Here is a 72,089-nt window from a genome sequence, read left to right on the forward strand (position 1 = left end):
TAGTGTTTTGGTGGTGGATGGGACATCCTTAAAAGCTTACAAGTAAAGTAGCTGGATTTGAAAGATGAGTCTGGTAGGGGGATTTGTAATCTTGAAACATAAAGAAAGAAAAAGGTTTTTGCAAGGGCACTGAATAATGGGGTCACAATCTTTTTTTAGCACTCAAACTTGATGATAACCACAATTGAAAGCTGATGCTTCAAAAAAGCTTGATGTTGTGTGATTTCAAATTCTTAAAGGAGGAACTCTTTTCAGGTGGTTGGTGGTGGCAGGGCTAAGAAATTCTCGATCAGTGCCACAAGTTGATATTGTACAAGTTTCTCATTGGTAAGGGAAAAGTGTTTCTTTGAGGAGGCTTATCAGGAGTCATACATCCAACCAAGATTGTGGCTAAGCCCCTCACGTGTCTATGGCATTTTGGTTATGGCAAATGAGGCAAGTAGGTGTACATAGGTGTGACATGTTTTATGTGCATACTCCGATGAACATGGAAATGGTTTCAAGGAGCCAATTAAAAAAACCATCAACCTCAAGTAGTTCAGTAGATTGTGCATGTTGATAGCAAATAGAGAACCTAAAGTTTTTTTAAAATTGCGAAAATAGAACATATTATCATTCTTCCAAAGGAGATATTTATAGCGTCCTAATGGAATCTTAACAAAAGCTATCCACATAATGACTACACAATGTGACTAAGTAACTTAGCAACCACACCAGAGACGTGTGAGGCGACACAACAAGGACACTGCAGCTTTCAAGTGCTCATTAGACCTCTCCAAAGGCGTTTCAAAGCCAATCTTTACTCTCAAAAGGAGGAGATCATGTCTAGTTTTCCATAGTGCCCCAGGGAACTTTAGGACTCTGACTGACTCTCTCTCTCTCTCTCTCTCTCTCTCTCTCTCTTGCTAGGGCATATACTAGAGACCCTAAAGGTTCTTAGTAACAAGTTGCTTGCAAGTAGGCTTCAAGGTGTCTAATGGATTATGGAACACATCAAATTACACATGCACGCATTATCTATTGGGTCAAAGGCATTGTAAAGAATGGAGTATGGGGTGTGTAATGATAATCTTAGGGAGAGTGTGTATCACGTGTGGGAAGTACGTCTGCAAGGCCACGAAAAAAGAGAGGCACGACACGAATAACCAAGTGAAAACGCTGCTTACCATTTTTTTTTAAAAAAAGGCTTTTTGGAAGGTCCGTAACATGCGCCTTGCATTTCCCGATATATTCTCTGAGTAGTACTCCTTCCTTAGAGGAAAAGTCACGAATCATGATAGAGTTTATACCACGCATGTACATTGTATTTATATCCCTAATTTAAAATAAATATTGATATATGTACGTAAAACAAAGAGTGAATAATACCCTACATCTCGTATTCTTTTGGGGATTGGTGTGAATGTGGAGCGGGATAAGGCGATGTGATCTTGTAAGGCTTAAGTTTTTGAGAGAGGGAGAGAGAGAGAGCAACCTTTCATCTCTTCCATTTGTAGGTAGGTAGGCCCCTAGCTCTTGTATTCACAAATAAGCTTGCTCTTCCATGTCTAGGTAGGCCTAGCACATTTTCTCAATGAATAATTCAGGTTTTCTGTGAAGTGAATTGCAAAAAATCCCAAAATAACCCCGAATTTTTCCAAGAGGACGGTCTAAAATTGATATTCATGAGCCATTCTTAGATGCAAAATGATGCAGGGGAAGCGAGACGCACGATTCAAACTCACACACCCCAAAATGCAGCCCACACTCGAACCACTACGCCATGATCCCATTCGCTAGATGAGCCGTTTGTAGATGTGAAAAAAAATGTGATGTTAATCAAACAAGAATATCAATATATATATTTGGAGAGGTAAAATACTATGCCAATTCTCTTAATCCAATGTCCCTGTCCTTCTCATTCACCTTCCTAGTTTAGACATCTATTCCCAAAATGACTTGACTTTAAATACTACATCCTCCCTCACATCCTTTCATACTCAAATATTAATCTAAGTTTGATATCCCAAATGTCTTGAAGTTTAAAGAGTCTTACAATTAGAAGTCCAAGTTTACTAAAATTCCCACCCATCTCGCAACTTCCAAAAACTTCTGGTTATACATATGTCAATTGCCGCCGTTTAGAGTTTTGGAGAACAACTTGCAAATTTCAAGTTGAGGGTGTTTGTAATGATCTTAGAATATGTATTTTTGTAAACCCTAATGGACATTCATTGCTCTTAGAATGATAACGCATCCTTTATGACTCGCTTGATATATCTAGCCCTTCTCAATTGCAACATTTAAATTGTAAATTGTTAACATTACATTCTAATTGTCTTCAATTGCTTCAAACCTTCAATTCTTTCGTCATAAAGGGCACTAACGTAGTTCTGTGTGGCATTAGATGCTTCAAACTTTGGAATTCCCCATATATGAGGCCACCCACTTATTTCTTTGGTTTTCCCGCCATACACAACCACCCACTTAGTTCTTGGATGCTTGCCAAACCCCATTATCTATTTTCATTCTTGTTTTTTTTATATTATTTCAAAATAAAGTTTCTACTTTACAAGCCTTTCTCACAACAACCCACTATTTTGGTATCCCAAGGGTCACAACAGGTCTCTTCTTATTCCAACATTCTTCTCAAAGTCCTTAAAGAGCTATTAGATCATTGATATGGGAATAACCACAAACACACATGCATCACTACTTAGTGGGGGTTTGTTCCAATGCCAATATCCATTACTAAGTTTTCATGCAATTGAAGTAACATTGACATTTCATAGATGATGAATGATACTCAATGTCATTGTGGTTGCTCCCATAGAAGATTGAAATTAAAATGCATAGAGAAGTGATGCTTTAAAGTTTAGACTTAGACATGTGATTCACAATATCTATGATGTTAAATAACCAAATGAGTCGATTATATAAGATTAGATATATAACTATGTGGGACAAACTTGTAACAACATGTTTGAGGACCACTAATGAGTCCTTGATTAGAATATTATCAATGCGATACTTTTTCCACATGCTTTTATGATTTAATAAGACATTTGGCAGGAATATTGTTTTCAGAAGATTCAAGATACTAGTAATACAAGTTTATCATACATTATGGCATTGTTGATTTTATAGGATGATCAATTTATAACCTTGTTTACTATAATATGGTAGTTATAAAGGTTGAGTCAATGCTTAAATTGTTTATTTCAAATTGATTGTTAATTGTAAATTAGGAACCTTTTAGCCACCTCTTAAAGGCCTCTCAACACGAATACAAACAACAAGAGTCAAGCGAATTTGAATACAATGTACATTTATTAAATGTGAAGTGTTGGGACATATATGGATAATTCAAACACGTTGCATGTCCACTTATAGGCATGCTTCTATATCAAACTTATAAACAATGATGTGACCATGTGATAGCTGACACATAGGTTCATTGAGAAAAAGGTTCCAAACAACTTATGTAAGTTGCCAATGTAGTAGATATGTTTGCATGCATGCACATTTACACATACTTTATCCTCTACTAAGCTAAGGGTCTTAAACATTTTACAACATGGGGTGCATCAAATGAGACTTTAAACAAATAATAAATCTACAATATTGAGGATATCACCGAGTATGGTGTCTTGGCTCTAGGTATTGCTCTAAGATTGTCTTGATAAGGCTTTAATTGATGATACAATCATTAGCTTAAAGTAAATTATAAGTCATTGTGTCATATCATTGCTTGGATTAAGGTTAGCTAGATTGAAATAAGAAGACCTAGGTTCAAACCTTTTGAGGTTCATCAATTAGTACCTTTACTAAACAATAGGTCACTATCTTGAATAACCATCAACCTTATGGTTAGTTATCTTTGGGAGCTTGGCTTTCAAGCTATAGCAAAATAGTTGTAGTTGCCAACAACCAAACAACTAGGTTAAGGATCATTTTGCATGAAATAGTAGAATGATGTCTTTGTGAGTGCTTTGAACCCTCATTTCTTCATTGGATTTCCATTACAACTTGTTAATGGGCTAAATGCAAGCCTTAAGAATAATGAATACTCTTATATTGCATGAAACTAAGCAAAACTATGTATGTGTGAATGTGTGTGTTTACCTACAAAGCTATAGGAATTTGTGGGGGGTAGAAATAATGTTCTATTGCATGACAACTAAAAAAGTTATTCACGACATTGACTATGTAAGCAAGATCTTTAAAGGCTATGAGGAGTTTCTTGGTAATGCCCAAGCAGTTGAGTGGTACGACTATTATTACTTATTGATTACTCGCACGTGGCTCTGGTATAGACATTGAGGGTCAGGGTGGGTTCTTTTTGCTTCTTAAATGGTTATGCTACACCATCTTGGCATGAGTATTTTGAGGAGTAAGAAAGCAGATGTAATATGGTACCTTAAGAGGGTAGCTTTGGAAAATGAGATCCAAAGTTGTGTTGTTGGGAATGAGGTGGACACACACTTTACATTATGGTGGGGTTATTATGGGTGAGGATTTTTTCACATGTTATTTAATTTAATGGTACATAAGGTGATCTTTTACTTTTTCCCTACTATTTTTAGGGTCTATTACATGCATTGAGTTGGCTGTAAGCTTAGGGTTTCTTTGTTTGTGGGCCTTTGTGCATCTTGGTGGTCTAGGTTTCTTATTTTGGGGTGAGGCCACAATGATCGATGTTGGGTGTGAGCATCATGCTCAGGCCACAGAGAGAGAGAGAGAGAGAGAGAGAGAGAGAGAGAGAGAGAGAGAGAGAGAGAGAGAGAGAGAGAGAGAGAGAGAGAGAGAGAGAGAGAGAGAGAGAGAGAGAGAGAGAGAGTGTGTGTGTGTGTGTGTGTGTGTGTGCGTGTGCATGTGTGTGTAAAAATAAACTCAAGATTCTTCACAACACCTTCAAATTTTGATTCATGGTCAAAGTAAAAATTGTATAGAGCTTTCTGATATGAGTGGCCAATATATGTATTAATATGATTAAAAAATCCATACAAAAGGTTTTAGGCTTTTACAACTTTGAGAGTAAATTGTTCTTCATGAAGAGTGGTGTTGTCAAAGATATTTTTGTAAGGCAAGAATACATGTGGTGAGTAGTAAATAACTAGACAAACAAGAGTGCGCACACTATGCATTAGAGCATTGCCTTTTATTGGGTTTTCTTTTTCTTGTGTGCTAATTTTGATGAATCAATCTCTTTAAAAAAGAAATTAAAAAAAACCACAAAAAGTAGTAGTTAAGTAAAGGTAATTTCGAACAACCCATGAAGAGATGTAATTTAGATTTAGCACTTTTTTTAAATTAGAGGTTATTTTCCCTGGAGAATAAGTTGGAACTTGCAAACTATTACTAAAGCATGCCTTTGTGTGTAGTGTTTACTAAATCGAGGTTTAACGTAAAATGGGAAAAAACTTTAAGATAAATTTTCAAAATTTATTTATTTTTTCCTTTTTTTTCTTAAAAATTTGAGGATGAAGGTATGAAAAAACCGTGAATTTCACGAGAATTTTAATTATAAAAATAACAAGTAAAGTGTAATTGAACTACAGAAATCTTTTCAGAACTTTGAGTTTGGTATAGCTAAGGAAACTGTGGAAGATCGATGCTAATAAACAAACAAACAAACAATATATAAAAAATAAAAGCTAGACAAATGGGATTTAGAATAAATAAATAAATAGAATGGTGGAAATAAAAGTGAGATAAATGCAATGTAGAATAAATAAATAAATAAAATAGTGGAGGTAAAAGCTAGATAAATAGAATTTAGGATAAAGAACTAAATAAGTTTTGGTATGGCATATACATACATACATATATATATATATATATATATATATATAGGGTGGGGTGGGGGGTATGTGTGAGGAGGGAGATGTTGGGCACAGCTGGGTTGATAGCTCCATCTTGTCGCGGGGAAGACTACACGAAAAGACCCTCTGGAGAGAGAGAGAGAGAGAGAGAGAGAGAGAGAGAGAGGGCGGCTCTTTAACGGAAGGCATTCACACAAGTCTCTCTCTCTCTCTCTGTATCTGTCTTTTCACTCACTCTCACACTCTTTTTCTCTTCAGCCCATCTATCTTTCCTCTGTGCAGTGTGTAGCAGAATATATATATATATATATATATATACATATACATACATCCATACAAATATATACATATACATGTACATGTATATATTAATCCAACGGCGCACTAACAAGGCTCATAATCACCCGGCCAGCCACACAACAAAAAGACAGGTCTCGATTCTCGATTGATGCCTCGCAGCTCCTCGCCGTGTGTGTCTCCTTGATCTTGGGATGGACGATCCGCCCGCCCTCCCCCCCCCCATTAATAAAATTTCATTATCGTTTTCCTTGTTTTTTAGGGTTCCTTGAACCTTCCCCTGCCGGAATTCGCCTGTGCTACTTAGTATAAGTCTACCTTTCATGATAGAAATAGATCGCTGGTAGGAATGATGCTGATGCTGATGCTGATGATGTGCTTATGCAGCTGGGGATGGCGCTGCCGCTCAAGGCTGTGAGACAGTATTGATGGGAAGCTCTCGTGCAAGATCTGAGAGAGAGAGAGAGAGAGAGAGAGAGAGAGAGAGAGAGAGAGAGAGACGGAAACCCACCATAGTTTGATCCGAGGTCCTTGGGACATACATCCAATTAGCTAAAGGTAAATACACACGCATACCCCCCCGCCCCTCTCGCTCCCCCCCCCTCCCCCTCTTTCTCTATCTCTCACTAGTCACAGTGGTAACATGACAGTAACAACTATTTTTATTCTATCACTTCAGGTCTCTCTTCCCCCCGCCCTCCTCTCTCTCTCTCTCTCTCTCTCATGATCGCTTTGTTTTCTAACTATTGCGGGGCATGAAGCAGCATAGCCACAGTGCCACACCACACACACATTCTCATCCCACATCAGAGTGGTACTATAAGTACAGTGGGCACTGATATCATCATCCTACCAATGTCTTAACTCTCCGTCCCTGTCTCTCTGTCTCTGTCTCTGTCTCTCTCTCTCTCTCTCTAACAACTGTGTATGATGCAGTTATTATTATTATTATTATTATTATTATTATAACTGAGACTAACTGCTTATGATGATGAATGATTGCACAGCAGCAGCTATGGCGGAATCAGAATGAAGATATGGGGGGTCGATGTAGCAGAGCTGGTGGGGCCAGCTTAACACAGCTGCAGCTGGAAAAACACTTGCAATCAATGGACATATTTGGCTTTGCCTGGCTCCCTGTATGCCAACTGAGGAGCTTGCAACCCCGTCTGATGAGTACAGGCTTCCCGGCTGGCGTAGAGGGAGTCATGCAGAGCCCCCCTGATTCTTCGCTGATCCTCCATTCATCACTGTACCATCATGCATCATACCGTGAGTCTCTTTCCCTCCATTAGTCTCTTAGTATTTCATAGATAATACTTACGATCATTATTAACGAGTGCTTTCTCGAATTCTCCGGAGAAGATTACTAAGCATACTAAGCTATATTGAGAATATTAAGAGTACTAAGGCTCGGATTCCCAGTAACCCAAGTGAGAGGTGGGTTTGCCTGTTAAGCATAAGGAACCTGTAATTCTTTTGTCTGTCATGCCTCTCATTGATTTGTACTACTACTTATAACCAGTTTGCATGACTTCTTATAACCACCCTTCAAGCATCTTCATAACTTCTGCCTTATTAACATCATTTGCAGAAAAACATGGTTTGATTACCTAATTATACTTTGCCATTTTGGATCTTTCAATAAGGACTTGGTTCTACAAGATGTATCCCTGGTCCGAATGCTCGAGGATAATCATGTCTCATAAAGCAATGTACAATGTAGCTTCTCTTAGAGCAAGTCTTGGAGGCCAAAGACAACACCCAATAGAGGCATCCGAGACAGAGAGAGAGAGAGAGAGAGAGAGAGAGAGAGAGAGAGAGGCTATTGTATGCTGCATATTTATGCTGGTATGTCCTCGCAAGTTAGCTCAAGGAAAGCAAAGCTGCAAACCCTTTTGGTACATCTTGAGCTTATCACGTGATGTTTCAAGTGCTCCAAAGACAAAGTTCCACACAAAGTGCTAACATGGTACATCCTCTAAACTTGGTGTTTTTGTGAGGCACCTCCACATTTTGGAGATCTCCAACATGGCATTTTCACTAAAATGACCTCAAGTCTTCTCTACACTTCTCAAGGTGTTCTCCTTATTGGCATGATTCTAGGCTGCAATCTTTCATAACATTAATCAAACATGGGTATGCTTTGACCTTCAAAAAAACACAAGAGACCCATGAAATAGGTTCCTCATTTAGCTATTCATAAGGGCACAATACAAATGACCCTAACAAGTAGATTATACTTAGCAAACTTCAGCTTTTGTCTAGCTTATGGAAATCACTCATACTAAGTGAGCTTCTACAACATGACCCTCATGTTGTCTCTACAAATTTGACCCTTATGGGATGCCCTCATGGGTAGTTGCAATGCATCCTAGCTTTATGTTGCAACATCTTATACAAGCATTGATACAATAACATTTTGTGCCCATATCAATGGTATATAAATAGAAACCTTCACATTAAAGAAGGGTATGCAAACGGAAGCCTTCACATGGGAAGGCTTGTAACATATGTTCTTCCACCACTATTAAAGTTTTGTTACTACATCAATAAAGGTCCTCCATGATAATCTACCTTGTGGAATGGTATATTCTTGTAGCTCATTATGTTGAGGCAAATTTATAAGAAACATTTTTTTGAAAATGTAACTAGAGTGGGTTTTGTTATACTATACACAAGGTCATATTGTTGTTGTGGTTTCACAATGCACGGATTTCAGAGATCATAAAGGTGTCATTGGGGAAATGATGTAGACACGTTTGAAAGTATAGTTTTACGATCATTACTTTTTTTAGATCAGCCCTTAAAGGCTTTATGAACAATTATATGCCAAAATAACAAAATCGTGGTTTCATAAATGTTTACTAAAATGCAAATGAAAGTTAGCATTGATTGTTTTTTAGGTGTGTAGGTTTTCTATCTTGAAGGGAACCTTGATAAACACAAATTGCATAAGGAATTACACAAGTGTCTTTGCATTATTCCATAAGGGGTTACAAATGAAATTCACACAACCTATTCTTTCCTAGTATCTCTTTAGTTGTCATATTGGGTAGTAGCTTACATATTTTCTCTACCCTCCTTTCAATAGAGTGATTGCTAGCATATGCTATTCATTACATTGGATAGATGTAGCCACTTGTTCTTTTGCTAGTAGACATGTGGCTTTATCCCCTTTCTCTTATGTAAGTAGCTAGGAGATGGATTTATGTAGCATTTGCTAGCTTGGATATTTTATTGATTTTGCCATGGAACCTAGCACATTACATCCAGATATTAAGGAGAGACTAAAGGCCTCTCACCTCTCAAATACTCCCATAACATATGTTGGAGTAACTCACCATGCCTCTTACACTAGGCACATAAAGGTTATTGCAATTCTACTTTCTAGAACCTCTTAGTTATGGTGAATTTATTCAATTTCTTAATAGGAGTACTCACATGGGTCCTCCTCACCCTCCCTTTCCATGTCGTGATTTGGTGCATGCATAGTTTTTCTTTGAATGTTCAGTCACTTTAAAATATGTTGCCCCTTAGAACATTGGTCTACCTTTGTCAAATTGTGGGTGGGCAAATTTTGACTGTATATGAGGTTAGCCTAGTCACTTATTTTTTGAGTCCATGGCAATTTGGACTGAATATGAATTTAGCCTAGTTTCTTTTGTTTTTGAATTCTTAACTTTTTCTTATTAGTTAGCTTTTGCTTCTGTGCAATTTTTTCCTTGGTGAGCCATTGCTAGTGGGATATCATACCATATATCTTCTGAGAATTTGTTGATTGTGCAAATAATTTCTAGCATTCAACAGTCTCTTATTTCAAGTACTCTGTTCAATTGCATAGTATTAAATTCCATTTTGTAGGCTTAACGGACTTGCTTTTTATTAGATATTAGATGTTTGAAATTATAGTTGAAAATTTGCATTACTTTTTTATCAAATGTCGTTTGGGAAACTTTCCATTATTTGGTCAATTCATGTTGGAAATATCCATTCATAGGCAAGCTAATGGTATTGTTGAATGTTTGATAAATTTGTTTTGCATTATGATCGTCTAAATCAAATCCTAAAGTAGACAAACATTGGATTTTCTTGTTAGTTGCAGGATGATTGAGTATGAATAACAAGGGTGGGGTCATGATCTACCCATTTTTGGTGACAGTACACAAGGGTATGGTCATGATCTACCCATGTTTTCTTTATATTAATATAATTGTTTTTTAAATCTTGATTATTTTAGGTGTGATTTTAGAATTTGGTTTTTAACTAGCCTTTGCCATTGCAACATATTCAAAATTTTAGGGGTTTCAATATTCATAGATATTGGGCAAAGAGTTTTTGCTTGGCTAATGATATTGTATCATTGATTGTCGTCGCAGTTACCTAATGTTTCTAAACTTTAAAGCATTAGTTGAATCTCTAATTAATATTGAAACCACTTTTGTAATACATTAATTTATGTTTTGATCATTTCAAGCACTTTTCCTATAAATTAGCACTATGTGATAATAGCACATGATGCTATTATATCTTATTAATTAGCCAACTTCCTTGAATTGCTTTATCATAATGGTACAATGAATTTATGATTTGGTTGTGGTTGCATGCCTTTGTGCTAAACAAAGTTCGGAATTATTTATGAAACATAGTACACATCTTTGGCTTTAGTGGGCTTTTTCACAAAACATAGTTTGGATGTCACTTTTATCTTCATCAAGTGTTTAAATGTTTTATTCATTGAAAATTTGGGTCTTTTTTGAAGTTATAGACATAGTCACTAAACTAAATGTAATATTTTCTACGTAATTTAAAAGGCTTGTAATCATTAGCTTTGTTATGTGAACTACCTTATTTTGGGACCTAAATTTGGGTATATACTATGAACTAAAGTTGGTATAATCTTTTGTAACATTACATTACAAATTACAAGGTTGAAATTGTACTTACCTGAAATTTTTCAGGTGTAAAATGTATTCTACACAACAATATCTGTACTTCTAGGGGAAGTTGTGGATCAGTCATGAGTTATATAGAAGATAATAGTGTATAATGCTGTGTTGAAGCACTCATTTTCTCATTGATTGTGTGAAAATCCATGGTAATATAAATATTAGTGAAGCACATAATATAATGGGATTATTTGGGAGGCTCAAAATATAATAATGCTATGGTTTTAAGTTAGGAACATTAAAATCCTACTTAAAAGATGACTACACAGAAGATTATGTACATTAAGCTAAACAAATAAGTTTTGACTAATGCTTTTAATGTATAGATAAGCTTCATACTTTTACACGATACTATAGTTCACTAGTTTTTAAATATATACTATGGTGGAGTTTGGATGGTTGTCAAACTCTTCTCTCTTTATTTTGAGATTACTCTTTTATATGCCTTGGATCTAAACTCATGAAGGGAATGCTTCAAGCTATGTGTGGTGACTTTAATCAAAAATTTTTGAACCATGTGCTTATGCACTTAATATTATTAGATTATCAACTCCATTATGAAACTAGTCATCAATGTCCCCAATAATATTGTTAATGCTTATCTTTTGACATTGAGAAATGTTACGAATCCATTCAGTATGAAAAACTAGATGGCTTGAAAGGTTCTTTAGCCATAATAATCTCTTGGTCATTTTGGATTTTCTAAATCCTCTTACATCTCATTTTTGAAATTTCCCTTTAAGAGTGCTTTGGAATCTTGGTGCAACACAAGAAAATCCCTTTCCTTTGATATATAAGATGTTATTTCCATAAATTATTGGCTTGTAGATGAAATTTATATTCAAATGAATGGGAAAATTAGCAAACAAACTTATGCTATACTCGTGGGGTTCTGTTGTTCACATATATAATGCAACCTTTACCTATTCTACAATGAATACACCTTTTGCCAAGATTAGTAAATAAACAAAGATTGCACATTTTGAAATGGTTCTCTCATTGTTTTCATTTTTAATGTTGATTTACCCTTGGTCAATGTTCCAAGCCATTTCATGTTTTTCCATACTAAAATCAATGATAAGAGTTTGTAGTTTACATTTGTCCAAAGAACATCATAACCTTGGATACTTTGATAAGTAATTTATAATAATGATGTAAGATGGTCATTACATCTTAGCATGTACATATTTTCTCAACCTAGAAATTTTGATATCTTAAAAAGAACATTCAATAAGAAGTGTTAGTAAAAGAAACCAGCTCCCTTTTGAATCAATAAGGTTAGTTTGCAGTAGTAATGAACTGTCTAAATGGTCATACATGGTCATTTAATCTCAAATCCACTATTCCTTATAAATTATTAACTTAGAATGGGATGCTTCATTTCTATAAAACCAATAGCAAAATGTTCTTACAATAATGACTTTGAAAAACCAAGAACATGGAGATTGGTTATGTCATTGAAAAAGATTTTATAGGACTTAATTTTGAGATCTTAGATCTTTGAGCTTTGCATGATGTGCGCAGGAGGGATCCAACCAGTGGATACATTCCTTTATGTGACATCTACCAAATCCCCAGATTTTCTCAATATGCATGGTAGGTTGGGTATTTTATGCATCTTTCTTTCTTTGTTTGTATAACATATATATTTTCTCATTATGCTATGTTCATCATGACATTTTCCTTATAACCACAAAGGGTTGACAACTCAATGATTTTAAACAAGGTTGCATCCTAAAAATTACGGTTGAAAAAAGATTGCCTTTACTTCTACACATACTACTTAGCCAAACCATGGATATCTGATTCAACTTGGTGTTATCATTATAGCATGCCAATTTGAATATCTCATATATCAATTCTCCCTAGAATTGACTCAATGCTTCTTGTTGTATATCTATGAGGTGCTATTCATCATTCATGGAAATTCTAAAATGTGGTAATTAAAATTTTATATTGGATGTAATTGTTAGCCTTATATTAAAGCAAACAACATATTCTCATTAATATATGATGCTACATAAATAAATAGCAAGTCTTATAGGGACTAGAAGTAAGATATGGTATACAAAAGAGGAGACCCTTAAAGTTATGTTAATGAACCCTAGTTTATGGACTATCATAACAGACCTCTCATACATTGCTTTTTAGTGTATCCATAATTGTATAACCAACTATTGCATAGACATAATAACTAGAAATTTCTTTAAACAAGAAGAGTGATGTGAAGCCACTTGACTTCACATGACCTCCTTAAATGCATTTAGAACCTTTTGGGCATATTTAATTACCTTTTGACACCATCAAAGCATGTACACACACAGAGTCTAAGTTTGTAAGTACAAAATAGCCAAGAAAATGAAAAGCAAGTGATAGAAGAGAAAATGTTTTTAATTAGATGATAAAGAAAAAGACAAGGTAGAGGATGAGCTCAATCTCAATCTTAGAACACCTTGTCCCCAAGAAGAAGAAGAAGAAGAATACATGCAACTAGGAGTTGATTTCTACTACCTCAACCACTATCCCAAAGATTACTATCAAGAAGGCTATCTTGAAGATCAATACCTCTACAATATGATACCATTACTCTAAAGATTTTCCCATTGATTGTTACTTGGAAGGAGAGAATCATTACATTGACTACCCCTACCTTGAAGAATGCCAATTGAAAGAAGCTCAAGAAGAAGAGGAAAGGATAGAGTATCATGTGAAGGTAGAAGGATGACGAATGGATGTGAGTTTAAAGGTAGAAAACATTATGATGGAGTTGGGATACAAAAGGAAGATGAAGATAAATGGACATGTGAGAAGGGTGAGCTCATGTACCCACAAGTTGCACCAGCTTGAAAAAGAATCAATCTTAAAAGAGAGAGAGTTTGAGAAGGGGAAGGAAGCTCAATCTTGATCTTGAAACACCTTTGCTCGTTGATATTGAGGGTGAGGGTGAGGCTAAGTTGGCACTCTCCTTTGAGACACATGATGCCTTTGATGAAGATGATGATGAGGAGTTAGGCTTAGAAGACGGGAATGGAAGGGTGAAAGCACCTTGGTAGGGTATTCGTTGTATGGAGCCAACACTTCAACCTTAGAAAAGAAGTTAGGAAAAGAAGAAGAGGAGGAGGAAGAGCTAGAAGGAAAAGAAAAAGAAAAGGGAGATGAAAGCTCAGTCTAGATGTTGGAACATCTCTATCCCAACAATCCATAGAAGAAAAAAAAAGGCAAGGATGAGCTCAACCTAGATCTTGGAACACCTTGACCCTAACAACCCCAGCCCCATTAACAAAGCATCCCAACTTAGTTTAATGATGATAGACTAGAAAGAGAGTTGAAGGAGAGAATCATGAAACTATTGGAATAGATAGAAGAAGATGATAGGAAAGAAGAAGAAAAAGACTTATTAGATGGAGCCATAGAAAAAATAGAAGAAAAGATGAGATGAGAAAATAAGAAACGAGATAGAAGAGTAAGTAGTGTTAATTAGGAAGAAGATAAAAGACGGACAAAAGATTGAGAAAGTAGAAGAAAATAAGAAGAAAGATCGAAAGAAGAATGAGCAAGTAGAAAGAGATAGAGAAGCTAAGCTAGAAGAAAGAGTGTGGAGAGCTATGAAGCCAAAGGAAGAAGATAGTTTAGAAAAAGAAGAGCAAGACAAGATCGATCTAGATATCAAGGTCAAAGAAGAAAAGATACAATATGAGCTAGGCTTAGGTAAGAATGAGAAGAAAGAAGAGGAACAAAAGATAGACATAGACAATAGAGGCCAAAAAGAAGAAAAAATGGAGAAATGAGAATGAGAATAAGAAAAGAAGAAAAAATGGAGAAATGAGAATGAGAATAAGAAAAGAAGAAAAAATGGAGAAATGAGAATGAGAATAAGAAAAGAAGAAGGTGAAACCAAATGCCAAGAATGGAGGCAAGTTGCTAGAGTCAAGATGTGGAATGAAAATGAGGATGCCTTCAAAACCCCCCAAGCTAAACTTGTTGCTAAGGTTGAAGCAACCCCTGCTTTCGGTCCAAGGCCACATCCCATTCTAGCCAAATTTGGTCAAAGTAAGAACCAAGTGTACTACAACAATGGAGTCATTAGCTAGCCTTTGAGCTTAAAGAGGAAAATCCTTATGAACTTACACAGAATGAGTCAAAGGATAAAGCCTCAAGTAAGGGAGAATACAAGGGAGTGCTTGCAATATGGTTTGAATTAGTACCATGGAAGGGAACCATGGAAGGGAACCTTGCTAGTGGAGCCGTGGAGAACTCTTCAACTCACTCTTAAGGTGAACGTCTTTGGACTATGGAACTTGTTGGGACCATACTCAATGTTAGTAAAGATTGAGATCTCAACATTTAGGCCACAAGCAGTGTAAGGTTTATCATGATCCAATGGGTTTGTGACATGCCAAGCACTCCAAATGGGGGCATCACCCCAAATACTTCATCTCTACTTTTGCAATCCCAAATCTAGTTTAAGTGTGATGACTTAGTCCATAAACCCCAAAGTGCTTCAACTCCAAATGAAGCTAAGAAGAGACAAAGAGGTGCCATGCACCAAGTCCGCACCTTTCTTGCAAAAAGGCAAGTTGAATCAACCAATCTATTTAATTTCAAGGCAAGCAAGAAAGATTTGATGAAGAGGCCAAGAAAAACAACCCAAGTACTTGGCTTGGCAATGAGGGAAAATTGTCTTGGCCAACAAACCAAGAGACCCAAGTCCCTAGGGCCCAAGGCAAAGGCAAGAAGAAAGGGAGAAACTCCATAAGGAGCAATCCAATGGATTTCCTCCCGTAAGGTGTGGCACAACATGACACCGATTGAGCCACTATGCCTTGAGCCCGATAGTGTGGCAACTTGGGATTATGCTTATAAGGCTTGGCATGCAAAGCCATAAGCACCAAGATAAATAAAATGAAGTCTCCATTTCTCAAATGTAATTGAGTTAAGGGTGGACTAGAATGAAAAAGAATAAAAGAACTGAGTCATGCAAAGCCATAAGCACCAAGATAAATAAATTTAAGAATACAAAGTCTCCATTTCTCAAATGTAATTGAGTTAAGGGTGGATTAAAATGAAAAAGAATAAAAGAACTAAGTCTAGATGGGTAGACCTTAGCTATCTTGATAGAAAAATTTGTGTTAAGATTCCTAAGTTGAAGCATAATAGACACTAACCAACTTGATAGAAAATAGTGTTAAGACCTTACGAATGAGTCACTTGGTAGACGTTGACCAACTTGATAGAATGAGCTATGTTAAGACCTTGGAATGAGTCAAGAAAACCACCCTTAGATTGTTGAGGATAGTAATCCATTAAGAGGAGGTGGGTGTAAGGTCTTTGTAGGTAAACCATGGCATTGCCTATATATGTATCTATATAGGGAGTAGTAGTCACTTAAACTTTACTTGGATTGTGCTTCTAGATGCGATTCCCTAGACCTCGTGGTGAATCCCTATATATGCAATCTCATAAGGGTATAGTCCTGAGATGTGTCTCAATGTTGTATCTTTCTATTATGAATACAAATTATTCCTTATTGATATATCTTGTTTGCCTTTCCATTGTGTCATGTTTGTGCCTCATGATAGGTTATGATTTGAAGTCTTGTGAAGGTCCATACCCCAAACATATCCCCCCCCCCCCCCCCCCCCAACCCCCCAACCCCCCCAACCCAAAAAAAAGAGGACAAGCTTTTCTATCTTAAAAACATCCAATTAATCCTTGAAACTTCTAAAAGTATTTTAAAGTTGTTTTTTTCCTTTTAAGACCATCTCTTCCTTGGTGAGCTAAATTTGCATTGGATCATTATAGTGATTCTCTTGGATCCAGGTTGCATTACTTCATGTTGATTCTTGTATGTTGTCTATATAAAATGAAATGTATGACTTTGGATTGCAATAACCCTTGGTAACACTTCTTAATAGTATCTTTGGTTTTTTCTTTTTTCCATGGTCAAACATTTAATATTAGAGGGAGTTAGTATCAATACTTCTTTATGGTGATTTTGGCATTGACCACTTTCTCTCAAGTAGCTTTGCGCATTGATAACCTATTTAGAAAATTTAATGATTTGTTCTTATTGGGATTTTATGAATAGTAAAGAGTATTGTTTCTTAATACAATTGGTGTGTCTTTCCCTTAAAAAATTTTCAATAGCCTCTAGGGAAATTGACATTACGAATAGTAAATTTTGGGTGTGATCCAAGTTGAAAAGTTGGTGTTTTCTATTTCTTGGAAACAATAAATTGTTTCATGGATAATTAATAGTAATTATTAAAAAAAGAGGGCTTTAATTGTTAAAGCCACAATTGTGGGATTTGGGCAAGCATGCATTCTATGACTAATCCATAACCTTGTTTGTATAATTGGGAATTACTCCCCAAATTTACCTTTCATGAATAGACATTGGGCATAGGCCATGTGTCCTTTTTTTGTTAAAGTGTATGGTGCTAGAGGTAGTGCTACAAGCACATGACAAAGTATAATATTCTATAAGCATAGCCAGAGGCGTATATCCAAACTAAAAGGCTATAAAACAATGCATTTGCAACCATCAAATTCAATCAAATCCTCTTTCATGGCATTATGGTTCCATTCTTGTAGTCTACTCTCATTCTCTTGTGTAAACCATGTTTTGTAATATGGTATCATAGCCTCTTTTCTATAGGTTGTGAGATTGTGGAAACTTCCATAGCTACTAAAGCTTGGGAGCTCAAGTATTAGAGGTGCTATTGTCCAAGAAGGCATTAGAGTAAATATTTAAGGTTGGAAGTGCTAAGGTTATTGAGAAGACTAAATGGTCATCATCCGTTAAGGTATAGCTCTCCATTGTGTTTATATTTTTGGCTCATCTTGAAGGCTTACATTATCAATATGAGGAAGAAGGGTAGACATTGAAGTGTTTATACAAGGTATAGCTATCTAATTATGTGTACTAACATATATCAAGTCAATGTCTTATGCAAGCACATTCCCTCTCACAAAGTGGTAATGCATCTCAATGTGTTTTATCCTAGCATGGAACACTCGATTTCTAGCTAGCTATATGCTGCTCATGTTGTCACAATGAATGACAATTGGGCCATCTCCCTGCACATCCACATCACTCAATAACTTTTACATCCATAGCATCTCACATGTTGTCATATTAGTACCTCTATACTTGGCCTTTATACTTGATAAAGCAACTACATGTTGTTTTTTGCTGGTTCATGTAATTGCTGCACTACCAAGGAAAAACGTGAATCCGCTACTAGATCTTCTATTAGATATGCTATCAATCCAATCTGCATCTTTATATCCAAACATATGTATATCCTTACCTGGCTCATATAAAAGTTCATAATACAAAGTGGACTTTACATACCTCAATATGTGTCTAACTGCATTCAGATGAGGCTTTCTAGGCATTTGTATAAACTGATTGACATGGCCAACAACATAACTCAAATCTTGCTTTGTGATAGTCATGTAAATTAGACTTTCTACTATCCTCTTAAACATAGTAGAGTTTTCTATCTCATCTCCAATATTAGCACTCAGCTTCACATCTTGTTTTAATGGCACTGAAAGAGGCTTAGATACTGTCATACTATACTTGGACAACATATCTAAGTCATATTGCTTTTGGGATAGCCATATATCATCATCACATTTGATCATCTCAATACTAAGAAAGTACCTTAGCTCACCAAAATTCTTCACCTCAAACTTCATTTTCAAAAAATCTTTAACTTCAACAATTTCACTATCACTATCATCTATAATAATCAAGTCATCTATATAGATGACTATGATGACCAAGCATGTATCTCCCTTTATTACATAAAGCGAGTGATTAATATCAGAAATATAAAATCCAATATTGATAAGATACTATTCGATCTTGTTAGACCATGCTCTAGGTACTTGCTTTAGCCCATAGAGTGCCTTCTTCAACTTGCATACATATATGGGATGCTTTAAATCCTCGTAACCTAGTAGTTTCTCTATATATACATCTTACAATTCACCATGCAAGAAGGTATTCTTGACATCCATTTGTTACAAACTCAAACCTTTGGTTACTGTCAAAGCAATCACGTATCTAACAATTGCTATCCTAGCAATTGGATTGAATGTCTCTTCATAATCTATACCATATGTTTGAGCATAGTCTTTTGCAACTAGCCTAGCCTTATATCTACTAACAGAACCATTTGCATTATGCTTGGTTTTGTAAATCCGCTTACAATCACCAATAGCTTTATTGTCCTTAGCAAATGGTACTAGATCCCAAGTCTTATTGACTTCTAATGCATTCATCTCCTCATCCATTGCTGTATCCCAATGAGCACGACAACCAACATTCTCAAAACAAGTGGGCTCAACATCCTCAATCACCTTCACCATATAAGCATAATAGTGAGTTGCATAATCTTCAAAACCAAATCTTTTAATAGGGTATCTGATCTTGCTAGACCTATATACCATTGGATTACTTAGTGGAGCCTTTATATTACCATCATGTACTCTCTATACACCTAACGTCTTGATGATTGAAGGAATATCAACAAGCTCATCATCCAAACTCTTTGAACCATTGGAATCTTTATTAAATCCCTAATGACTAATATATAGATCATTATCATCTGACACTTTTTACTTCCTTTATCTTTACTTACAATACTTGTAGATACACTTGAAGATGTAGGGCTACTCCTTAGTTTTCTCTAGACCAAGGACTAATTGTAGATGTAGTACTAGATGGCATTTTTGGTCCACTAAGGCTCCGCGATTCTTGCTTTTTCTTTTGTACATAATACATTTTTCAATCTTTGGATCAAGCTTCTTTCACTACTCATTTGGCATATGAATATATGTAATATAACCAAACACTTTCAAGTGTGACATATTTAGCTTTTTGTCTATAAAGCATTCCTTGGGGATCATCCCATGACTTGTAAATGTGGGAGTTTTGCTCATAATATAGACAGTAGTATAAATAGCTTTAAAAAAAAAAGTTTGATATATTTTTTTCAACCATCAATGTCTATGTCACTTTTTGCAATATGTCTATTTTTCTTTTTGCAATCCCATTTTGATGTGGGGTATATTTATAAGTAAACTATCTCTTTATCCCTTGAGACCTCAAGAAGTCACTAAATTCATTAGAGAGGTACTCTCCCTCTCTATCTAATCTCAATTACCTAACTTTCAAGCTTGTTTTTATTTTAATAGCAGCCTTGAAAGTTTTGAAGTGCTCAAATACATCACTATTTTTCTTCGTGAAATATATCCATAGCTTTTTTCAATAATAATCAATAAATATAATAAAATATATTACCACTAAGAGATATGTTCTGTGTAGGTTCCCAAACATATGTATATATAATATCAAGTATTTTTACTCACATCTTTGTTATGCAAAAAAGGTCGTCTTGATTGCTTATATCAAATTGACATGCTCCACACACTTTATAAAATTTTGTAACTCTAAAAGGAGGCAACCTTGTAACCAAATCTTTAGACTATATTAATTTTAGCCTTTGCACATTTGCATGTCCAATATGTTTGTCATGTTTTAATGTTTGCAACCACTCCTTTTCCTTTAGCATACGTGTCAATATTCATAGTGGAAATTCTAGCACTAAGGTGAACATGCGATCAACTCTACTTCCTTTTGCGACTAACCTACACTTATCATTAAAGTCTTCTATAAAACAACCTTTTACATTAGATTGAACTAGTAATCGTTGCTCTACTATGTGGCCAATGAACACTAAATTCTTTGTGATTAATGGCATCTGTAATATATCTGACAGACTCTTTGTCTGGCCATTATACAATGATAAGAGAATCTTTTGAATGTGTGAAATTGGATAGCATGAATAATCACCTATTTGTACATAACCTAGATTTTATAAATCTTTTATTTCTTCAAATCATTTAGCATGACTAATCATATGATTAGATGCACATGAATCGACATACCATACATTATCATGTATTCCATTTTCTATAATAACATTCATAATATGTTACATAATAAACATACACTCATTTTTGTCTTCATTTTGTTGTAAAGATGATGAATAGTTTTCTTACTACAATTTACTATTATGAATATCATTCTTCTTAGCATAGCAATGGACTATAATATGTCATATTTTGCCACAATAATGATAAATAATACTAGAATTTTTAAAATCTCCATTTTTTCATCTACTTCTTTTCAAAATCTCCATTCTACCATCAACTTCTTTCTTTAGAGCTTCCCTTGCCTTTAAAGTTTCCATGGCCTCTTGAAACTTATATTTCATCGAATTGTTGATTTAACTTGTTTTGCTTATTATCACCAGCACATCTCATAACATGGCCTCTTGAAGAGAATCTGCCATGTTCTCTTCTTGAACTTGAGTAAAAAGCTTAGACTTGTTTACTACTTTTAGATGATTCACCCTATACTGTGATCTCTTCTTAGTGATCACGAGAGAGACCAACTCATCAAAATATGAAAATGGCTTTGTATATATACAAAAGTGACAAATGATTTTTAGGTCTTCTCATTATTAAGGCCACCCAAAGTAGTTGAAACCAAATCATCGTCATCAAGCATTACATCAATTGCTACCAAAGTATCTACAATACTCCTCACCTTCAAAATAAACTATTGACATACGTTTTTTCTTTCTTTAAAGTATCCAACTCTTGCTTGAGTTGAATCTTTTCGTGCCTTATTGAAAATTATCCAAGATATGTGTGAAGTTTTTATATTTTTGATATACCCTAGTATAGTTCTTAAAAATTATCCAAGATATATGTGAAGTTTTCACATTTTTGATTAACCCTAGTATAGTATTATCAATGATTGCAGATAGCTAATGTATCACCTTTTTATCCTTTGCATTCTAGTTTTTTCACACCTTTAATTCATCAACAATCGTAGGGTTACTAAGCTCTAGCTTCTTTTCTTTACTTAAAACGAATTAGTTAAGGCATTTTTCAATAAGGTAGTTTATCACATGAAACTCCATAATCGGTAGTCATTTTTGTTTAGCTTCTCAATGATGGGATTACCACTGTTCTATGCCATTATCACAAGAATAATACAAAACAATAAGAAAGTCTTCTACAATCTTTCACAACAAGTATATAATAATACATCAATCAACCTTTTTCACTTGATTGCTCAATAATACATATAATTTGCAACCTATTTGTAGGTAAAACTTATGTTTACTTTTTGGCAAACATTTCAAAACTTACAAATTCGAAATCTGTAACCTATGCATCCACTTACATAGTCGAAATTATAGTATGTCCTAAAATTGTTATTCGTAATCTTGCATATCTAAAATGGGGCTTGGAATAGCCTCAAATGCCAATAAAGTAGCGGGTAAGCTCTCATGACTTCTTTGTAGAATATATAGTGCTTTGCTTGCACATCAAATCTCACATCAATCTAAGATTTTTGCTCTACCTTGCTTCCGATGCCCCCACAAGCACTACCTAAGAGAAAGAGTTGAACAATAGGAGAGCTTTTTACACATTGCTTGCTTGCTCGAATCCTCATATCTTTTCCTTCACTTGAACCTTAAAAATCAACCTCTTTCAATGGGGCGGCTCTAATATCGTATCAAGAATTCTATGGTGGGGGGACTTGCTTGAGTTGCTGCACCAAACACACACCATGCACATAAGAGGAAGCTCACTTAAGAACACAAGAAGAGATATGGAGGCCAAACCATTTTCTTGCCAATTTTTCTTCTTCTTCCATACACAATACAATATACACAAAGTATAGATAAGATACAATATAAAGAAAAGTAGCCTATTAAGTCAAACCGTGCATAATTGACTATACTAATTGACTAGCACTATAACTATGCCAACTGTAGGTAGGTGCAACAAACTAAATGTAATAAGTGATAAGTTAGTGGCCATGTGAGAATCATTATGACCACTGATGTGCTAAGTGTAGATATGCAGACCCATTTATTATCAATGTCTACACGCGATGAGCTTGCTATCTCAACACAGATGTCTAGTCACAAGGTTGTCATGCGCTTCCCACAAATTTTTTTCCATCAACTTCCAACTTTTGGGTACATAAAGCCTTTGTTGATAGTATAACAACTCAACTTGAACAAGATAATTATTGAATTTGGCTTTATCCTTTGGGGTCTTTTTCTCTAGACGGATAATCCTTTTGATCTCTAGTTATGTTGGATCATTAGGGGCTTTAACAATCACTACATTAATGCTAGGTATTGAGATGAGATTTGTGAGGCTTTCTTGTCTTTAAGGATATTCAATTATTAGGGCATTCATGAAGACTTTTTGACTGAGAGCATTAGCCACCACATTTTCTTTTCCAGAGTAGTATTGGATCTCAAAGTCAACTCTTGTAGAACTTCGATCCATCTTCCTTGCCTCATGTTGAGATTTGGTTGAGTAAAAATCTAGTTAAGGTCCTTATGATGATTAGTGATAAGGGTGCATCTACGGACAATTAGATAGTGGTACCCAAGTTTGAGAGTACAAATGATTGCTAGTAGATCCAAATCATGAGTAACACTAACTCTTCTCATATGGTTTAAGTTTTTGGGAAGAGTAGGTAATGGGTCAATCCTCTTGAGAAGTATGCAACCCACATTCATTATGCTAGTATCAGTAATGATGACTTTAAATTCACTAGAGAAGTTGGGGAGCTTCAATATTGGAGCAATAGTGAGACACACCTTTACCTTGTCAAAGCTCTCTTGTTCAATAGGAGTCCACACTATCTTGGTCATCTTCTTGAGAAGTTCAATCAAGGGTGTAGTGAGAGCATAATCTTTTATTAAGATGTGGTATCATTTGTCCTGTGAGCCCTAGCAATCGCTTGATTTCTTACACAATTTGTGGAGTTGGCCAATCCTGGACATCATTTACTTTGGATGGATTAATTAAGGTTCATTTGGTTGAGACAATGAAGCCTACGTACTCGATATACTTTTTGAAGAAGACACATTTACTCCATATTTCATAGCGCTTAATTGTCCTCAAGGTTTCAAGGACAATTTAGAGATGGTTTGGATGGTCTTCTTCTTCTTCTTCGGAATAAGCCAAGATGTCATTGAAGAAAAAAAGAATGAGTTTTCTAAGGTAAGGCCTAAAAATTTCATGTACTAATTTGTTGAAAGTAGCTAGAGCATTAGTTACATTAGACATAATTATGAACTCAAAATGACCATATCTAGTGTTAAAAGGAGTCTTTAGGAGATTCTCATCATTTACTCAGATTTGCTAGTGCCCTAATCTTAGGTCAATTTTTGAAAGTATTTTTATTCCTTGAAGCCTATCAAGCTACTTATCAGTTCATGGGATATTTATTCTTGATGATGATCGAATTCAATATGTGATAATCAATGCAAGGCCATAGGATTCCCTCTTTTTTCTTTTGGAAAAGCATGGGGGCATCCCAAGGTGTGTTGCTAGGTTGGATCAATCCTTATTCTAAGAGTTGCTTGAGTTGTTTCTTTAGCTCAATGGCTTCAGGAATGGACATTTTATAGGGTCTTTTTACAATTGGTTTGGCTCTTGGGTTAACTTAATCTCATAATCTACTTCATAGCTAGGGGGTAGTTTCATTAGATCTTCAAGAAACTTATAAGTGTATTTGCTAAGCCATGAAGGTATTTTAGGGTCCGGGGATGGTTCTCTCTTACTTAGTTTGATAAGAGAGATAGATAGTCCTCTTCTTAGATCCTCAATTAGTCAGTTGGCTTTGTCAAATTGCATTTTCTTGCCTTTCCATGAGCCTAGACTAAGGTTCCTTCTACACCATAGGTTCCTTTGATGTCATTAAAGTTAATCTTTCCTTCCCCACAATAGACGCTTGCGTGGTTAGGGACTAGCTAATCTATACCTATCAGATAGTCATAAGTTCCTAGGGAAAAACTCAAAAGTTTACCTTTGTATGTTGGTTTCCTAAGTGAAGTTCTATCTTTTGATAGTTCCTATGAACAAAACTCAAAAGTTCACCTTTGCGTATTGATTTCCTAAGTGAAGTTTTGTGTTTTTGACTATTTCAGTTGAACAGACTTTATTTACCATTTTCTAGTTCAACTATGAGTTTTCTAACAAATTTGGATTCTAATTGTAATTTCTTCATACACTTAGGAGACGTGAAGGAGTGAGTAGCACAACTAATGAGAATTTGAAAGATTTATCTTGGTGATGCGTAGGCACTTGCATGATAGTATATTGGCATCTAGCCTCTTAATTATTGATGCCTACATGGATGATGTCTCTTTCCATTTCTTTGTAAATTGTAGGTTCTTTTTCTTATTCTTTAGGTAGGAAACAAGCTCAACCACTCACATCTCATCCTGCCCTCATCCTCACCCCTGGCTATCGAATTACCCCTTCCTAGGGTGTTATGAGGAGGTTTGCATTGGTGTTGTTTTTCTTGGTAGGACATTAGGGTCAAAAGTGGATTGGTTGGTTGCACTTGAAGTAATGTGGTTGTAGCCCAAAAAGTGCATCTAGGATGAGAGTCCCCCAAAGGCCGAGCTTGTTGTAGAGCATCCTTGAGGTTAGAAGGATTTGTGGCTTTTAATTACCCATTCAATGGTGGATTCAAGCTTTGAAAAAAATGAGCAACCTATTGCATTATTATCATATTGGGGGCATACTTTCGGAGGGTAACAAAGTGGAAATAGCAATCCTCCGCTATCAGACCTTATTGCCTGAAGCTAAAGAATTTGTCCATCTTTTCAATTTGGTAAGATGGGGATAAGTACATTCTTTGAATAATTGCTTCCATTAGCTCTCAGGTTTGGGCGGTTTTCGTGTGATGACTTTGTTGTGGTACTAATGTTTCCAACAAAGATAGGCTTTTTTGATGCGATTAAATTGGGTAATCATAGCCTAATCACCTTAACTCATCCTAATAGCAAAGAATTAGTCTTCCATTTGTTCTATCCATGTTTTCATATTGGTTTCTATTTTGGATACCTCACTATTGAATTTAGGAGGCTTTATTTGCTTCAATATAAACTTCTTTTCTTGTTGCTTAGATAGTGACTAGAGGTGGGGATATGAGATCAAATTTTTAAGTCAAAATTCAAGTGCAAAAGAAGCCCGAGACTCGCAAAAGAGGCATTTTGGGTGCAAAATGAAACGATTATGGATCAAGGAGCTAGAGTGTTTCTAAACACCATATTAGAGAATTTGGGAATCTCCCAAGTCCCACTTTCAAATAAGGGGCAAAGGTTTGACCATATGGCTAAATCTTAACCTATGCTTCAAAGTGGGACTTGAAAAGACAACCTATATAGTAATTAGGGTAGATTCCACTTTTAAGTAAGAGGACAAGATTCAATCATGTGGCCAAATATTAACTATATTGGGAATTTTCAAACTATATGAGAATATTTAAATTTCCTAATATAGTGATCCTGAAAGCATTTTGATGCTAGAAATTCAACACAAGTGTCCATTCCTCAATCCCCCCCATTTGATGGCTACAAGGTTTGATGTTATGAAGCAATTATACTAGATCTAGAAGCTGGAAAGTATGCGACGGAGGCTAAGGTGATAGATTTTGATGCAAGAAAGATGCCTGTACAATCAGATCATAATTCTAACACAGTTTGCCTCTCCAATCGGATTGGAACCACTTTGGACAAGTGTGAAAAGCCAAAATGTGAACTAGGTAATTTAGGAGTTAAAGCTTAATGGTCATTAAGAAGAAAGAAAAGCCATAAATTTCATATGACATGGGGGGCCTTTTTTTTGCATCCCTTTCTTCATTAAAAATTTGATATTTTTTCAACTGCAATCATCTTTCTCCTCTTAGGTCTAAGATCCACAATTTTTTTCACTCTCCATTGCTCCAATCCTTGCGAGGAATGATGTAGTAATTCAAAAGGTCAAAATTTAGTCTTTCTCTCTCCTATTTCTCTCTCCTTGTTTCTTGTTCATATGGCTATTTATGAGAGAGAGAGAGAGAGAGAGAGAGAGAGAGAGAGAGAGAGAGAGAGAGAGAGAGAGAGAGAGAGAGAGAGAGAGAGAGAGAGAGAGAGAGAGAGAGAGAGAGAGGGCGGATTCGACGAGTCAATCTGAGGGCTAATTTGGCGAATCAATGTGATGGATGATGGTTTGAAAGTGTAATGGCAAGTAGATTAGGTAATTTGGATGTATCAATTGCTCCATTTTCTTGAGGTACGAGACATACGTATGTCAATTTTTGAGTAAGCAATCTTTATTTAATTTTTATGATGAATCATTAGTGCTTATAAGGAAAAGATGATTGCAAATGGTTGAAACATGTTTGTTGATGTCTATAATTTTAAAAATTTATTTTTTTCTTTTTGTATATTAAACACAATAAAATAGTAAAATTTAAAACACAAGAATTAATGAAAAATCATTAGTGCTTATGATGAAAAGATGGTTGCAAATGTCTAAAATTTTAAAATTTCATTCGTTTTTCTTTTTGTATATTAAACACAATAAAACTGTAAAATTTGAAACACAAGAATTAATGAAAAATGACATTCTTGGATTTTGAGACTCAAATGATATTTGTATGGTATGAAAACGAATATATTAATAGATTATAATTTATATGAGATATACAAATTAGAAAACTAAAAAAAGATAATAGTATAAAAAATTTATAAAAAATAGTTAAATAAAGAAAAAAATTTAGAAAAATTTAGTTTTAGTGCATTAAAAAGTATAAAAAAATTAGAAGAATATTTGTGATTGTGTAATGAAGGTAAATCATGAGAGTTTACCTTAGTTTGTTTTTATTTATATGTTAAAGTACATGTTTAGAGCTTGTTTCTATAGAAAATTTTCACGAAATCTTCCTACATTTGTATAAGCAAGCAAAACATAAATGATAGAAGGTGTGGGTTTGAAATGAAAAGTTATTTGATTAAGTTGGTTTTTTTAAAATATCTTAGCATATAGGCTGTGGTTTATTATAAGTTTTAAGGAGTTTAGTTGTAGCATGGGTTAGCACGTGTTGTTTCTCAGCAACGCAACATGACGTTAGTAGGAAGAAATCATGAAAAGATTATTTGTGCACTTCATATTATTTGGTTTTTAGTTAAGTTATTTGAGCTTAGAGTGTCATGCACTTTGCATATACAATCTTAATATGGTATCATAAGATAAATTATTGGATACATTACAATTGTATGTCTAGGTAGTAATGGCCAATGTTGAGAGTGTAAGATTTTCCTTTACTATAAGGTAGTGCGATATCTTGGAAAGTGGATTAAGTGAGAAATATATAAAATCTCTTGGATCATTACCTTTATATTATGAGATGACTTTATTATGTTTGTTTTCTATTATAAGACAACACATCCTGGGGTCGATCCCTGGGTTATAGGAGAGCCGTAGGAACCACATCACTCTGCTGAGGGGAGCTCTTTGTGTGTGTGAATCGAGGTGTTGATCACTTTTATGTTTAGATATTTTCTTTGTTGGAGTTGGGAAGGAAAATGGTAGATTACAAATTGATACAAATGCATGATTTAGTTCGAGTAGTGTATAGCCTCCAGACACTCCTAGCTATGAGGCCGTGATAGTAGTATAGGAGGCTCGGTTAGAGCCCTAAAGCTAGTGTTGGGTCATTTTAGGTCTTGACACCTGGTGCATTTACTAGGAGCCATATATAGGTGACCGTTTTTGAATCTTGGCTAATAGGGAATAGTCAGTCAATTTATACTAAATAGTATTGAAATAGATTCATTATTTCCTGTATACACCATCAAATGAAGATTCAATAGCAACAAATAGCTAAAAGGACTAGACATCAAGATGAAATCATTAGGAGATATTTTCCTAGGTGTACTAGTCCAATATCCTTGAGAAAGAGAGGTCTTATTGATCCGATCAATATCTCGGTCAGTCCCTTAGGGGGAGGAGAAAACAATAGCTTTTCCTTTTCTTTGAAAAGTCAATCTACTTTGAGTGGAAATGTAACCTCACCGATATAAATCTCTAGAGAAAGCCTAATCATCACATGATGGTGCAACCCATTGTAATACTTGTAGTAGGAACATCGGATTTGCCAGCCTTAGGGTTTTCTCTACCCATCTTTAGTGGGTTAATAGAGAAGATGTGGAGCTCCACAATAGCGAGTTTCAAAAATTACTGTTCAATTACCGAAATTAAGAGGAAGGACATCTCATGATTTTTTTCAACATGACTCTAAAAGGAAGAGCTACAATGTGGTACCATGGCTTGGAAGGCGGGATCATAACCATGATTGACTTATTCTTTGCGGAATTTTGAAGGAGTTTGTCCCTGATAGAGGTGGTCAATATTGGCTACATGTTTTGAATGTAATACGTTAAGAGCCCTATGAGAATGCTCAAGCATATGACAAGAAACTGAAGGAGGTGTTTCATAAATTGCAAACCTCTATTACTATTCTACTTGTTGTCCAATTACAATACTTTTCACATGGATTAGACTTCAATATCCAAGTCTAGTTGAGTAGTGTTGCTCTTGCTGATATATACATTGCTATTACACAAGTAGAAGAGGTAGAGTCTCACATACAAGTGGCTTATTCATTTAGGATAAACCCAAATTTGAGTCTACGTCCAGGAAATAATTTGGCATTGACCAACAGAAATCAAGGTGCGATTAGTACACCTATGAGTAACTCGAATGGAAGAGGAAGCATAACATATAATGTGCCCATGCTATTGGCTCCTCTTAATGTTATGCTAATGACTAGTCAAATGGTTTCATTAAATAATGAAAGCCAAATACCAAAACCATAATGTCAGGCCAGTTTATCATTGATTGATTTCTAATTAGGTGATTAGGCTAGCTGAACGACAAGCAGATGATCATGGTTATGTCCCTAGTGTGTCAAATGTTCTTGGCAAATTCAAGGACATGATGAAGCATTATACCGATATGATAATGGAAAAATATAGACAAATAGCTATAGATGCTAATTTTCTAAATAAGCTCTAAAACTTGATAGAAAGTTGATGTCCTAATGAGGATGGCCTATCAAGACTTAGTTGTAAGTGGTGTAATAGTCAATGCTTTTCAAGAAACTATCCTAATGCCAAATGCGATATATGTGGGAAGTCGGACCATCTAGCTAGTACTTGTTGGAGTAAGATTAGCTTTCTTTAGTTAGAGAGTAAGTATCCATGTCTAATTAATCATTGAGCACAAGGGAATAACCTTTAGTAGGATGAGAGACCAAAGTAAATATTACTGAGAGAAAAAGCTATAATAGAAGAGTTGCCCAGTAGTAGTGGTGTCAACCTTATTGAAGCTATGCATGTCAACACCATTGAGGCTTCCAATTTACAAGCCATTATAAGAGGAGAGAAGGTTAAAGAAGGTGTTAGAGATAATAAAAACCTGTTGAGGCAAATCCTAAATACAATGATAAGAGGATGCAAGTCCTTAATTCTGATGTGGAATTCGGTCCTCTAAAAGCTACTAGTGGAAAAGATGATTCCAATAGGGAGTTGCGAAGATCAAAGCCAAGAAAGAGTCACCTAAGCTTGTCTAGCGACCAAGAGAAAGAATGGTCCGTTGGGAGAAGAGAGCCATTGCTAACTATCATGAATTTAACTTAGCTAATTCTCTTTACAAGATAAAGGCCGATGTGAATCTCCTGTAGTTAATAAAGTTATCTCTAGGAGTTTATGAAGAATTTAAGAAGATCCTTTGCACTAGATGTATCGTCAAACCCTTGAGAATAACCTATGTGAGAGATGACTGATTTGAGCATACTTAAAAGCATTGGCCAAGGGTAGCAGCATATGTTGATGGCATATTAGTGGATCATGCCATTGTGGATACGGAATCCTTTGTCAACATTATGCATTTAGAATTGCTATTGGGCCATGTGGGTACTTTGGTTTGGTATTGTGAGACTGATCCTGAAAAGATAATGGTTATTGTCACTATGAGTTTGCTATGCACTCCTAAATAAGTGCATAACTTTCTATCGTCAGTTAGATATTATTGAGACTGATCCTGAAAAGATAAAGGTTATTGTCGCTATGAGTTTGCTACGTACTCCTAAAGAATTGCATAGCTTTCTATCATCTGTTAGATATTATTGATGCTTTATTAATGCATTGGTTGAGAGGACATTGCCATTGATGACTCTATTTTCCTTTAACTGTCTATTTATTTGGAGCAATTTATGTTAAGTATCCTTGGAGGATGTAAATAAGAAATTGACAAAATTACTATCTTAAAGTACCTAAAAGGAGTGAGATATTATATATATTTTCAATAGCTACGATGTATAGTATTAGCTATGATGTTTAAATTAAATTTAAAAGGAGAAGTGATACCATATGATTGCATTTGCTAGTTACAAATTGGAGATAATATATATTAATTATACCTACATGGAGAAATTGTGCCTTGGGATGATCTTTGCAATGAATAAATTCAAGCACTACATCCTGTATGAAAATATAGTATTTTATACAAAGATAAAAGAGGTAAGGGTATTGTTGAATAAGTTGTAACTGCCAGGACGCCTAGTAAAATAAGTGATCACTTTGCAAGAGTTTGATTATGAAATTAGAAGTAAGCCATTGAAGTTGTAGAGTATCATTGAATGTCTTGTGGATTTCAGAGAGCCGAAGGAAGACTTGGGTGAAGATAGTGACATTCGAGGGTCTATTTAAAATTGATATGGTGTCCATTCCATCCTAGTATGCTGCCATAATGCATATCTATCCACAGGAGAGGCTAGAGCCACTTTATCAAAGACTAAAAAGAGAAAAATTAGGTAGCAAGCCTTAAAATTTACCTTGATTGTAGGAACACTATATTGACAAGGGGTCAATGATGTTTATCACCAATGTATCATGTCTGATGAGGTTCCATTTATCTTGAAAGAGTGTTATGACTCTGTTGTGTCGACTGCATATAAATCTTTGAGAGCCAAATATTAGTGGCCATTCATTTTTTAGGATACATTTGTGTATGTCAAGAGATATGATACATATCAGAGACATGATAATAGAGAGAATAGAAAGCACCAAACCACTGACTCCTATTATGGCTATACTACCATTTGAGAAGTGGGGCATTGATTTCATTGGACTTATATATCCCTCGTTAAATACACGAAAATATTATATCATTGTGACAATAGACCATTTCACAAAGTGGTTCAAAGCTCGCACTAAGATGAAGGATAATTCCAAGGAAACAACTAGTTTTATTTTGGAGTAGATTGTTTGTCGTTTTGGCCCACCTAAGGAGCTTGTGTTTGACTATGGGATACATTTTTTAAATAAATCCATTGAGGCTTTGATGGAAGCTCCAAAGATTAAAAAAAGTAAGACCACGATCTACAATCCCCAAGCTAATGGGCAAGTAGAGGGTACTAACAAGCAACATATAGAGATTTTATCCAAACCTCTATCCAAAGTAAGTATGATTGGGATAAGAAGTTGTGTGTGGTTGTTTGGGCTTATAATATGAAATTTAAGAGAGCTACAAGCCACCCCTCTTTTAAATTAGTATATGGAAAAGAGTGTATTTTATCTTTGGAGATTGAGCTGCCTTCAATAAGGTCTGCTCTAAACCATTCCTTGGGAGAAGAGGAAGCGTTGCAATAAAGGCTCATTTCCCTTGCACATCTTGATGAGATTAGATTACAAGCCTTGTTATATCAGAAAGTAGGGAAGAAGCAGATGAAAATACTCCATGACCTTTGGGCTAAGAAGTATAAATTTGTTAAGGATTGATTGATTTTACATTATGATGCCCATTGTGAGCTCTTTTTAGGCAAGTTGGAACCCAAATGGGATGGCCCTTTTATAAGATTGTTCGTATAGGAAAAAAATGTCTCTACAACCATTTTAGCGGATTTGCAAGGGGTGGAGTTCAAAACTAAAGTAAATTTCAATAAATTAAAGCCCTATTATGTATAGAGATTGACATTGGACTTGGTGCCTTTAAGTTTGCAAGTCCTTTAAGATCTAGCTTAAACTTGCAGAGGGTACCAAGACTACTAGATGAGGAAAATCATTCCTTACCTTGAGCTTTCATATTTAGAGTAGCATTACCACCAATGCAAATTGATCTAGTGGAGTAAGAGTTATCACATTATGGAGTGGCAAGATAGATCTTTCATATGGGATATTAATCATTTGTCTATCTTCTAGCCTCTTCAGGGCATAGATTAAGCCTCTATAGGCATACATCATTTGATTTCTCAACATAAGGTGGAAAACTCCCCTTCATGGAAGAAGAACAAAGGAGATACGGCATAAGTGTAGAAACAAGGGGCTTTGGTCAATTCACCTTCAAGCACACACTAAACTTGGATGAAGCTATCTTGGAGGAGCCGGATGTAAAGTAGCTGGTGGACAAATGTGCCCTCCAAAAGTATGTGGAGAAAGTAGGGCAAGCGGTGGACTACTGCATGTGCATAGAGTTCCTAAGAAGTTTTAATGATGCAAGGAATTGCGGCACAGTAATAGTGAGGATAGGAGAAGAAGAATGTCAATTGGAGGTACCACCGAGCATTGCAATGATCAAGAAGGCCCTAGGCTTGGCCATCAAGAAAGAAAGACGCCCTCCGAGAGATGTATATGCCATGTTGGGAGTGAATAAGCATGATGTGCACATGGTGGACAGGATAAGTCTTGCAGACATCCCAAATCCAAAAGTAAGGATGCAAGCAAAGATGGCCCATACCCTCTTCTCAGGACAGAGGTACAACACATTGAAGAATAGAATTGGTGTGCTGGTATTGGAGAGCATTGAAGAAGTGGACTAGAACGGGTTTGTCCTGATGAAATCCATCAAGAACTCGGCCACTGTCCTAGCCACAAGTGTAGTACCAACAAGAGGGGAATCCCCAGCCTCAACAACTAGATCAACATGAAAGAAGCCTGCTTCTAAGGCATCCACGATCAAATTTGGTGGAGTCTTAATGACCATTATCCAAGAAGCCATAAAGGAGGCAAAAGGAGTAGAAGAGGAAGTATGAGAGATACCTTAACAATCGGCGCGCACTGACGTAGAGCAATCCAGTGAGAGAACCATCAGCAACCGGGGAGAGCAGAAAGTGTAGACTACCCAGAAGGAGGCCAAGGCAGGAGAGAAGAAGAAGGCCACGAAGCCCCAATAACAAAGGAGAGAGGAGATGATGAAGGAAGAACGGGCGGAGTTGAAAAGAACCAAAAAAAGAATCCAAAAGGACGGAAGAAGAATGAAGGTGGAAAGAGGAGAAAGAAATGAAGAAAGTGAGAGAAGAGTCACAGAGAGCCAAGGAGGAGAGAAGAAGAAGAGCAGAAGAAGAGGCTGAGAAGCTAAGGAGAAAGGAGGATGAAGACATGATGGAGGCCATGCATAGGTCCAATGGGAAAGGGACCAAGCATAAGAAGAACAATGCCAAGAACAGGAGGATGCCATGGTATTCATGCTGTGGTTAGCAATGGAGGATCAAGGAAGGCTAGAGATAGAGATAGAAGTCATGTCGTCAAAGGAGAAGGAAGAGGCCATAGAAGAAGCCACCAGGAGCTTGCAAGACAACCTGCCGTCCAGCAGGAAGTGGACGGATTGATGGCCATGGCCATGATCGAAAGAAGACTACATTGAGCAGAAATGCAAAGCCAAGCGCAAGTCAATGAAGATCTATTAGAAAGGCTTGCAGAAGCCCACCAATAGTTCTTCGTGGGGCTGAGCAAGGTAGAAGGATATCAGAAGAGCAATTGAATTGCCGAGACAAAGAGAAGACCCAAATACTGAAAGTGTGGAATGAACAACAATAGTTGGTAATGATGCTGTCTCAGGAGATGGAAAAAGGCAAGAAAGATGTGGAAGAGAAAGCACAGCAATGGGAGAGGCACAATTTTGAAAGAGTGCGAGGACTGATAGAGCACTTGGAAGTGGTGAAGTGCAAGAGGGTGCTCAGAATCTAGAGCAGAATCTAAAGACGTGTGCTCAATCACTCAAAGGCAAGATTTTCTGAACAGGGTGCTTCATGTCATCCAAGTTGAAGGCGAGGATTTGTGGAGAGGATGAAAATGAAGCTGGAGTTAATGACCAGAGCCTTGAGGTGTGACCTGCAAGAGCGTGCACTCCCAACGGGCACATGCATAACCAAGGAGCAGCAACATAGCTACTTACGACAAGCCAGACTCTCCATTGATGAGCTCAGGGAACTTGGATTCAAAGAACAAGAGTAGCCCTATCCACCCCCAGTCCAACTCATGATGGAACAAGACATCGAGGAAGGGTCAAATTCGAAGAAGAACCACAAACGAGAGAGCCCATTCTCGCCCTTGCTTGCCACCCTTGCCTGACCTAACCCCCAAAAGAGCTAGAGGGTGCCCAAGTCCCCAAACACATCATTGTTGCCAGAAGAAGAAGACGGGAACTTGTGGAGCAAGCCCAACAAAGAGCACAAGCACGACCATGGCAGCTTCGTGATGAGCCCATGCGACTACGCGAGGATCACCATCCCATCAACTGGCCGCAGGAGGTAACCATCTAGCAACAACATGGACTCCAATCCCAACCCTTCGAGTTCTCCTTCCTCTACCCACGATCCTTGGACCGAGTCTTACCGTTGGAGGTAGTGGAAAGGATCATTCGTTTGGAAATACTTTAGCAAACTGATGGGTCGAGGAGTGGAGCATCATAACCACACAATGGAGGTGAGAATACACAGACTACTGGTAGGATAAGGTCTATCACATTCCCGAAACCATCGAGTCTATGAGGCGTAGCCAAAGTGGCAGAGGAGGATTCGAGGCACCAATCTTGATGCATGGATGGCCTTCTACAGTACGCTATCGAAAGAAAGGAATGATCCTATCTACATACCCTACCCTCGCAGACATGGAGTGGATTACGATAGGAGGATGCATGGCAGATACGACTTTCGGAAGATCTACAATGTCAATGCAGCAACTCTCGAGGAATGCATGACTTTTAAAGCAGGGGACTTGCACCCATCCATCAATCGCTTCCTCGAGGATTTCTCTTTTTGCCTAGACCCAGCCTTCATAACTACTTGTAATTACCTTAGGACCATTAGGATTTTACTTAAGCAAAAGTGAGCAGCTGAGGAAGCCCACCTTCCCCCACTCTTTTTTGACTTAACCTAGGAATAGATACCTATGCTATGGCTAGGCTCATGATGAGGGCAACTCTACTTCCCTCTTTTTGTATGAAGATCCTTGAGGACATGAGCGATATCCGCTTCATGAGGTTCAATCATCCTTTCTTGTCAACCACACCTCTTAATGCAAAGGCTAGTATCAAGGAATACCTATAGAGCCGTGCCTTTTTGAGTTCTAAAGGAACTCCTCAAGGAACAAGAGGTCAAAAGGGAACCACTCACTAGGAATTCTCTTGGAGCCAAAAAAAAGACCGAAGCTACTAGGAATAACACAACAACTTCTCTATATGTTGAGAAGAGAATTTTGTCTAGAAGGAAGAGGAGACTTAGGTCATACAATTGAAAGAAATGTCAATGAGAGTTAACACAAACCTACCATGGGTTCCCAAAGTATTGCTATGTGCTCAAGGGTTTTATGCAAGAAATCATCAAATCTAGTTGCCAAAACTACTCGCACAACTAGCTCCACCAATCACATTCCCCATCCCATAAAAATCAAAGAGGAAGAGAAAGATACACAAACATAATCTAGGTCAAGGACCAAGACACTTAGGGAGACAACAACCGATTAATCATCGGATCTAGTTGCCAAAACTACTAGCATAACTAGCTCCACCAACCACATTCCCCATCCCATCAAAATCAAATAGAAAGAGAAAGATAGCCCACAATTCCAAAAGTGCAACCGCTTGAGGCCACCCATAGCGTTTGAGAAATTCATGAGTCAAGAGGAGGGGAGACTGAGTAGCCACTTCTTAATGATGCTTCTCATGCTAAAATAGAGGATTCAAAAAAGGAAAAGTTAGAGATCTTAAGTTTTGACAAGGAATAGTCCACCATTTTTGTTGGTCCAGCCTCCCAGCCAACATCTCCCAAACCAAAAGAACCTTTGTCACCTAAAGCCAACTAGAAAATCCAACCACAATATCCTAATATAGCTACTCAATCAACAAAAAAGGATTCACAAGGGATATTTTAGAAAACAGAGAAAGATTAATGACCTCCCTCTAGAACTGTTGTCAAGAACATAGTTGAAAATTCCCAAATCAAGACTATTTCTAGTCATTCTGAGGATCCAAGTGCACAATCTTCTTTGACTATGACTAGGGGGAGATTTGGACTCAAGTTTGGGCCTTTTAGTTTTAGAGAGAGAAAGCCTCTCAACCAATAGGAGGAGAGTTGCCATTATGGTAAAATAGGTATTTTTTTGATTATGAAGTCTTTTATCTTGTTTTTATAGATTTTTGAAAAGAAGCATTTTTGGGTATGTTTGGAGTATAAATTCATGGAGGCACAAGAAACAAGGCGGATTGGTATAATTAAAGAAAGTAGATGGAGATATTTCTTGTTAGTCATGTACAACCTTGCAGTATCTTGGTCATTTTCTTGAAATTCTTGAATAATACACCTAAATTTTTTCCCTCCAGTGTAGTATCCCTCCCCTTTTTTCAAAAAACTCAAACAGTTCACCAAAGTGCCTGTTATCCCTTCATTTTTGCAGAATATTTTCTATTCTATTCTCTCTTTTCACTCAACATCTTCTTTTGCTTCATCTTCTATGCCAATGGAAGCCTCACATCCTCAACGTCCCTCCTCTTCTATTAAAGCAATCACAATCTACAAAAATTTTGATCTTAATAACAATAGGTGGATTCCTACTACCATCTCTATTGGTAGTTGGGTTATGTTGTAGACAAGGAAGAGAAGAGAATGTGGAAATAAATTCATTGAACCTACAAGGGGTGAGTCAAGGATTTCAAGGTTGAAGGATCTGGGAAAAAATCAAGGAGGTGCTTATACAATATGTGTACATGTACTCAGAACTATGTTTGTAGAATTGGCCTATTGACGTGCCATGCCATAGACTAAACTATAAGTTAAAAAAATTTCAATAGGTTTGAAACCAAGTTTTTATATTTTAGGAATTTATTGAAGTCTGTTTAGGATTGTAGATATATATCCATCAAACCTTGAATACTGGCAACCTATCAAAATCATACTTGGAATCTTTGATGCCATTCACGGCTCTATTGGCAAGCAGGTGTACAAAGCAACCTGTAATAGGTCATTGACCAAGGACAAGGTTTTTTTAAATGAAAAATTTTACAATGCACCATTAAGCAAAACATGGTTTGGATCTCTTTGCCCTCTTCCACTCCCATCTTTGAAAAGTGGCCAATCTCGGAAGTGGAAACATGTGAATCTAATAGATTAAAGATTTATGTAGATATTCAAAGATATCTACATCCTAATATAGTTAGCAGATAGGTAAAGATCACAATCTTCATGCCACTATATGTTTTTGTGGATTTTTTAAATGATAAGGAAGTTTGGAAAATAACATCAATGTTCAAATGCAAATCAATAGAGCTGGGATATAAAAGAAGTGTGTGAGATTATGTCCAAAATGGAATGGAAATCTATTGTTTGTAAATATATGATTGTATCACAAAATTTTATTTTGACATTATATTACACGAGCTAGCATTATGTGAATGGAAAGATTGTGGCAATTGATCAAAACTTACAAGATGATGTTGATAATCCTATGATGATGTTGGAGGTTTGGTTGGAGGAGATGCTCAACGTAAGCCCAAACGTCTCTTTACGTCAAGTGCAAATGGACATAACTAATGATGACCTAAATATCCCTGTTGCTTATTTGTTCAAGTACAATGGCTACAAGGTAAATAGAATATATAATCCAAAAGTGTAATACATTGTCTAAGATACATTTTTCCTATTTGCAAATAACGTGAATCATAGTGAACCTTATGTGCAGATTGCAATTTGGATCTCATATAACATTTGGTTATGGCATACCATGAAACGTAAGACCTTTTGGTATTTTTCTTTTAAGTTATCTCAAATATTTTTTTAAATTTCCAAATTTGATTGTCCTCCTTGCCTTGTAGATCTCATTCGAGCCAGATTATTTGTGATATTTCCACACAGAGATGCTTTCTAGCCAACTCAATTGAAGGATACCATGACAATGTGAAGCAGTATGTTCCATGAGAGGGAGAGGGAGAGGGAGATGGAAAGGGAGAGGGGGAGGGGGAAAAGGAAAAGCACTAAGTGTGTTTTACTTTACCAAATCAGTTCTTTGGAAAAGCTAGTAAAGGGCTTTGAGATAGTGGTTCAAGACTATGAAATGTTGGACAATACAATAATTATTCTTTTTTAGAGTGCTAGAGTAGGATGATGGCCATAGCTATAGATGAAAAGTTTGCTACAATGCAAAATTGCTCTCGGAACATCTACTTGGGCAACGAATGGGCGATGTAAGTTTAATTTTTGTTAATTTAACCTCACATAGCCTTAACAATTTTATACTTGGTCTCATTTCTATGATTTTATTGAAGATGAGCAATTAGTAACTTATACAGATGATGGCCTTATTCTCTTTAGAGCAAATATTGTTGAAAATCTAATCAAGTGTGCTTCTCATCGAAATCTCTCAATACCACCTGTGTATGACCCTCCAGCTCTATGCCCAAAGCCCTGAGTTGGAATGCCATATCCCCATCCCAATACCATTGACTTAGATGATATGTACTTGATGATGACACCGACTATTTGAACACTTCTAATATAGAGAGGATATAAAGATGGTAAATATCCCAAAATTATAGTATTCAAATAAAAATTTACCCTCCTATACATAATCTAGAGATTTTATAATTGAATTGCTATAATTGGAAATGGAATTCAAAATAGTTTTTGTATCACTTTTCCTTCTTCTTACAAATTTTTATTTGTGATATAATGGGCACGTGTCCAAATACAATGTTCTCTCTTGGGTCAAAATTGTTGATAGGAGAGAATCTATGATGAAAACCTTGTCTTGAACATCAAAGGGAAGGTTTATAAGAATTAAGATGCAAAAGCAAATAAAATAAGATTTAGGCCATATAATTACGAGAAAAACATGCAAATTTTTTAGAGTTTAACAGTACCTTAAGACTGCGGTCATTATACGATTGTTGACCTCCTTTTGAAAGTTTGAGAGGACTCAAATATCCTCCTCACTAAAGTGGATGGCGCTGAGGTATTGCTAGTGTAGGCTTCTTAGAGGCAACACAACATAAAAAAATGGAGCCAACATCTCAAGCGCCTCATGATTGTCCTCATGCATGCCAACATGCCTCTCTCCTTTCTATATAGTCTCTCATTTAATGTTTGTCTCCTTGGCCTCCGCCTCACGAGCCCCCCTTTCTTCCTGGGCAACCTTCTGGGCATTTAGCCTCGTGTTGTGGGAATGAGAGCGTGTGACATCACTCACCCTTACCTCCTTGCTCTTTTTGAGAGGAAGGATCTCTAAAATTTCCTTCATCTTCTTGTCTATAATGCCTTGTCAGACTAGCAACTTGTTGTATTTGAACCTGAGTAACCTGAGGGATGTGAAGTCCCTAGGCATCACTATCACCCTATGTGCATGATCTGCTAAAATGCAAGAGTCCTAAGAAAATTCCACCATAAAGTCCTCGATAGCTTCATGTAAGCAATCCAGTGTTGAGGCATGCTAATGGAAGTCTAGGTTGTTTGTTTCACATATATCTTTAACAATCCTGGTAAATGGCCTCTTCACAATTGTAGGCTCATGGTAGTTCATCATCCTCCTTAGCCCTTTAAAAAGGACCAAGGAATGCTACTGGTACCATTTACGATGAGCTCTATTCTGCAAGGGGATCATCCTCTTCCTAGAACTGGATCCCTACTGCAAGCTTGTTGGGCCAAGGGCCGAGGGCCAAGGGCCGATGCATCATCCTACACATTTTGCTTAGAGGATGCTCCCTGTTGTGCAATGTGTGGGTCTCTAGATGAGAGTATTCTCACGGTATGCTTTGTTCCAACCAGGTCTATGAAAGAGTACAAACATAATATTAGAACTCCCAACAATGAGAGAAGGGGAAAAAACTAGAGAAATGGGATAGAAGAGACTGAATCCACGCAATATGACAGAGGGGGGTCCCAAAATTAGGAGCCCCCCCTCACATTTTGTGGGGAAAAGGAACTATAAAATGTGAGGGATAGGGGAGTCTCAAATTAGAAGCCTCCCCTCTTGCATTGTGTGGGGTTGGAGGAAACCGCACAATGCAAGGGTGGGGGCCTGCTAGATCAAGAGGCCCCTGGTCTTGCATTGTGTAACTCCTAGCCATTGATAAAAATTGCACAACATGAGTGTGGGGTCACAACATGAGAGTGGAGGGTCACAAAAGATTGGGAAGGCCCCCCTCACGTTGTGTGGCTCTTATGTCGAGGGGGATGGTATAACGCAAGGGGGGTGCTTTGAGAGTTTTTCCACATCCCCCTCGCATTGTGCAGGACCTGGGCAAGCACAAAGTGAGGGGAGTATGCTCTTTCAGCTCATTATGGCCATATCGCATTGTGCAGGCTTTGCACTGGGAGAGACTCACCATCCTAGATGAGCATCCAGGGCAATGGAGGTTCGAGAGGCTTGCAACGTGCAAAGTGAAAAATCAGTCGACTATCAAAATATGTGCTATATATGACACTTACATGTGCTGGCAACACTTGATGCCACATCAGCAAGAATGTGCATCCACACAAGTGAGAATGAAAAGTGCATGCCATGTGTCCACCACCGTTGTCCCTTTGCATAAGAAGAAATGAGTGAGGGGTCATGTATCCACCAGTGAGGTTCCTCATATGTGCTATAGTGAATGCATATATAGTCACTACATATGCAATACTCGAGGCTATAAAGAGCTAAGCTAGGAGTAGATTCACCCCCTTATTTTTGCACTCACTTGCTCCCTCTCTATTGCTCTATTCTCTCTCTCTCATGCCCTCCCCCTAGCTTGTATTGCTTGATTGAAGGTCCATTCTTACTCTCTGTGTCCTAAGGTGTGGCCCTCATTGCACTCTCTTATAGACTTCTATTGTTTTGGTATAGTAGCTTGCACCTCCCCTTCCGCCCCTCCCTGGCCCCCCCCTCGAGATTTGGAACTACATAATGCAAGAAGGGGGGTTTTAAAATCTTGTGGGTCTCCCCTCGCATTGTGCAGTCCCCCCTCCCAAAACAACCACCAAGGACCAGCTTAATGAGAGAGGAGGGCCTTGAGATTTTGAAATCCCCCCCCTCTTGCATTGTGCTATTTTTTCCCATCCCCACCCCAAACCACTAAAGGCCTGCACAATGCAATAGGGGGTGTCAAGATTTTGAAACCCCTCCCCCCTTGCATTGTGCTGGTCCCGCCCCACCCCAAACCACCAAGGACCCACACAATGCAAGGTGGGGGGGCCTTGAGATTTTGGATCCCATTCCCCTCACGTTGTGTAGGTCCACCTTGCCCCAAACTACTAAGGACCCCCACGATGCGGGGGGGGGGGGGGGGGGGGGGGAGCCTTGAGGTTTTGAAACCCCACCACCCCCTCCTCCCCCCCCTGCGTTGTCTAGGTCCCCCTTTGTCGACTGGTGTTTCTCATATAGTTGTGTTTCCAGATATGGATGCTACACATGTGTAGCATATAGAGAGAACTCCAAAGCTTGTGAGGAGTGAAGCCAGTCCTAACACTCTCGCACAAGAGCTAGCTAGTATTGAAAGCACTCCTAGCACTCTAGCACAAGAGCCTAGGAGGAGTGGACAAAATCCTGAGGAGATGCTTGTAGATTTCCTTGGTAGAGTGGAACAAGAGCATCAGCTACCATAAGTATCCAAGGTGTTTTCTATTACTGGCTTTGCATGGAGAAATGGATCAAGGCCCTCGCGAGTCTACCTCAAGGAACATGAGGCCCCTTTTTTGAAGTGGGCATTTGTTGGAGAGGTTCCTATCGAGGGCATGTAGTATGTTCACATGAATGATGCCTTTGCTAATAAGCCCCAAAGGAAAAGGTTCTATAGGGCAGTGCTAAGGGTTCCTGAGGGCATGAAGAAGGTAGATCTAATGTGCCATCTTGTTGAGTACTTTCACATGTTTGTATTCTTTCTACACGTGTTGCTAGGGGATAAAGGGAAAGATCCTGTCTCTAAGACCTAGAAAATACACAACAACCATGTGAAGTGGAGACAAAGGGAGTGCAAGAGTTTTCACAACTAGTAGATGTAGCTAGTGAGAGGGAGCAAAGTACTCAATTTGATATTGAAGCTTTGAGAAGGGAGAACACAGAGATGGTAGATTCTATTGTTGAGCAAGAGGTTAAGGAGGATATTGGTGAAGTTCCCACTGCTTTGCTCCACTCCTTCCTTATTGGCAAAAGGCAGTATATTCTCCTATTTGATATCCAGTCCCTTTTTAACATGAAGGAGGACTACTGCCTAGCCATTGTTGCATAGAATCTAGAAAGAGATTCCAGTCTTATTGTATCGGATTGGGATAAGTATTAGCTTGTGGTTTCAAATGTCAAGGAAACACAATAACTCTCCATAGAGTAGCATAGACTTTGACTATGATATACAAGGTGTTGAGATATCGAGCTTCACTCGTGATATGCCAGGGTGACCGTTGTGCATTTATGTCACCGATGTGTTAGTTGCAGATGCGGTTGGTACACCGCCCATGAATAATAGCTAGATGACAGCTATCCTTATCTACTCTAGTTCGTGGCTCAGTTAGTATGCCACCTTAGTTATTTGAGTTTGGTTTTGAGACCCGTATATAGGGTTCTTCTATTTCTTTGTATGAGAGTTCTTTTGGCTTACACAACTAAGAAGAGGAAAACTGTTTTCAGCCTCCACCCTTGTGTGTCTTCCCCCATTGTGCAAGCAAGAAAGCTACAAGTGAGACTCCTTCCTTCTCTCCCACAATCTTGACATGGTATCAGAGCCTTGTTCGTGGTAAGGAGCTCAAGAAAGCAAGCCAAGCTCGCGGTGGTCTGGTAAGAGGAGCAGTGTTGCTTTTATTTTCTGTTTTGGGAGCAGATCTCTGCAGGTAGCACAGCCGAAAATTGCAAGAGTGCATTGTCTCAGGTTGAGACGCCCTTCGCGGTGAAGCAAGAGGGCAGTATATGCTGCGGGCAAGAGCTTTAGCTCTTGGAGGCCCTGTTTTTTTGATTTGAGGCCATTTCGGGGCCTGTTTTGAAGGCGGAAGTTTTCTGCACGCACTCAGGAAAAGGCCCTGTTTTATGCTGTGCGACCACTGTTCTACAGGTCGGTGAAAAGTTACCATAGAGATTGCATCGTATACTTGTGTGTAGAGACATTGGGAGTTACAGAATCATCCCTGTTGCTTGTTGATGCAAAATCGTCACTAGGAAGTGACTGTGTGGTCAAATACCACTTTCGCCAGTTTTGCAGATTTGCCCTTGTGAGGGTGAAGCTGTGTTTTTTGCAGTGACAGAAATTTTTGCAGTATTCTGTAATGGCATCTGATTCTCTCTCACAGATTGTCACTGAAAAGCTTGACAAGAACAACTTCCAAGCATGGAAGTTTAGAATGACGAATTTCCTTATGGGAAAAGGATATTGGGAATTTGTTGCAGGAAATGAAGAAGAACCAGTTTTTCCTGATGTTCCCAATCAACAGCAAATGCAGGCATTTAAAGCATGGCATGAGAGAGCCAAGAAAGTTATGTACTGGCTGTCTATCAGTATTTCAGACTCTATGATTGTGTATATTCAGGATGTAAGTACGCCAAAGGAGGCATGGGATACTTTGTAAAAAATGTATAGTACAAATACTCAAGCCAGGAAAATGCAGCTCAAGCAAGAGTTGCATAATGTGCAAAGAGAAAATATGAGCATCAATGACTACCACATGAAGGTGAAAAAGATTGCAGATGCACTTGCTTCCATTGGGTCGCCAGTGGAAGATGATGATTTAGTTTCTGTGACCTTGAATGGTCTAGAAAAGGATTATGCACAGTTTCGAACATCCATTTCTGTCCGTGAAAGATTTCCTGATTTTGAGGAGTTGATTGCTCTTCTAATTTCCGAGGAGCAGAGAAATGGTGGTGCATCTTCTTCAGGAGGAACTTCAAAAGAAGCTGTCTTCTACTCAAATGCTGGAAGAGGTAGAGGCAGAGGTAGAGGAGGCCGATTTGGAGGCCGTGGTAGAAATCAGAATATGCAGCAAACTCAAGAAAACCAGTCCTATGGAGGAGGACGTGGTAACTCTAGAGGCAAGGGGAGCCAAAGAGGTCGTGGTGGATGGCAAAGAGGTCAAAATGCAAACAGTAATGTTGAATGCTACTACTGTGGTAAAATGGGTCATATGGCTAAAGACTGCTATAAAAAGCAGAATGACATCATGAATGAAAAACTGCAACAAGAAAATTATGCATCTTCTAGTAGACAGGGTGATGACAGAAATGAGCATTTGTTCATGGTGCAGTACATGAACAATTCTGTGACAAGTGTAGAACAAAGCAATGATGTATGGTATGTTGACTTAGGTGCATCAAACCACATGACAAGTCATGCAGAATGGATGGAGGATGCAAGAAAAATGAAAAAACCATGATTTGTGGAGACTGGTGATGATACTGCACATCCTATTGTGCAGATTGGAAAAATTCCCTTGTCTATGTAAGATGGGAAAAAGAAATACCTGTCCGATGTATTTCATGTCCCGAATATCACCAAGAATCTGGTTTCTGTTAGTCAAATGGTTGAGCAGGGCTTGCAGGTCAGATTTAATCCTCATGGATGCTTTGTTGAGGATATGAAAAATAAAGGTCGCTTGATAGCAAAAGGAAAGAAGAAGGGCAGAATGTTTACATTGGATGTAGACATGCCTGAATTGAGTGCAGTAATGTTTGCACATGGGACCGGTGTAGTTGCAGATATTGATATCTGGCATAAACGCATTGGTCATGTTAATGTACAGCGACTTAAATCAATGCAGGCCCAAAACATTGTTGCAGGATTGCCTAAATTCAAGGTTGCAGAAATGCATAAGGTGTGTGAAGCCTGTCAGTTTGGAAAACAGGCAAGGAAACCATTTCCTAGACATGTTCAAGAGAGTAAGAAGCCATTGGAATTAATCCACTCTGATGTGTGGACTACTAAAGCTGCATCTCTTGGAGGCTGTCATTATTTTGTCAGTTTTATTGATGACTATAGCAGAAAAGTTTGGGTGTATTTTATGAAAAAGAAAAGTGAAGTTTTTGGGCATTTCAAAACTCTTAAAGCTATGGTTGAAAAAGAAACAGGCCTGCAAATAAAATGCCTAAGGTCAGATGGAGGGGGAGAGTATCTCTCAAATGAGTTTGCAAGGTTCCTGCAGGAGCATGGCATAAAGCAGCAATATTCATGCAGTCATACCCCACAACAAAATGGAATTGCAGAAAGGAAAAACAGGCATATTGGAGAGGTATCTCGTGCCATGCTCAATGAAAAAGACCTGCCAGATTTTTATTGGGCTGAAGCAATTGCTACAGCAGTCTAGATAATGAACAGGACTCCCACTGCAGCAATACATGGGGTGACTCCAGAGGAGAGGTATACTGGTAGGAAACCAGATATTTCTCATTTGAAAATTTTTGGTTGCATTGCCTATGTACATGTGACAGATGAGTTGAGATCCAAGTTGGATCCAAAAGCTGAGAAGTGCATCTTTATTGGTTACTCTGTGCAGCAAAAAGGGTATAGATGCTATAACCCTTCTACTCGTAAGTTTACAGTGAGCAGAGATGTTGTTTTTGATGAGATAAGTAGCTGGTATAAACCAGTAAATGTGATTGATGATGTAGATGCACAAAATGGTAATGCTGCACAGAATTCACAGCAGCAGTCACAAAATATTAGTAGACCTGGAGCATCCTCTAGCAGTGGTTCACATTCTTAACCATGGACAGGTAGATTGAGATCAGGAGAATCTTCTCAAAGCAATGCAGATACTGGTATGCAGGTATCACGAAAAGGAAAAGAGAAGGTTGATCAGCCCATGTTTGATGTGAATGCAGGTCACTCTTATGTGGATGGTGAATCCAGTGGCTCAGAACAGAGCATTGATGATGAGTTGGGCATTCCTTCTATTGTTACACCTGGAGTAAGGAAAACCAGGGATGTTTTGAGAGCACCTGGGAGTGAACCTACTTTGCGCAGGTCTACGAGAGCTAGGTATCCTGTGGATAGGCTGAAATATGATGGATTTACAACCATTCACTATGCATATATGGTCAAAGTGATACATGAACCAGAACCCACTTCTTTTGAGCAAGCCATGGGAAAAGAAAAATGGGAGAAAGCCATGGATGAAGAAATGGATGCCTTGGAAGCAAATGCTACATGGGAATTGGTACCTTTGCCTAAAGGTAAGAATGCAATTGGCTGTAAGTGGGTTTATAAAGTGAAGCACAATGCAGATGGTTCTGTGAACAGATACAAGGCAAGATTAGTAGTCAAGGGGTATGCACAAACATATGGCATTGACTATGAAGAAACATTTAGTCCGGTTGCAAGGATGGCAACCATAAGAGCAGTCATTGCTATGGCTGCATCAAAGGAATGGTCTTTACATCAAATGGATGTAAAGAATGCCTTCTTGCATGGTGACTTGCAAGAAGAGGTCTATATGGAGCAACCACCAGGTTATGTGCATGATGTTCATCCTGAGTTTGTTTGCAGGTTGAAGAAAGCCTTGTATGGCTTGAAGCAAGCACCTAGAGCATGGTCTGACAAGATAGGACAGTATCTTGTCACTATTGGCTTTCAGATTTCCAAGGCAGATTTCTCACTTTATGTGAGAAAAACAGAGAAATGTATTATGCTACTTGTCATTTATGTTGATGATTTGATTATGACAGATGACAGTGATGAAGATATCCTTCATGTGAAAATGGTATTGAAGCAGAAGTTTGAGATGAAGGATTTGGGAGAGCTGCGTTATTTCTTGGGCATTGAGGTGATTAGATCACCAAGTGGGATACAGCTCTTGCAGAGGCAGTATGGATTGGACATACTGTCTAAATATGGGATGACAGGCTGTAAGCCTATTTCAGTTCCTTTGGAGCAGAATGTGAAGCTGAGCGCAGATACAGGTGAGCTTTTGGAAGACCCTACTATGTACAGACGCATAGTAGGAAGTTTGATTTATATGACTATTACCAGGCCAGATTTGAGCTATGCTGTTGGATTGGTAAGTCAGTTTATGCAGGCTCCAAGGAAACCGCATTTGGATGCGGCTAGACGCATACTTAGGTATGTGAAGTCCACATTGCAGTATGGACTATTTTATGAGACTGAGGTTCAGATAGAGTTGCATGGATACACTGATGCTGATTGGGTTGGTAGCATTTCTGATAGACGATCTACCAGTGGATATGTGTTCTCTTTTGGGAGTGCTGCAGTCACTTGGAGCAGCAAGAAACAGCCTACAGTTGCCTTGTCGAGCACAGAGGCCGAGTACAGGGGTGTAGCAATGGCTGCATGTGAGATAGCTTGGTTGCATAAGCTACTTTATGATATGCATCAGCCTACAGATGGGCCGGTTGTGATTTATTGTGACAACATGAGCAGTATACATCTGGCAAATAACCCAGTCTATCATGCTAGAACAAAGCACATTGAAGTGCATTATCAGTATGTGCGGGAGAGGGTTTTACTAGGTCTTATTGATCTAGTTTATGTCAACACAGAGGATCAGGTAGCTGACATATTCACGAAGGCATTGGGCGCAGAGAAGCTGCGCAAGTTCAGAGACCTGCTTGGTGTGCAGGAATTGGGATTGAGCTCGAGGGGGAGTGTTGAGATATCGAGCTCCACTCGTGATATGCCAAGGTGACCGTTGTGCATTTATGTCACCGATGTGTTAGTTGCAGATGCGGTTGGTACACCGCCCATGAATAATAGCTAGATGACACCTATCCTTATCTACTCTAGTTCATGGCTCAGTTAGTATGCCACCTTAGTTATTTGAGTTTGGTTTTGAGACCCGTATATAGGGTTCTTCTATTTCTTTGTATGAGAGTTCTTTTGGCTTACACAACTAAGAAGAGGAAAACTGTTTTCAGCCTCCACCCTTGTGTGTCTTCCCCCATTGTGCAAGCAAGAAAGCTACAAGTGAGACTCCTTCCTTCTCTCCCACAATCTTGACACAAGGATGTACTTCAATACGAGTCATCCATTCCTTTAGAGGAAGAGTCAATGGCAATACAAAAAAAATTGAATGTTTCTCACTTGGGCAGATGAAACAAGGACTTGACTACTAAGTCCTTGCAAATCGGCCAATTATCTATCCAAATATGGAGTGAGGAGTTTCTCATTTCAGATGAAAATCAAAAGGTTTGTTTCACAAACTATGTTCATTTGGATACCATGTTGATTTTCATAAAAAATTTGCTAAGACTCACTAGGTATGCTTGCTATTTTTGAGCTTGTTGTGTATGAAGATCATTTCATTGGCCATGTAGGTGGCAAATGGAAGGGAGGTTTATGCAAGGACTTTTCTTAGGCCATTACATCAAAGACCCCACCTTTCCAAAGTTTATTGCATTTCACCATGAGTTCTCAAGGGACAATGCAGAGTTCCCCCTTTTTGCATTGAAGATCCTATCAAGATATCTTGGAGGGTATCCTATTAGGTGGAGCATAAATAAGATAATGTTTTTGGAGAAACAAGAAGCTGTGGAATTTTTTGTCAAGGCCGTGGTTTCCAAAAACTATGTGCCAAATATCACTTAGCATATGCACCATTTGGGCTCATGAGTGGGATCAAGGATTCCAATACACTTGCAAATTATGGAAAAAGGTGCTTTCTTAGAAGTAGATCAATTCCAAAAATTGATCAACAATCTTTAAATGAACTAGAGCAACAATTATAAGAAAAAGTTGGGCCATCTTCAAAGAGGCTAAGAGTAGAGGAGTGAGCTTCATTATTTTATACACAAGAATAGTGGTGTTTCAAAAGAAGTGAGTTGTATATTTGTTATGTAAAATGTTTCTTCCAAAAATTGATAATTGATAAGTGTTCCTCTGTGTCAAAATTTCTACAAATATCTCAAGTATTTATGAGGAATTGTTTGTTGCCACATAGTATGTTTGATTGATGCATCAAAATTCTCCCATGATTATTTTCTTCTCTATCTCTCCACATGTTAGATTGCTTTGTTGATTTCAGATATTCTTAGTGCTTCTTTTCTATTAGCTCTATGGAAAATCTTTCTGTATGTCCATTGGTTTAATTCTTCTAAAGTGTTGGCTTTCTCTACTCCTCCATCATGTCTTGTATGGCTGAAATAGCTAGCACGTGCTTGATAATGGGTTTTCTCCATACCTTGAGTTGACCACACGGATAAATTGACATATTCCTTGGCAAACCAAGGGATGTGGTTATATATGATATGCTATCAAATCATAAGGAAGGATGCCAAATGAACGCTTCATGCAGATGTGATTAAGCAATTATACCTTATTAGATATTATGAAGATAATGTACTATGAAGTTAATGTGTTGATCTATCCATATAAAGAAGCTAGGAACTTGTGATTTGGTGAGTGGGGTAAAGAAGCGGAAATTTAGGTTCCTAGGGTCTGAGGAGATGGACCAATGGCAGGGCATAGGGAGACATGTGGGAAGACTCCTTGAGCCGCAAGGATAAAGGAACGGCCATGGATGTGGATTCAAGGGAAGAGATGTGGACTGATGAAGGCCTATGAGAAGGCCGAAAGATTGGATGCTCGTGTACTTGGGGTGAGCTTAAAGAAATCGAGCCCAAGAGTGGAAGCCAAGGTGTCTTGAACTCAAGGTGGAAGCTAGAAGGGGGTAACATGTGCAGGTCTGGAAGCAACACAACATGCTATGGGACCCAATGTGAAGCTAAAGGACTTGTATCATATAGGGGATGAGGATGGAATGTGTTACCGATCTCTGGGAAGCATGTTTTAGACTTATCTCCTTGAAGAAAAAGCCTGAAGATGCTCATGCGGGAGAATCGGACTCCGTGTGAGTGTGCATTTCCTGCAGTGGAGCCCTTCATGAGGCAAGGGCAATTGATCTCGGCCTCGGAGGACAAGCAAGGGACAAGATGGCTGTGGCAACCAACCAAGGCAGATGGCAACGTATGGGGAATAGTTGCGGTCTATTGCGGGAGGCTACTACAGGAGTTTTGTTGTGGAGCCAGGCATGAGGCGATGACATTGATCTCTCATTCCCGCGGAGCCTCTACAATGGGATGGCCAGTCTTGCCATAAGAGGCTCAAAGCCATCTGCATGTCCGATATGTAGGTGGTTTTCCCCATGTTGTTGGGGGAAAAGAAACCCTTCTTGGGCACGGTATGAGGCATATGATGGGATGCGGCTTAGGCCCTAGTTGAAGAAACTCTAAGTCTACTTGCCTAGGGAATGATGGGGGAGACAACTTTAATTCAAGTTCAAAAAACAAATCAAGGATACAAGTGGCAGTTGTGACTTTGATGCGGAAGCTAGAGCAGGTGGCAGCGCCTCAGCTATCTGAATGAGGAGAGAAGAAAATGAAGGCAAGGGACCCTTCTTTAGTCTTCAGATGAAGGTTGGGACCTGCGGCCAGTGGGTTGAGATCTGGCCAACTAAGGCGAGTTGTTCTCCGTGCTAGGTGGATGGGGAATCTTGCGAGTGCGAGGGTGTCGGGACGTATTACAAACGACCCAAAGAAACCCATGCCTCGGCTCTAGAGTTCTTTGTACCATAGGTAATTCAAATGGTTGATGAATCCTCATGCTACTCATTTTTTGGGTGATTAACCTCGATCCTCTTTGTAGGGAACTGTTAAAATATGCAGGATCTAGAGCATGGCAATGTGGAAGCTATGGAGGTTGAAAGAGGAAAAAGAAACTCATGAAGACATTGACCTTGACAAGGACAAAATGTTACACAAGTGAATTAGGTTCCAAGATTGAGACTTGGACTCATAAACACAATCTTGTGTATTGACAGTGATATGACACTTTAGTGGAAAGAAAAGAGTACTATCATTGCATTAGAAAAAGAGTGCAAGTACAATGCTTTATAGGAATTGAGTGGTGGTATTTTCTCCTACTGTGCATATGGGATTCTGGTCCTGAGCCCTCACTGCTCCTTACAAAGGGACCGAAGGAGGTGTGATTGTAAATATCTCAACACCCCTCCTCAATCACAACCAGAAGTACAAAGTGTGTAGAGGCTTTAATGAAAGCAACACATGCAAAGTGTGGGCACACCATAAACATGGAAAAACTCCAGAGACTGTTGCAAAAAAGGCTAAGTGTGGGTACCACAAACATGATGGACATCTAGAGGCTATAGCAGGGGCCTCACAAAGTGTATAGAGGTTGTAGTACATGGCCTATTTGAGAAGTTTATAAGTTTATGTTTGAAGAAATAGGGCTAGGAAATACAAAGCTAAAAAAGTCTATCTGAATAGAAGGACTGATGAGGTCTGTCCTTCTCTTGGTGGTCTTCTTCTTCTTCTTCTTCCTTTGCTCTGTTTTCTCCTTCTTCTTTGACTGCAACTAGATAGGCCTTTTGGGACCTCTTTTTGGCATGGTAGAACTTCTCAGTGTGTCCGATCCTTTTGCAGAAGTCATAGAAGAGTTGATCCCTCTTGCCTTTGTACTTGTTGCCAACATATAATGCATGTTCATCTCTAGAGATGCTTGGTTCTTTCTTAGTTTTTAGCTTCTTTTTCTCCTCTAATAGTGATTCTTGGATGTCAATAAGTTCAAGATTTGGCATGTTGATTACAGTTGTTGATGAATTATTATATTCAGGAGGCAAACTCTTAAGTAGAACACATATACAAACATATTCTTCCATTTTAATATTGATTCCTGCAAGTTGGGTTAGAAGTCCTTCCATGTAATTTAGATGTGTGGCAAGTGATGTGTTGGACTTCATTTCAAGCCTGAAAAACTCAATCAAGAGACCGTACCTTGATGATTTAGACTGTGCACCAAACAAGGTGTCAAGTCTTTTCCATGTATCTTGTGAAGTCTCATAGTTATCCATATGGTGGATGTAGCTGTCATCTAGTTCCAATTTGATAATGGCTTGAGCCTTATCATCGTTCTTTTGCCAAGTGACAGCAAAGTCCACATCACGAGGCTTCTTTTCTTTTCCAGTGGTAATGGCCCAGAGGCCCTTCTTCATCAGGATGAGTTTGATGCGGGTCTGCCAAGTGTGAAAAGCCCGACTCCTTTGAAGTGAGAAGTTGGACAGTCTTTGCCCATGTTAGACTTGCAAGAGTAGTAGCAAATCAAGTTTAGACTTATTCAATTTGAGCAGTAGAAGAGTTGGTTGAGATGTGTCAAAAGACACAAGTGCTAAGAGCACTAAATGAGTGTTAATGGACACTATGTTTCTTCCTTGAGTCTTCCAAATCTGCAAAATCCTTCAAGTTCTCTCAAATCCAAATCTTTCCCTTCTTAATTTGATGCTGGGACTGTAGATCGGAGTGGCAATGAATTGTTCTAGAGGCAGAAGAGAGAAAATGATGAGATTTTTGAGCTTCAGTGAAGTTTGGCTATGGCTTCTTGGATTATGGTTTTGACCTAGCCTTGGTTTTTTGCTGATTGTGGGAGCTACAATGGATCAGTTTTCAAACTTTTTAAATCAAAATGAAACTTGAATGATGGGCTATCAATGCCCTATGGTGGTCATCAACATTATGACCTATAGCAATGGTAGCAACAACACAAACAAACAACAGGTGCATTTTGGACAACGACCACAAATTTTGTCAATGCTGGGCTTTGGAGTGACCAATGTCAAGACGCCATGTGATAGGAATCTTCTCCCTGAGAAAAGGAACAACTCTTTAGAAGGAAGCTTTAAAAGGTATGAGCTCTATGATGAGATATGAAACCTCCAAGTGCAATAGGTCTTGTATAGCTATGGAGGCCACAGAACAGAACCTGAGAAAATTGACAATGCTGAGTAGTGGATGAGTCAATGTCAAGTTTTGAGATGATAAGAGAACCATCAATAGCGGGGGAACACTTCTCCAGAAGGAAGCTTGGTAAGATTTGGCCTGTGGAGTGAGATACAAGAGCTTCAATCTGACAGGGTGCTGTTGGCTATGGCAGCCATGAAGGCAAGCTTGAAGGTGGAGATGGAAAATGAGCTCATAGACTGAGACTGAGCTGAGTAGAGATGCACTAGAGGTGAAGATCTAATAAAATGAGCTAAGCCATGCTTAGCTACGCTCTGATACCATGTTAAAATACGCGGGATCTAGAGCATGGCAGATGCGGAAGCTATGGAGGTTGAAAGAGGAAAAAGAAACTCATGAAGAAATTGACCTTGACAAGGACAAATTGTTACACAAGTGAGTTAGGTTCCAAGATTGAGAGTTGGACTCATAAACACAATCTTGTGTATTGACAGTGACATGACACTTTACTCGAAAGAAAAGAGTACTATCATTGCATTAGAAAAAGAGTGAAAGTACCATGCTTTATAGGAATTGAGTGGTGGTACTTTCTCCTACTATGCATATGGGATTCTGGTCCTGATCCCTCACTGCTCCTTACAAAGGGACTGAAGTAGGTGTGATTGTAAATATCTCAATAGGAACCAACTCAATTCAAGTGGACTCAAATTCGATCGGGGGGGGGGGGGGGGGTAGGTATGAGGGAAGGGAGTGTGAGACTTGGGCAACCCATGTCTCCCCACCTCCTCCATGTAGGCCGTGCCTCTTGGAAAAACCATCGTTTTTGCCTACTAGCCTGCAGGGTTCTCATTTTGAGCAAGGCAACTGGGCCCCCTGCTTTGAGTTTGAGTCGCTATGACTTATTATGAGAAGAGGTGGGTTATGAACTGTGTTGGCCCCATGGCGCATGTTCCAAGATGGTTGATTGTGAATCCTTGCCGACAACGTTACCCTCTTGGCATCTCTAGCAGAGAGAAGAAAAAGCTTCTATTAGAATCAGTCCCCTATACCTTGCTAGACAGCACACTCAGAAAGGTAAAGATGAAGTACTATGGAGATGCATAGTAGGAGATGAGATTGGAATCATCGTGAAGGTATGCCATGATCAAACCATATAGTAGACACTTTGTGGGAGAAGCCACAACCAAGAAAACTCTACTCACACGATGCTAGTAGCCTATCCTCCTCCACAAAGATACCTATAATTACTATGAGTGCTGTGATGCATTTCAGTGAATGGGAAAGCCTATCAAAACCAATGCAATGCTGGTATAGCAACTAATCCTCCCCTTGAAGTCATTCAATGAATGGGGCATCGATTTTGTGGGGCCACTCAAACCTTCAACTAAAAGAAAGTACAATAAATACATATTGGTCTGTATAGACTATGTGACAAAGTGGTATGATGCCACAGCTCTCAAGTGAGATGATGGCAATAGTGTGGGCTCTATTCATGTACAAGAACATGATCATCCACTTTGACACTCCCTTGGATTTGGTAAGTGATCGAGACTCTCACTTTCTAAACAAGATGGTGGAAGAGCTAAAAGAGATCTACAAGTTCTGCCATTGCAAGTCCAGAACCTACTATCCCACAGTGAACAACTAAAGTTGAAGTCACCAATCATATCCTCCATTCAACCCTCACAAGGATGATTGTTGCACATTGTTGTGATTGGGATGATTGACTTATAGAGGCCCTTTGGGCATATAGAATCTCACATAAGTCTATAAGAGGAGAGACACCATTTTAGTTGATCTATGGCACAAAAATCATTTTACCCTATTAAACTAGAATTGCCCTCTTTGCGAGTGGCCATTATAGAGTGATTAGGAGATGTTAACTCCTTGCACCATTGCGTTCTACACTTGGAATGTTTGGATGAGAATCAAAGGATGGCCTTATAGTGCATGGAAGCCTCACATGCTTATGAGAGATTCATCAAGTAGAATGAATTCAAGGAGGGTGATCTTGTCTTGGCTTGTGATTCCTACTTTGGCAAGTTTTTTGGAAAGATCCAATAGCATTAGATGGGATTCTATAAGATGCTTGCAATAAACCCTAACAACTCTGTGTTGATACAACCTATAAACACCTCTCATGATTCCTTCCCGATCAATGCCTATCAGCACAGCTCAAGAGTATTTTTCTCCCTAGGGATCGTAACAATCAAAGACTATCTTCTATTCCCCTTTGGTCTTGCTCTTTAATTCTTCTCATGATACTTCTAATAGCCACATTCATTGGATTTTGTTGAGACAAAACAGATGATTTCTTGTGTACCCTCTATTCCTACTCATGTCCCTATTCTATTTCCTTTTCTTTCAATCCAACAGATGTAGTGTGGATGGTTTTGAAAAATGCTATGCTTGCATTTGAAAATATGTGTGTATGTGTATATGCATGTGTGTACATACATACATACATCTATAGGAAGAAATTCCATGTCATAATAGGCCTCGCTCCAAGAAAAGGTAGCAAACAACCTTGGGTCGAGAAGTTGGCTATGGAAAAGGTAACAACATCCTACATTCCAGATATATTACACCTTTTGATGAAAACAATTTCAAAGCCACCTTCTGTCATGCACAGTGTCCTTATGAATCCAAAGAACATCTAACTTCTATAGTAGACACAAGATCTTCATCCAATTCAAGTTTCTAATCGATCAGGTGTAACCTTCTTGGGTACACCTTTCTTCAGTAGAAATTGTCTGACATAATCAACAAGCCAAAACTGATCTTCATTGGCAACCATTGAGAGTGATGTAAACTTTCATAATAGAATAGGGATTTGCATATGGGTCTTTTGTATCATCAATAGAGCGTGAGATAGAGGGTACCGCAAGTGACTAGTCCTTTTTTCTTCAATTCAAATGAGAGGTAAATTGTGTGAATGGAGTGTTGCACCCATGGGTTGGGCTTCCTAATATATAAAGCATGATTTATTCAGTGCACATCACTACAAGGTTCCATGGCCTTTCTTTCTCACACTGTATGCTGGTATAGGGTAGGATGCACAATTGCACCATCAATTGCACACGAGGTATACAACCTTCGCATAAGTGATAATGAGGATTACATTGATGGATGCCACAAATTGGGCTGCCCTCCCATATTTATCAATAGAGTATCAGTTGAGGGGCAAAGTGTGACAAACCTTCTATTTTCAATAGAGAGATGAGGTAACCTTCTATTTTCAATAGAGAGGTGAGGTTTGAGGGACGCTATGACAACTTGTGATCAAGTATGTTCTTATTTCCTTATACACACATGGGACGAGTCTTTGCAACCACAACAAGACTTGCCACTCTATTTTATGAATGGCACTACAAGGTTCCTTGGTCTTCCTTCTCACACCTATGCTAGATAGGGTAGGATACATTGATGCATCATCCATGTGCACATTAGTATACTCCCTCTTTTCCCTTCCTCTTGTCAATTTCTAAACTGGATATGAGACATGGATTCCTATCATTCCTCTTCAAGTGTTGTAAGTACATGGAATGAGTGATTGCTCTATCATCCATTAACTTGAGTGATCGGTGAGCCGAAAAGCTATGTGCTTCGTCTCCAAACCAACTGGCAGTCTTCATATGTAATGGTATCTCCTTAGGTATTGCTACATGGTCCTTGCCATGTTGATGCATATTGTGCCAAGCTATGATACCTACAGTTGATGGTGACCTTCAAGTGACAATGAGTGCCTCCAATATCTAGCATGCTAATGACTTTCAACCACCACTTGGGTAAAGTATTTCTAATCCTATTCTTGCATGTTTTTGTGTATGTCATGTCATAATGTGGGGATGCAAAGGTTGGGTTGTATGTTAGTGCGTAGACCCCTATTGATCCATTAAGGTTTTAAGTGTGGGGACGTGTCCCTGTGAGCTTGTTCTGCATAAACTCATGATAATGCCTTCTGTCGATCTTTAAATGGCATTATTTCTTTTTGATGCCTGGTTAGGGTCCCTTCTCCACCCATCCATCATATTATACCCCATCCTTGGGGTTTTTCCTCCCTTATTTTGTCGGTTTCTTATTTTCCAGAATTCTCATGTGAAATGCACCCTTGCTTCATTGAATCTATATTCTGACATTTATCCCCTTGAACCATACATTTTTCCTTTTACAATCCCTTGTTTGCAAGTTATACTTTATTCCTAATTTTTGAAGAATTTTATATGAAGCAAACGTGTTTTCATGTGAACGTGCCTTTTTTAACTCAAAACTATAATTTGACCTTAAAACCCTGTCTACTGTCTCCTCTAACTGCATGTTTTTCCTTTTTATAGCCCATCATTCCAACACACATATTATTTGCTATTAATTTGTGTGTGTTTGCATGTATTTTTTGATTGCATTTTTACCATTTTCTATGTGAACGTGCTTTGCTCTTTTGGAAACTATATTTTGACTCGACTGGCCTCTGTGGCCCATCCAGTTGGACATTTTTTCTTTTTATGGTATTCCATTTTGATAGAGAAAATTTTTAGTATATTTTTCGTATGCGTTTTTTGTAAATTTTCCATTTGGATGCCTCTTCTTGAGGCCAAATCTATCATTCAAGTTGTCCTCTCATATTCCCCATGTCACCTTGCCCAAATTTTCTTCTTTTTTGCCCCTTATTGTTATTGTCAATTTTTTTGGAATTATTTTTTCTATCGTTTTACATGATTCAAGCTCCAAGTGCCCACGTGAATGCAGGTTTTTCACCTTCTAATATGCATCATCATGTCCATTGTGCCACATCTGCTTGCTTGTGCTTCCTTTCGCCTTTCGATCACATCATCATTGATTTATTTTACCCCACTTGCTCGCATGCATGCGTTGTGAAGGGATATGTCTTTTCTTTTCTTAAATAAATAATAATTAATTTTTAAAATACAAAAATAATGTTAAAAATATCCCCCCTTGGGCTGTCACCTCCCCCTTCACTCTCTTTTTCTCTTTTCTTCTTATTCTTTTTCTTCTTGTTTTTTTAATCTCTCCTTCCCCCTGTCTTTCTCTTTGCGTAACCCCCTCACCCCTCCCTACTTGTCCCTCTTCTCTCTCCTCACACTCCCTGCATGCTTCTGCCCCCCACCCTCTCTCCCCTTCCACTCTTCTTCTCCTCCTTCTCCCTCCTCTTCCTTTCTCCTCTAGTTGTCATGGCCCTAGTGTAGCACTACCACCCACTAGGCCACCTCTCATTCCACTAGTCATGCTTGTCACCACTAGCAGGCCTTATGCTACCACCATGCCAGCATTGTTGTGGTGGTTTCCTCAATGCTTGGTACCCTATGCCACCCACCGCATATATAAGACACTCGCAGCTACCATGCCCTACTCTGCGTGCTCCTAATCTCCTCCAATGACCTCTCCACCAACTTCCCCCCCACCCTCCCCTCAGCCCCCACCATCCCCTTCTACTTCCTCCACTACCCTCCACCTCCTTCATGAACCTCCTTCTTCCCCCTCTACCATGTCTCTCCCTGCTCCTCCCCTCCCATACTTGCCCTTCTCTCGTGCCTCCACAATCCACCCCCTAAAATCAACTTCCCCAAAAAAAGTGAAATGCGATGGTTCTTAGTTCGCTATGAGTTGCCATATTGGATCCACTTACAGATCAATCATTTGTTAGATCTCATGCACATTTTCAAGAATGTGGGTAGCTTATTGTGGGACCATATCATAAGAAAGAGAGACATTGTGGGGGCACGAATGGATTTGAAGGAGGTAGGCAAGATGGAGAAGCTTTGGTCATAGTCAGGAGCTTTGATGGTCTCTTCTTATAACTACCTTATGCTCCTTGGGTCCTGTCCATTAAAGAAGAGTGCATGGTGAAGCAAAATATCAGGTCTATCTACACCTCGATGAGTATGATGCATTCTCTTAGGTCTGCTTTTTCTAAAGATGACCAACTATTAAGAAAAAAATCCCATGATTAGCATAAGATATGCCAGGTTCATCCCAACAGCCTTGATAGCAAGTAACCTCAATATTTCACTATTTTGTGTTGATTTGATGTTCGTGGTGATTTAAATTTCTGGTAGTTTGTATTACCAATCGCGATTGCAGGGTGTCTCACTTTAGAAATATGTTCATCCATTTATAAGATGTCAAATTTAGTGCAATGGATCTCATAGAATGAGATCAAGATATCCTCTATTGAATCCGCAAGGTGGGGAGCAATAGAGACGGCATGTCTCTTTGAGAAGTACCTACCCACAAGCATGCTCATGATATAAACTCGCCTCCTGGTACATCTCATGAATGAAGTGGAGATTGAGAACCTATCCATATGCGGTGGATATTCTTCTTGGATTACTGCCTGAAAACCCTAAAGGGTTTTGAGGTGTGACAATGAGCTTAGCTAAAAGGAAATATGGCTAAAGGTTGGCTAGTACTGGAGGCATTAGTGCATATTTCGGAGTGGGTGCCAATGGTGGATTCGTACAATAATATGCTATGGATACTAAAGGATGATGATAGACTAATTGGAGATGTGGTGGTTGAAAATGGGGTAGAAAAGAGGATGGATGGTACCATGGAGGAGAAAGTAAATCGTCTTTGTATATTGCATCATGCATCCATGAAAATGTGGCTCGATAGGTATGAGCAGGCCAGAAGAGAGTGGAGGAAGCACGATCAAAATTTCGATGCAATACACACCATCGACCAGTGCGATATTCTGAGAGAATGGAGAAGATGCCACGGTTTATGTTTATGTGGTGGTTGCATGAAGCTTTGACCATAGCTTTGTGCAAAGGGATAGTGATCTCTAGGGAGGAGTGAAAATTCTTGAGAAAATGTTGTCCGAAGGTGATTACATGATTTATTTATTGTCATATCTAGATTTTATATGCAATAACTAATCTAACCATTTCAGTGTATAGTATACAATCTATAATGCGACGTGGTTGCACAGGTGACATATCTGAGTTGAGTGCATCGACAAAATGTGCTCCACAATGGACTGTGGTATCATGGCAAAGTTTGAGTAAGAGAGCCAACAGCGGCGAGCCATGGATCTGAATATTGTAGTAGATGAGATGGAGTATTTTGGGAACTTGCGAAGTGTTACCTTAGTGGATTACCGTAGCTTCTCTATGATAATATTTGATGTACAATGGTTTAAAGTGGTATTGGAAGGAGTTGAGGTAACCATTCATTGAGGTCCATCTGGATGTCTAGGGATAGATTGAAAAGATGGAACAATTTTCATGACATGTTTGTCTTGTCGGGTCATTGTCAATAGTGCATGATCTGTTTTGATAATTTTCCCATGATATGAAACAATCACAAATGTTGATTAACTCTTTGTTGTGACATACTCTATATATAGCTACTCACTACTGAAAATTTTTGTCGAGAAATTTTTGAGGAAGAATGTAAATTTCATATGCATATGAAAACACCTAACATGCCACTATCTAATGAATATTCATTGTATATTAACTCTAAAAGTGGAAAACAATTTCTTGAAGCTATATGTTTTTTGTGTTGGAAAAAACTAAAAAAAGAGGTGAATGCAATTTTGGTGTTCTCCATCTTACTAGATGAAAGCATGGATAGAATATATTTACAAATTCAATTTTATATATCTCTAACCAATGCGGGCAGGGGTAAATGTGTAACCAAATTTGTAAAATTTATTGGAATAGAGGATGGAAAAGCAAAAATACTTCTTATATGATATTGAATAGGTAATCTTCTATCCAAATCCCTGGCAATCTAGATGGTGGTATGTTATTGTGCTGTCAGCACCTTTTCTTCTTGATATCCAGAAGAATTGCTGCCAAATCAACATTAGCTGTAGTTTCTAGTTCCTCCTTTAAGCTGTCTTCGTGTTGCTTGAGGATGGTAGTTGTGTCTTTCTCAACCTCCAAAAGGAGGTCAGATTTTAGTCCATGTATAGGATCCACATCAAGGTTTTCAAACACTTTCTTGTTCCTACTTAACCAAATGTGCCATAAGTAATAGCTTGTGATCCAATTCCAAATTGAGGGGGGAAGACCATAGATTTCCCCTAATAACACCTCCTTCCAGGTGAGTTTAGTGGGGTGATACTTGAAGACTGTAACTTGCAGAAAACACCAGATGTTAGCATTTTTGGTACAGTTAAGGAAAATATGTGAAATTGATTCTACCTGTTGTCCACACCTTGTACACAAACCATTCCCCAAACCAGCTTTGAGTGCTCTCTCATTAGTCCATAGACTTTTGAGGGTAATGAGCCACATCAGACAGGACATCTTTGGTTGAATAGAGGGAGCCCAAATGTTATTAAACCTATAGTTCCACTGAGCTACTGCCCAATTAATATGCCATCTGTTATTTAGTTTATTACAGAGTGGAGCATTGCTATTTATCAAGTCAGGCAGGGGGAGCAGTGGTTTGTCCCCTAATAACCTGATCCCCTTGTGATTGAAGTGGTAGTTGAGATTGCTCATAACCGGCACGTTCGAATCCCACAAGAGTACCCTTTCAGTTACCAGGTCTAGTTCCTGTCTTTTAAGTTTGAATGTCTGCTTTAGTTGTGTCATGGTCATCCACGTTTTAAGGGCTGGATCCCATATGTCCCTCCAGATTCTAATTCCTTTCTTGAAGAGCTTGTATGCTAAGTTCAACTGGTTGTCTGCGATTGCTCCCTTATGGAAGCTGAACCAGATAGAGTCCTTGGAACAACAGGGCAGAGTGAGGTTGGGGCGGGGAGAGGGGATTAACATGTTTTTGTACTTGAACCAGGCCTCCCAAAGTCCTTTGGCCAGGGGCGAGCAGTCTTTAGGTTTCAGATTGACAGGACAGATAGTTATCGTTAGTGGGTCTAGGCATTTCCATTTAGGGCAGCCCTTAACCTGAAATTTGCCAGTGGTTGCCTTGATTAAAGTAATCTAGTCTTCTTCTTCCCTTATGATACTTCTTGCAATCCATTTGGCTGCCAGTTTGTCAGCCAGGATGCGAAGGTTGGGCAGACCAAGACCACCTAATTTTTTAGGTGTAGTACATATAGCCCAAGACACTTTAGGTACCTTGAATTGTTCTCCATCCCCACTCCATAGAAAGTTCCTCCCTAGTTGTTCTAGTTGCTTCATTCCTGCCTTAGAAGGTTTCCAGCAAGCCAAAAAGTATATTGTGGATGGAATTAGTATGTGTTTAAGAACCATGCATCTTACAGCCATATTGAGCTGCAGCCCCTTCAATTTTTCAAACTTGCCCCTGATTTTTTCCAAAACCCAGTCCCATCTTTGTTTCATTGAAATTCCAAAGCCCATGGGTATTCCTAATAGTCTAAATACTTTGCCTGTTTCCAGCTCCTTGCATCCTTCATCCAGGAGCCATCTAGGACAAGGAGTAATTAGTGTTTTAATTCCTATTTTGTTGGGGTTAATCACAGAGCCAGAAGCCTTGCAAAAGGTTTGCAAGCAGTTCCAAAAGGCCACTAGTGAGACTGGATCGTTATTGACTGTACCATTTGTATCATCAGCAAACTGGTTGAGAACCATGTCTTTGTTGTTGGGGAGTTTGATACCTTTAATATTGCCCTTATCAATCTCCTCAATGGGAAGGAGTCAGTCATTTCTCCATTAATGGCTATTCTGGTGGAAGCATTACCAAACAGGGTACTAACATATTTAATGAACTTCCTCCCTAGCCCCATATCATGGAGGGATTGAAGGATAAAATCCCATTCTAACCTATCATACGCTTTGTCAAAATCAATCTTGAAGAAAACAAAATCTTGGTTGGTTCTTTGGGCTTGTTCGATGCCTTCCCATAGGGAAATTATTGAGTCTAGGATGTATATCCATTTAATGAACCCTTTTTGTTCTTTTCTTATCCAGTGGTCAAGTTGATCAGATAGCCTCCTAGCTATGGCTTTAGCAAAGACCTTATGGGCTGATGTGAGACAAGTTATGGGTCTCCAATTAGCTAGAAGCTCTTTGTCATCCCTCTTTGGATTAGCTTGACCACCCCTTCATTGATTGTATGAGGCAAGGCTCCAAATTTTAGGGATTCCCTCCATACCATAAGAAGGGGCGGAATAAGAATGTCTTTGTATTCTTTGAAGAATTCATTCGGAAGGCTGTCAATCCCTGGGCTTTTCCATGATGCTAGAGAGTCAATGGCATCACTGATCTCAATAGCTGAGAGCTCCCCATCTAGAACCTCAGCCAAGCCTGGGGGGACAACTTTCCTCCTGGCCATCGCTATCTTAGCTTTAGCAATTGTCTCTTCCGGTGAGCTCTCTCTAGGGGAGCTAAACATTTTAGAGAAGAACTCCTTGGCTATAAGGCGATTCTCTCCATTGTTTTGCGCATGTGTACCATCTTCCTTTCTAAGCATAGGGATGGAGTCTCTATTCTTTTTTTTCCTAAGGACTTGGAACATTTCTTTGGTGGGTTTATCTGCTTTGCCAGCCCACCATTGCCTAGTGAAGAGTTGTATGTCCATAGCTTCTTTTTCTTTAGCAGATCTTAGTTCCTGCTTGATTCTTTGTGAGTCATGTTGCAGTTGGATCTCCCCAGCCTCTATCCTGATCTCCAAGGATTTATATGCTGAGTATTGTCTAGCTCTATGTTCCCTAACCTGTTGGGTCTTTTTCATTTTTACATCCCTCAAGAAATGTTGGGTGTCTCTAATGGCTTTAGTCCATGAGTGAGCTGGGGATAATATTTGTTGGAAGGCCAATGTCTAGATTTCTTGGATTGATTCCCTAACTGCTTTGTTTTGGAATAGTCTGGGGTCTGCATGAAACCAACCAGCCCTAATTATTTGGGATGAGTAAGAGAGAGTCAGTTGAATAGGCTTATGATCAGACATAACTAAGTTGTCTAGTACTTTTACTTTTACATTGGCATAGGAGGCCAGCAATCCAGCAGCAACATAAAATCTATCTAGTCTAGCCTTACGTAAAGAGGATCCACTTTGATTGTTACTCCAAGTAAATCCTAGTTGTTCACTAACATCTGTGAGCCCATGGTAGGCTTTAGTTACCAACCACTTACTCCTTTCAGTTCCTGCAAGACATGAACCTTTTTCCAAATACCTGTCTTTACATGTTTCAACCATATTGAAGTCACCTGCGATGATGATGGGGCAATTGATAACCTGAAATGAGTCCCATAGCCTGCATCTTTCAGAAGAGGTATTAGGGGCATACATTGATACAACAGCTAATTCATTCTGATTCTTAAAAAGGACTGCCACCCAGTGATTGTCCGTATCTATAATTGTCTTACATATTAGGTCCTTAATTTTGATGAAGACACCAATGCATGTTCCTCCTCTTCTATTGGTGTGGTTTGTTATGAACCATACATATTCCTTAGACACTGATTGCATATTCTTAAGAAGAGGGGGGCCTGACACTTTAATTTCCTGTAGGCAAATAACATCGGGGAGGATGGCACTAACTTTGAGCCATTCCCTGAGTATAGTTGCCCTTTTGGGATCAGTCAACCCCTTGATGTTATAAGAAACAATTTTTAATTTATTCATTATCAGATTTATGTTTTTTTTTGTTTCCCTTTCTTCTGAGGTCCCTTTGTTTGCCCAAATGGGTTACTAGCACTTTGCCCTACACTTGAGTACCTTCTTTTGGCGTTTTGACTATTACCTACCTCTTTGACTGGACTTTCAGCAGGGATGGGGCTGAGAGGGGGTTCTCTCCCCATTGGTAGTTCCTCTTCCTCTGCCTGTGAGAACTCGACATCTTCATTCTGTTCGTTGAGGTCAAAGTTTAGGTTTTCTGGTTGCATGGCATTTTCATCAGGCCTAGTGGTCTGCCCCTTGTTTTCTCCTTGGGTTTCCTCCACTATTACCTCATCAGAGACTAGCTCTGTTGTAGTATCCTCCCCCTTTGCTCCATTCACCCCCTTTTCACCATTCCCTTCTAATGTATCTAAGTTCATGAGAAGAGGGGAGTATCTATTGTTATTAGTGTTTCTACTCTTACTATTACTATTTTATTTCTGGGATGACTGATGTTTGCTCTTACCCTTCCTACTGACCGATTGGAACCCATCATTTTGAGGTTCACCGGTTTTAGGATGGGGATTAGTCTTGTCGAGTTCTGGACTCACTCTGTCCTTCCACTCGGGCCAGTCCCAAATGAAATATCCTATTTTAAGGCACTTAAAACAGGCATTAGGGAGATTTTTATAGAGGACAGGTTGGTTCTTCACAAAATTTCCCTCTGTGCCAGTGATCAGCAATGAATCAATTAGGGTTTTACTCAGATCAATTTCTATTAGTAGCTGGGGGTGTCAACGCGGGTTAATGTCCGTGTATGGTCTTTGCCCTAGCAATCTACCCAAGGGAGCGGCTAGCGTTTTCAGAAAGGGGTAAAGATGTAGCGGCAGGTTGGGGAATTCGACCCAAATCAGGACGCAGGTCAGCTTGGGACCAGAGGGGTCGAATTCTGGTGACCACTTGAACAGGGACAATGGGGAGCTTCTAAGCATCCATTGCCCATGGCTAAGGAGGGTAAGGGGCCGAGTGCTCATTTTCAAACAGGAAGAAGAAGTAGTTGTTTGGGAGGTATTGAATGGCAATAGGCTTCCCCCCAATAGGTTCCCAGTTTTGCCTAACCCAATTGCGTAGAAAATCCAGGGGGGGACGTGCCCCATGACACAGTCCGATCAGCGCTCTTGACTGATAAGAGACGGTAAGCTTTTTTAACTCAATAGCAGGGACAGAAAGACAGAATTGCGTACCTGACATACCTGTTTGATTGGATGATTGGCCTGGTTTCGGAGACGCTTTGGAGGGGGCGGCGGCTTCCTGCTGCCCTTTTTGCACTCCTACTTGAGCCTTATATTTACTTCGTTAAGGAAGACGCGGCTGACTTCGAGGAGTTGCGAAGTCGTCAGCTCCTTCAGTTTCTTGGAGACACGCCCTTTGGAACGCAGGGCTTCCAAAACTGCCACCTGCTAGTTGTTTTGCAACGCCTCCCAGGTGGACGGATCCATATCCTGAGGCCAATCCATCTCCTCTTCTGTTTGCATGTTGCTCTACATGCTGCCCAATAGGTCCGAGACTTGCATATTGAGCGGGGAATCCATTGAACAGAGGGTTACCCACTACTTTCCCAAATGCCTTTTGTACAGTAGCCGCCATGTCCGGCTCATGATGAGAGAAAGATAAGGGTGTCGTCTGCATGATAGGCAAGGACATGGTGCCAAATTGCGGCACAATCTGAGCAGCGGTCAGGCTCTGCATCTCCCTAGACGCAGACAATACCGCCCTGACGGGCGGCATGAAAGGAGACAGGATACCACCAACTGTTTTGAGTGCCTTCCCCGCACATGCAACTCGTCACGTCGGAGCAGTAGCGAGCCCTAGCTCTCGGCCAAAAGGCCAGAGAGCGAGCGCGCAAGCGCGAGCTTGAAAGCGCTGCTAGGGTTAGATCGAAAGCGCTGCTAGGGTTTTCCTTCGTTTCAATTCCAATTTTGAAGGTCGGAGGAGCCTATTGTCAATCTTGGACTACTTTCTGGGTGGACCATCTCGGTCTGTGTGATGTGTGGCCAGTTCGTACTTGGGAGGCGTGTTGTCTTATCAACTGCTATGACGGGTGGCCAGCTTGCATCAGGCGACATGTTGCGACTCTCCATCTCCCATTAAGCGAGACTACCTGCACAAGGTATTGACTGGGGAGTGCAGATCGAGACATTAAGGGACAGATGGGTTGGTGTCTCGCTGCAAGGCTGGTCTTGTATGTCTCTTGGGTGGTGCCCCATTCAAGGTTGCCTCGATCAGCATTGTAGCTTTTGGGCTGCATTTGCTGTGAGTCAGGGCTATTGGCTCATCAAGTGGTGATCATGGTCTCGGGTGACGATTTATCATGGCGGCTGCCTGCTCAGGCTTGCGTGCCGACTTCGTCGTCTGGTGATCTCTCAAGCTGCAGACCCTCTTGGTCTTTCGTGTCGTCCCTGTCACGCCTCTAATTACACTAATGATTTATCTTTGCGACTGCCTGCTCAGGCTTGCATGCCTGCCTCATCGTCTGCTTATCTCGAGCTGCGGACCTTCTTGCTGTTTTCTGTCGTCCCTGACACACCTCTACTTACAGCCCCTTGGTCATGCCCCTAAGTGTCTCGCACAACTCACCCTCTTCTTCACTCACTAAACTACATACGCCCACGCCTCCCACTTCCACGTCTACACCTTCCTTCACACACACTTGCGCACACATCCACATACACAATACACACATAAATAGCCCACAAAAACCACATTAGGGCATACAATGACGTTCATATACATATACATACTTCTTACACTCATGCACCAAGAACGTACCCAACTTTCATACACAAAAACAAACTCACATATAAATATAAAAACCACACCTCACACAAGAACTTACCCAAATTTCATAGTCAAAGACAAATTCACATATAAGTACACAAACCACACCTCACACACTAAGCACACCTTAAATTCACCAAATACTCCCATCCACATATACACTCATACGCACATCACACAAAACACACACTAAAAAACCCCATATACAACCCATCCCCTACACCACAAACACTCACACATAGCCACTGACTCACAAACACCCCATACACACACCACTTCTACAAATTCAAACCACCCAAGCATGCTAAACCTACACTCTCCAAACACACATCTACATACAAAAGTTACAAACAACCAACACATGCAAAACCTACATCCCACACAAACCCTAGCCTTCATCACTTCAACCTGAGCTCATAGTTAGAACTTGCACACCTTAGCTCACACCTAGGACTTGCACCACCCAACACTTGCACCACCTTAGCTCAAACCTAGGACTTGCACCACATACTGCTTGCACCACCTACCACACTACTTAGGACTTGCACCACCTCACCATTCACACCACTTACCACTTGCACCACCTCACCACTTGCAACATCTCACCACTTGCACCACTTCACCAATTGCATACACACACTAACATTAAACCTATACACCAAAAAATCCTACAACCCCTACACGACACACCTCTCTTCTATAATCATCCATGCATTCACATATACTTTAGATTCATGCATACACTAAACCCATTAGACGCACACACCTCATACATTCTTTCCTCTTCCACTACCACACACACATTAACACATACACGCTCTCACATCACACATGCTCCATATATTTTCCTATACAACACACCTTAAATCCACACACATTCAGGAACACACCCTCTCTAACACACCCCACCTCCACACTCACATCCATTATACTACGTCATTAGCCTAGGTCTTCTACATTAGCACCTCTATCGGGTTTTTTCTTGCTTTGTCTTTGAAGCTTGCTGCACCTCTTGCTACTGGTCCTTGCAGAGTACCTATAGGTCCTACCAAGGGCCTTGATCAGTTTTGGAGCTCTAGTTGGACCCTATAAGATACTTATAGGTCAAAACAAGCCTCCTACAGGTGTAGACAGGGGCTGGACTACAGAATACACCAATACTTTTCCTATTACAGAATTTTCTATATAAAACCTGGGAGCACATGCTTATGCTTAGTTCAAAGAGGGGCATCCTTGGCTTTGACTTGAAAAAAAAAAAGGTCAATTGGAGCTTCCTAGCTCAAGTTATGGGTAAAACAGTGACAGGTGGTCTAACGGGACTGCACCTAGCCATGGCAGGGAATAGGGGAAAAACCAAGGCCAATGAAGATGTTCAGCAAGACGAATCAAGGATGCAAGAGAACCAAAGATTGAGAACAAACCTAAAACAGATTATGAGGAGTATCCTAATGACATTGGAAGCCTCAGTGCTCTAAATGACACTCTATGCAGGCATGAGACAAGGCATAATCAAAGACATGAGGCTGTTTTGGAAAGACAAGAGGCTATACTTGCAGGCATAGCAAAAAACATAGAAAATCATGCTGAGATGATGAAGGAAATGCATCAAATGAGAACCACCATGGACACACTTAATGCCAATTTCTCTAAGTGGTTGGAGATTCAATTGAAGGGAAAAGAGCAAGAAGATTGGTCACATGTACATGTTGAAAGAACCGCCTTCCCATCAGTTAATGCAAATTCTCATGGGCATTATGCACTCGATGCTTATTCTTATGGCCAACATGTATATGCTAATGGCACACACTATGATTTGCATGCATCTTATGAATATGGACAGCAGCCACATGCAAACGAACATGAGGAATATGCAAATACATCTAGACACCATGTTAATGCTTATAGATATGATGTACCATCATAATGTAGAGTATAATTACATTGAACCTTGGCAGCAGAATGGCTATTATGGGTAACATGCTTATGCTTATGAGCATCCACCTTTTCAGCAACATAGTCATGATTATACATGTGACTTTTCCTTTAATTCAACAGCCTAGTTCTTATGGACATGATGATAATGGTCATGCTTATTAGTACTCTTCTAGCTTTGATAATCAGCAACAAGTTCATAACTACCATGGTATCCTATATCCCAATCAATTCATACCTCATGATCACCCAAATGTAATGATGAGTTCTTTTCAAGGTGTTGATGATGAAGAAGAGAGCAATGAGCAAGCTGAATATCAAGAATGGGATAATGAGCAACATGATCAACAAGAAGATGAGCAGGAAGACCAAGAAGATGTACAAGAAGAGAACAATGAAGAGTAAGATGTACAAGTTGATGACGTATTAGTTGATCAATCACATGAGGCACTCACAGATGTAGATGGTTATGCTGAAGGCTTTAGACTCTTGGAGAAACCTTGTGATGATATTCTTGAGCATCAATTTACACTTAATCAAAGTTTGCAATAGCCATTGAACGCATTTGATAATGAGTACCTTGATCATGGTTACGATGTCTGGTATATGTCCGATGATGATGTAATACATGATTTGGGCATACATGAATATGAAGACGGCATTGTGCTTTCCTATGATCCATGAGATTATGGATGTGATTATGAGGATACTTCCTTGTATCCATTTGATCTGGGTGGACTAGAATATATGGTTGATAGCCATTCTCTTCTCTTGGACAATCATTATGATGGAATACCTTTTGATCTAGGAGATTAAGGGATTGCTTGGGGATCTCATTTAGACTAGCACCCATCTTGCGGGCAATTTCTTCTTTTTTTGGTAGACTTTTTTGGCTAAAGATTGGTTATCTATGGTCATATTTTAGTGCAGGGAAGATTGCAGACAATTCACTGTTTTACACCAGATTTTACTCTGAACTCTGAATAGCCAAACCCAACCTACATGGGCTGAAAGCACTTACCAAGAGCTCCGTTTTGATGCATAGCTTGCCTTGATCGGAGTTCTCTATAGAAAGTTATCTCAGATTTACAATAGCAAGGTCCTATAGTAGACAACATGCTGTTCGCTCCCTGCAAGCTTCATCTTCTTAGAGAATATAGGTCAAGATTTAAATTTTATCGTTCCCCAATCATACCTATATACCATACTTGATCAATGACCCTTTATACATCAATGATTACCCGTCATTCCATCAGATAACCCTTGTATTGTCTGCAGTAGAGTAGTACTCTAGTCTACTCCTACCCTGTCTTTTTGTAATAAGTACCCACTTGTTTTTTAGGGCAAAAACCTTTGGGTGGGGATAGAATCTAAGAGAGGGAAAATAAAATAATGAGGATAAAATACCAGTTATACTAGCTGGTATAAAAGGTGTAAGGGATTGGATTTTTGACCATGAGATTATAATGACAAGTCTCCTTCATCTTATCTCCCTCTCTCCAAATTTCATGGCTTTCTTCCTTCCTTTTTTGTCTTTCTCTCTCTTCTGCTTTCCCTCTTCTCTCTCTTGTGCAGTGTTTTCTCTCCTCTTTCCCTCTCCCCAGTTCTCTCCTTGACACATATACAATAATCCAAATAGGGAATGTTTGAATGAGTAGAAATCTATGATTAGGGATCTTTGGGAAACTCAAATGACCAATCTATTCAAATGACAATCAAGATGGGACACATGAGCCCAATGAGGTCATTCATTTAGCTAATAGCACCCAAGAAGAGATAGACCATATCGATGTTATATCAGTGGAAAGGCTTAGGCTTGTGGATATACAAAAGCCCAATATTAAACTTTGATTATTAGATTGCAATAAGCTAACTTGCATAAATAGCATGAGGCTAGC

General features: G+C 38.9%; 1 long non-coding RNA gene across 11 annotated transcripts; it reads left to right on the plus strand.

Moving 5' to 3' along the window:
* The first annotated feature begins 5,899 nt into the window (after nt 1-5,899).
* Nucleotides 5,900-39,199, plus strand: LOC148022002 (uncharacterized). 11 transcript variants are annotated; one of them, XR_015694446.1, is made up of 6 exons: nt 6,313-6,659; nt 7,112-8,073; nt 10,201-10,272; nt 12,575-12,646; nt 38,956-39,004; nt 39,089-39,199. It is a non-coding gene; the product is annotated as an uncharacterized LOC148022002 (long non-coding RNA). The 11 variants fall into 11 exon arrangements; XR_015694444.1 differs by lacking the exons at nt 38,956-39,004; nt 39,089-39,199 and adding an exon at nt 5,900-6,235 and having other exon boundaries at nt 6,489-6,659; nt 12,575-16,669; XR_015694442.1 differs by lacking the exons at nt 38,956-39,004; nt 39,089-39,199 and adding an exon at nt 5,901-6,274 and having other exon boundaries at nt 6,489-6,659; nt 12,575-16,669.
* Nucleotides 39,200-72,089: the final 32,890 nt, after the last annotated feature.

Source organism: Lygodium microphyllum, chromosome 17 (assembly GCF_053477565.2).
Source record: "Lygodium microphyllum isolate KBCC chromosome 17, Lygodium_microphyllum_v1.1.10, whole genome shotgun sequence".
In the NCBI taxonomy this organism is placed as follows: Eukaryota; Viridiplantae; Streptophyta; class Polypodiopsida; order Schizaeales; family Lygodiaceae; genus Lygodium; species Lygodium microphyllum.